The sequence below is a fragment of the Aplidium turbinatum genome, chromosome 3, assembly GCF_918807975.1.
Source record: "Aplidium turbinatum chromosome 3, kaAplTurb1.1, whole genome shotgun sequence".
In the NCBI taxonomy this organism is placed as follows: Eukaryota; Metazoa; Chordata; class Ascidiacea; order Aplousobranchia; family Polyclinidae; genus Aplidium; species Aplidium turbinatum.
In genome coordinates, this window is record NC_137474.1 from 17,473,600 (window position 1) to 17,545,688 (window position 72,089).

Below are 72,089 nucleotides of genomic sequence, written 5' to 3' on the forward strand. Positions count from 1 at the left end.
ACAATGGCAAAATTGTTAAAATCTGAGCAGAAACAAGAAAGCTACAGCAAGTTTAGTGGAAGCACTATTTACCGATCACAGCAAACCGGGGGGTGGCGTATACTGAATAAGGATCGATTCGCCTTTACAATGCATTGGAAAAAAGTGTCGACGAGCGGCTACGTTTGAAGGACGATTGCCCGTTTTGTAGATAAGATATAAACCTGAAACTTTTCACCTGGCTTTCCACGTGCATAAAGCAAGGCATACTCTTTGCAGTTGCGTTAGATTGGTACTTTTATTGTAAAAATTAAAATGCGAGCAGAAATTAGATAGCTACGACACATTTAGTTGCAAACGTTTCATATTTTTATTTTTAAAGTTTAATGGGTACATTTTTAGTTGAATTGATGCAATTTGGTAATTTTTATGTCATTCTAGGTAGTAATATTCAACACTCGAGGTTGGTTTAATGTTTTTATTGTAAAAACACAGTAAAATTGTCAAAAAATCCATATCCATTCCGCTTTATCACCTCCATTCCGCCGCTTTTCACCTTCCTTTTTTTCACCCTCCCAATAATAGTTGCGTCTGTTTTGTGACGTCATGTTGACCAGGGTGGCGGATTCTATACTTGCACCCAAAACTACAGTGCTGCTAAGTCTCATGTGAAAATCAATACGGTACCTTTTTAACACAAAATTTAGCCACCCAGTCAGATCAAATTGCTAAAGCAGAAGCATTGCTTGCAGGTTATTTTTCTGAGGATCATGTACCATTGACATATACAACCAAGCAACCACACGGCATTTTATGCCGTGTGGTTGCTTGGTTGTATATGTCTGTGGTTGAAGAAGGTGACCTCTTTACCAAAATTGTATCATGTACCATTCACTCACATTAATCATCTTGTTGATGTTTATAGGAAAGCATTTCCTGATAGTGCAAAAAAATAGATATGAAATAGAGAAACGCAAGTGGTGCTAAAAGCACATGCAGGTTTTTTTAACCGCTTTACTACATATTTTCTGGACCTGGGTTTTTTTTACCTCATCTGGGTTTTTTTTAGCACACAATCTAAGTTTATTGGAAATCTGTCGCTGGCATCCCTTCCAGCCAGACATCATCAGCAGAAAGATTTGGACAATTTAAGTCAATGGAGATTCTAAATAGTTGTATATCTTTTCGCAATTTGCAGGGATATCTAAAGAAGGGGATGCGAAGGCTCACAGCGATTGCCTTATTCTTATGACACTACCAGGGCGGTAGTTCGTAGAGCGTAAAACATGCAGTTCTTTTCACAATTGCAGAAAGTTTTGTTGTGTAGCAGGTACAGTCAGCTACAGAAGACAGTTAGTAAATGTTACATAGAGCATATATAAAGAACACTTGTTTGGAAAGACAGTTGAAAAGTTACCAGTTAGCTGATTTTCCTAACAAAGTCTTTGCAGTAGGCCAGATGTAAAGCAAATAAACGGGTAGTTGAATTAGCAAGTCACCATGAGCATGCAGTGAGTATCCAGGCCTGATGCCAATAGCGCAATGCAGGTTAACGTAACAAGAGTTATTGAACTACTACCGGTGGTAATTGTCATTTTACGGTAAACAGAGATTATTTACGATAAACAGAAGCCCTTCTATTGTCAGACGTATTAAAAGCCTTCATATCCCCTTCTCTAGATATCCCTGGCAATTTGCATCTGGCCCGCAGCTGTTAATCTCGCAGCAATCCGGCCCTCAGAGAAAAAAGTTTGGTGACCCCTGGTGTAGACTGTAGAAGTACCTGTACTCCTATCGATTCTTAGCGAAGAATTCACCTTTGTTACGCTGATTCAGTGTCATCAATCGTTGAAGCAATGTAAAAATCGAAAATTTTCCTCCTTGAATGGAAGCTAAGGGATACAGTATTCACATTTTCTAGATGCGCGCTAGAATGCGCTGGAAATTATATTATCGCAACAATTGTTTGTTCTATGCAATGACGATTTGTATCGCTAGTTCCTGTGTTATTTCTCGGCAGACAAATATGACCGATCTAGATGGTACTTCCCGCGGACATTACATGCTGTGACGGCGGACATGTCCGATGTCCGCCGTGAATTTCAAGGCCAAAGCCTACATTATAAAGCTTGGCGATATACAATGGCATATAATATAGACGCAAAAAAACATCAATGCTGACAAACGAACATCAGCATTTTGAATGTAAGCAATCAGTCAGCTAGAAAGTTTGCCCTCCCGGAGCCTATGTAGGTTGCACCCTATTATATACAGTAGGCTGCTTGGCAGTTAATTTCAACTTTCAGAAGTTTCAGCAGGCGACCCTTCCATCAAAACTATTGACATATTAAAGCTGCTGGGAGTTCCATTTTATTGTTATAAGTATTAGTGTTCAATTCCTGTCTGATTGAAGACAATGGCACTAGCCTATAACATCACTATTACTATCAGGATCAGCCTCCAGTTTTAACCGGATGCAACCTAATTCGTATTCAAATTAGGTTGCACCCGTTTTAACCATTGCAGTATAATATATATTGTCTTGGCCTCTATTATGTAGTAATCCATAGTTTGAAGCCAATCTTGAAAAATTGATGTTGCCATATTTCTTGTTTTAATCTACCTCAATGTCCATTTAAATTTTCTCAAAATTCATATCCTGCTGTACAATCTTAATTTTTGCGATGAGTTGTTGTAGGCTTATTGTGAAAGCTTAAATTTAGAAAATTATTTGCTTACTTCAATAGAAAATATGAATATCGAAGATATCTTTGCAAGAAAAAAGGAAATACAAAAAAAATTAGCAGAGGTTAGTAATCGTTAAATTTGTCTTATTTAAATTTTTGCCCTGTGTTGTTGCTTTCTGTATTCTGGTATATATACTATTAGAGAGGTGGACCATTTGGTTGTATCAGGCCTCGAATTTGTTTTTGTTGATGGCGGACAAACGTCAAACGTGTCCAGTCTGAACAGCTATCTCGGCGGACAAATTAAGTCTCATGGTAGACACACCAGTTTTAGCGTCGATCGTCATGCTTAATCATTTTATCTTGATAAATCTTCACCATTTGAGAACTATAGCTACGGTTTAGAAGGCTTTATAAAATTTCAGTGTTCAGTCACTCTGAAAGGCTTTCATCAGACCAACGACAAGCGTTTGAAATGTCAAAGCGCCGCATAGCTGCTTAATATTCCTCATAACTGATTAGTAGGGCAAGTTTTTGCAACTTTTGCAACTTTTTTTTACAGCTTCCGGCAGCTTCCTAAATACTCAGAATTTATATGTAGTATGATGTTTTAAGCTGTTTGTAGGAATTTTATATTGCAACTTTTTGCAACTTTTTTCTATTTTTCATGCAACTTTTTACTGCAACTTTTATCAAGTATTGAGCAAAATGTAAAGGAGTGATTTAAAAAACATGCTATAAAACTGTTTCTAGTACAGTATGGTTCTATTCTCTTTGATTTGCACAACAAAAGCTATGTGATGGATTAGCTGCATCTCAATGTTATCTATGACGCAACAGTTTGCTTGCAAGCTAGAAGTTCAACAACCTCAGCCAAGCACGACAGCGCCCGAACTAAATTAGAAGTGGAAGTATGACTTGGCTTTTGGCCAAGCCCGCATAAACGGAAACAGGTTGTGTCTAGTCTTTCGAAGTAAATGAATGGTAAAAAGGTAAATAAATAAATGCAACTTTTTACTGCAACTTTTGTTAAAATTAAGTGCAACTTTCTCATGTTTTTAGTGCAACAAAAACTTGCCCTACTGATTAGCTTCCATCCGATGAAGTTGAATGGCTTCTTGCGTCACAATGCTCTTGGCACGAGTCGGAAAACTTCTGCACTAATGTTACTATTTTCTGCTGTACAAAGTTTCACTAGGCTTTTTTCGTTAGGTTTATTTTTGCGCGTCATTTGAGCAAAAGTGAATTTTTTCTGGGCCTTTTCTTATTTGCTGCATCTTGCTGTAACAGCCTACTCGAGTACTCATATTATAAATCTAATTTTGTAACCAACCTTGCCTTATCAATATTACTCGGAGATCAAAGCCAGACATTGTGACATAAGACTTGAACTAAGTTGCGCATGATTAGTGTAGACTGTAGAAATACAGGTACTCCCATAGATTTTTAGCGAAGAATTCACCTTTGTTACACTGATTCAATGTCATCAATCGTTGAAGCAATGTAAAAATTGAAAGTTTTCCTGCTGCAATGGAAGCTAAGAGACAGTATTCACATTTTATAGATGCGCACTAGAATGTGTGGGAAACCACAGTGGCCGAGTGGTTAGCGCGTTGGGCTTGCAGTCGAGAGCCTGCATGTTCGACTCCAGCCACCCGCACTTGCTGTTGTTTCTCTGGGCAAGAAACTTTACGATAATTGCCTACTACCCAGTGATCGATTTCGAGTAATGGGTAGTACCAAATTTAAGTCATAAGTAGAATAGACAACCGGAAACAGACATTGCCGTTGGCTGCAGCGTGGGTCAGGTGTACGTCGGAAGGCGTACACCGATGCATAGCGCTCAAGTCCGCTTTCCCGCAATGTAGGATAAATATATGAAACACAAAAACAAACAAATACAAACAAAAAATTTAAATTCTTGCAACAATTGTTCGTGCTATGCAATGACAATTTGTATCGCTAGTTCGTGTGTTATTTCTCGGACAAATATGACCGATCTAGATGGTACTTCCCGCGGGATGCCACCGATGTCGCCCCATTCCGATGTCGTCTCTTGAAAGAAGTGTTGCCAGATGTTTAATTTTTTTGTCTATTTAAATGTAGGTAAAAATTAGGGTTGGTCAAAACGAACTTTTTGGTCACAGCGGTAAACCATAATCTCTTCGTGGGAAAATTGTAACATAAAGTTTCCGGATCCGTTTGTCTGCATATAGTGACCGAAAAAGAAACACTTTTTGAAACGTCTATTCTTAAAGTGTATTCCTGTAAAATTAGCCCGCGGCTATCGAAATTGGGATGCAATGCCGTACAGTGCGTACACCTCTAAAACTGTCACTACGATACAGATTACTTGGATAAAAGATGGAGAATTTGTCCAGCTAGCAAGCACCAAATAAACCAGTTAAATGTGCGACCGACTTCCAACAAACAACTTCGAGAATGAATCAGAAAAATTTGTGATAACTCAAAGGCACGCCAGCAGTAGCGCGACGCAACATTTCATGTCCAAACAAGTTTCAAACTGAAACAGGTTTAAACCGGTTTGACACAGGTCTTACGGACGATGGTGCAATTTTGGCTCATGTTTTAGGAATTTCCATGACGTAAGATTCAGTAGACTTGAACGGTTTTTATATGACGTTTGACCAGGCGAACAACCGTCTGGAACACTTTTTTAGGTCGAAACGAAATTTTTGCTACCTTTTCCTTTTTTTAATGAATATCTGGAAAAAACAACTAGTCTAGAAATTAATTTTTATTTTTAAAATGTAATCCGGTGGCAGATGACCAACACTAGCCCCCTAGATCGTGATGAATGGAGACTGAGGATGTGCCTTGCCAGACCCTGTCCTACCTTGGTCCCTGATTCTAGGAAATGAGACGTAAAACAGGAAGAAGAATCCAATAAAATCAGAGACTTTTAAAAATGTAGCAGGCCTCAAAACAATTATTTTTTTCGGCGGCTAAACGTGTCCAACTGAAGCAAGCTGTTTGGTAGCCAATCACAAGCGTATGGCTGCCATCGGAACTTCGACGTGCATCAATAAAGTGTATTATCACTTGCATGTCACTTGCATCCTGCTTATCGTCAGACATCAGCTGCTTGGTCAATCAATAATGTTAACAATTCAAGCAATACACACTGTCTATTAGACAGCGTGTATTGTGATTTATCGGGTACTTGACTGCTTTCTAATCCTTTGTGATTATAAGTGGCAAAGTACTTTATTCACAAGGCCGCTTGCATAAAATTTTTCTCGGAATGTCATGGTCAGACAAATGCAGCCGACGGAAGGGCGAGACCTGGCGGATAAAATGGTTTTTGTAGGTTATTTGCGGCGATGGCCATTTTCGGTTTCGAGGCGTGGTTTTTTTTGTTTGTTTTTCAACAAGTTGTTTGTAATTCCACAAGTTGTACCAAACTGAAAGAATAACGTAACAAGCAACACAATAAATATTGAAAATGTAATAGCCTACTTTCGCAATTCTGCTTTTGTAGCCTACGCTTCAGCAAAAAAGCGTATTCCCAGCAAATATCAAGTCTTTTTGGCAGCATTATTCATCACTCACTGGGAACGACACACACATTGATGCTCGAGCCGAAAGGCCCGCATACATAGGCGTCAATTTTTTCTTAGAAGAGGGGAATTCTGGGTGGGCGAGAGTTTTCAAACAGATTTCATTGAATGTGTATGTTCGCAAATTCGCAATGGGTAGTTTTTCTCACAAAGACTGCGTTTAGCATCGCTGCAGCAATTAAGCTTTAATAGGTTTGATGTTTGCTTTCCTGCTCCTTGCGATCTTATTAGCGCTGCTAAACTAAACAAACTTCTTTTATGTTTTCCTTTGCGACCTAAAAAGCGCGTCTCGTGACCTGTTATCTTAAAGTGGCGCCTTCGGATTTGCCGCATTTTGATTTGTAAAAAGCAGTGTTATACGCGTCAATGAAATAAATTGCCAGCGTCAGCCCGAATTACCTAAAAACTTTACGGCGTAAAGTGCTGCGTCAGCTCTCAAAGAAATTGACGGCGTCAGCGCTATTTTAGCCACGGTCTCACAAAACGGAAGCATTTCAACCAAGTTTAGGCTAACAATAGCTATAAATAAAGAGCAGGTATTATGTTTTGATAGTGTATTGTAATTAGCTGCTTAGTTTATTAGTTATTTCCTTGTAGAAACACAAGCACTTCAAAACGTTTGTCTGACAATCTGCTGCGTTTGGGACGCATAATGTTCTTTCCAAGTGAAAACATGCGTTCCACAGCAGCACTGGATGGTGTTGTATTTCAAAAACAAGTCTTGAAAACGTTTACTCGGAAAGGTATCACTGTTCCAAGCGTGCTGTGATGGCTTAGCATATATATATACATTTTTTAACGAGGTCCACTACAAATAAAGTATCTTCAACCTCCGCGATGACATTCATTAATTTTTCGCTTTCTCTCACTGATCCCTCGTTCTCAATAGCCTACTGCTCACGATATGAGTGATCAACATTTGGCGAATTTCTTCCGCTTGTATTCCAGGTAACCATTCCAACCAACGCGAAAGCGGGTAATTCGGATGAGTCGCGCTGGCCAGAATACATTGTGAAACGAGATTTTCCATGAAAACAAACAATGACGCATAGCGCGTGACGCTTAAAATCGGCAAAATATTTGACGGCGCTATTACTTCCGTCAACTAAAAAATAAACTGACGGCGCCAGCATCAGCGTCAACAAAAACTTGACGCCGTCAACCTACAACACTGGTAAAAAGCAAAGATTTGTAAAAAGCGATTGTTTCAGTACGTCTTTATAGTTTGTATCGGTTATTTTATTGTCATGTTCATTATGATGTCATATTCATATTCCCTTACGCTGACCCGGAACTGAAGTTTGACTGTGACGTAACGAAAGTGAGAACATTCGGAGAAAAGATCAAATGTGGCTTTCTCTCACCAGGAATTGCCAGCGTGTGGCAGTTGCCGTAGCAACAACAATGCAGTGAGTACTACATTTTTTCAACGCAGCGTTGTTGCGGAATTGCTTTGTTCTGTCGGATACCTAGCGAGAGACATACCGTAAAACAAGAAGTTGCGCTGCAGTTGGTTGGATGATTCAGCATTTAACAAAAACCGAAATAATTGTAACGAACACTTCATAAGTGTCATGAAAACAGGGTGGGCGAAACATATTTTGCCCACCCTGCCCACCCTATTTCGACGCCTATGCCCGCATAAGAAGCTTTTTCTGGCTGTGTAAATGATTGCATGTTCCGATGTATGAGGGGACGATATCTGGGGTACGACATCGGCAGGGGACGTTGCCACCCCTTCCCGCGGACATCACATGCTGTGACGGCGGACATGTCCGCTGTGAATTTTGAGGCCTGTTGTATATATATATATACTGTAGTAAAACAATGAAAACTATTAATACTACAAAAAGTGCTCAATGCCAAGCAAAAAGGCAAAGCAGAGCGAATTAAATCAAATATAGTTATTACTATCTGAAGCCTTTACAAATTGTTTCACCTAACGGATCATCAGAAGGTCTTATTCAAATAGAATTATACTTATTTATATTTTATGCAAGCGGCCTTGTGAATACTGAAGTAATATGCTGTGAATGCTATATAAAAATAAAATTTGTATTTTGCAAAGCAATTAAGCAAATATGGATATACAAATATTAATGAATAGGCATTAGGCACTATGCTTTGTACATCAAAAACTGCATACATGCCTGCCGAGTGTTGAGAGTGCCTTCATGATCTTCCAAAGGACATCAGTTTAACACTAGATTCCAGATTGTGACTGCCTTGTCAAAAGACTGACGTGCTAAATAATTGGGAACAGTCAACTCAGTGAATAACGGGTATGCTACTATTCAGCTAGTTCCCTATTCGGCTACAGTCCAACTCGGCTAGTCCGATTCAGCTAGTCCGATTCGGCTAGTTCCCTATTCGGCAACAGTCTTTTTCGGCTAGTTCCCTATGAAACCTCACCTTTGCGTTGCGTACTAATTGATTTCTCTGCCATGATAAAGTAACAGCAACTGAGAGTCTAACGAAGGAAGTAACCAAAGGAATTCCAGGTCATGTAACGCCGAAACCCAGGTTTATTTTAAACTGCCACTTAAGTTTTAACTTCATTTATATCAAATGCTATTTGGCAACTGTCTTTTTTTCGTTGACACGTTTTCGTTGAGACTTTATCTCATTAACCTTTATTGTTAATCATGAAAAATGTTGTTTTTGATGTAAAACACTTGCTTTGAACGAACCCAGACAACAAAATTCGTCATTTTTACATTGATTGAACGTCTGCAAACGTCTGGAAAGGCACTCAAAGGTAAACACTGGATAAAATGCAAGAATGCAAAAGAAACGATATTGTGGAATAAAATACAAAATTCTCTAAATAAACAGAAGAATCGGACATACATCTCTCTGTTATCATTTTTAATGTCAAAATTCCTTTTGTGGTCCCTTTGTCTGGAACAAATCCAAACTGTGCTGTTGAAATTTCCAATTTTAGTTTTGGTCTCAATCTCATCATCATGATTCGGAGTAAGATCTTTGTTAGATGGTTCACAAGGCTAATTGTTCTGTGGAGTGAGCATTCTGTTGCTCCGGTTTTCTTTGGTAAAGTTATGAATATGGAACGTACCATATCACTAGGGATGTTTCCAGTGTCATAAATATGATTTAAGATCTCAGTGGTTAGGCCTAAACCCCACTCATCTAAAGCTTCGATAATTTCAAGTATAAAAGGAACGATATTGTGGAATAAATAACTAGCCAAAACATGCCATTCGGGTGAATAACATACATATATCCCTTTATTGCTTTCAGCTACCTTTGTATTGCATAATTATGTAATATGTATGATTGCAGTGTGCTGTATGTTATTGCAATAAAGCAGCACAAAAAAATAGTTACACAGCTCAGTATTCTTCAATTCTTATATCAAAACATTCATTTTTGAACTAATACCGGTATTGTTGTTTTCATGGAAGATTCAAGTTACAAAATATAACTAATTTTTACATATACATATTAACTTATTTTTTGCATTTGTTGTTTTGATAATGCAGCTTGTATTAGTCGGAATTGCCCGTTTCGGCTAGTCCTATTCGGCTAGTCCGATTCGGCTAGTCCAATTCGGCTAGTTCCCTATTCGGCTACAGTTTTGAATTGTATTTTGTATTTTATTCCACAATATCGTTTCTTTTGCATTCCAACAAAGAAAAATAAATTGAAATGAAATTTAGCGCAAAATGTTTGAACTTCTAAATTGAAATGTTTGCTCACATAAAATCGACATGTATCCTACGCCACCGTCTGTATGCAAACTTAAAATATATTAGAATCCTCAACTATTATAAAATTCTAAATCCAACGACGCCTTCTGTTTATTTAGAGAATTTTGTATTTCATTCCACTATATTGTTTCTTTTATAGTTGAAATTATCGAAGCTTTACCACTGAGATCTTAAATCATATTTGACACGGGAAACATCCGTAGTGATATGGTACGTTCCATATTCATAATTTTACCAAAGAAAACCGGAGCAACAGAATGCTCACTCCACAGAACAATTAGCCTTGTGAATCATCTAACAAAGATCTTACTCCGAATCATGATGATGAGATTGAGACCAAAACTAAAATCGGAAATTTCAACAGCACAGTTTGGATTTGTTCCAGATAAAGGGACCACAAAAGGAATTTTGACATTAAAAATGATGGCAATATTGCAGACTGAGGAAAAATAGGATCCACCAAAGAAAGTTAATGTGTCGTTGGAAAACATTTTGGGTATGGCATTGCCAACATTTACTAATTCCAACACGAGGTTGCTGTTTCAAAAACTGAAAATTCAGATTCCTTCACCTTCCAGCAACTCAGTGGGAAGAAAATGACGATTTCTGTATTGCCAGAGCATTCTGCAGGTCTAGCTGTAACCAATGACCATGCAGAAAAAAGCGTTGAAGAGGAGGACCAACTATAGTATCTTATGCAAGTTGTTTCTTAGCACCGCAAGAAGTTTCCTCGGCCACTCAAGAACACCTTAATAGGGCAACATTGAGTGGTTGGTTGCCATGACAGGCATTGCTCCTGCTCATGTCCGTAGGGAAGAAGCCTCTTACAAACTGGCTCTACATGCGAGACTCGATCCTCAACACCTTCTCCACAGTCACTCCCAAACAAATGGACCAGTCAGACCTCAACGCCTATCATCAAGGCGCCCATTCCATCGATACGCTATACAACTTGTGGATAAGAACTTCAGCTGCATGGAAACATGGGCCCAAGAATGGAACGAGCTGCCACATATCCCTCCCCAGTTTTCAGTTATGCCAGCACTCTCCATCCCTCCTGGAGCAGACCTCTCAAGAAAGGCATGGGTCACATTGAACAGGATCAGATGTGACGTTGGCTGTACTGGAGCTAATCTGTTTAGGTGGGGGTTGCATAATTCGCCGATATGTGTCTGCGGAGCGGTAGAACAAACAATGCAACACATACTCCACGAATGTTCCATCTTACGACCCCCAAGTGGAATCACTGGTATTCGACAACTGGACCCAACTACCGTATCTTGGCTGCACGAGGAGGCATTGCCAATCTAAGCTGCTACAAGTCAAACGAGAGAAGAAGAAGATGACACCCCTGTTTTAAACAACTAATACCCACCTGGCCACGGTGGGGAGGACCCAAAATAACCTTGTGTGGATTGTGGAATTAGCTGATTCACTTCAGACATAACTACAGTATTCATCTTTCAAAATATAACCCTACTGTAAAAGATTATAGCATATTACTATAAAATTCATACTGAAAATACATGAAATACAAATTTTGAATTGTTTGACTTTATCAAACAACAGTACTCACCATGCTGATGAAAACGAACCCCAACACTGATATGTTTGCTTCAAGAGTTTTCAAAATACGGCCGTTTTAAATCTGCAGTATTTCGTCAAAAACGTCAAAATTTCGGGGGCTTTGGGCCACCCCTAAATATTAATATTTTTCAAAAATATTCTACAGAAAGTGTTTTTGTAATAAATGGAAGCTTTTGAGAGGGTGGCCCATAAAGATTTCCAAAAAAAAAATGTTTACCCCTGTTTTGAATCACCCTGTAATATATATATATACATATTGTAGCCCATTTGTGATTATTATAATTCTATACTGGACTGGTGCAATTGGCAAATAAATGCAATCTCAAGGATGTAACATAATAGTCTGGCACTAGTGTTATGAGCATTACTCATGCTTTCAAGATTATTCTCAATTTGTCCTTTTGGGAAGTGAGTGAGTGCAATGAAATCGTAATCAGTATGATAATGAAACTATGGTGAGAATCTCTTGGTCATGTGACATGCAAATGAACTATAAAATGCAATTAAAGATTGCTTTTGTTAGATGCACTTAAAAGAAATATTACCTGATGTTTCAGAATACCGTACATATTTTAACTACAGTATATACAACTTATTTTTAACATTTGAATTTTTGTAAAATAATTTGTTTTGATTGCATGTGATGATAATGCAGTTGTAGATTTGGCTTCAACACCATCGTTTATTTTAATTTTTAAGGAACGACAGAGATCAGAGATGATAAAGGAGAGCCTTGGTCAAGCAGATGTATTAACAAATAATATGGTTTGTGTGTTTATGAAACTATCATTAGGCTATACCAGTAGTTCTCAAACTGTGCGTCGCGACGCCCTGGTGCGTCGTTGCAATTTTCCAAGGGCGTCGCAGAAGAGTTTCGTTTCGTAGCTGAATTCAGTTTATCTTATAAAGATGAGGTTAATCCTTTGATTAGCAGTTTCAGTTGTCATCAAAGTTGTTAACTTCATTAAAACACGCCCACTGAAGTCAAGAGTTTTCAAAAAACTTTGTGGAGAAATGAATGCAGCGCATCGGAGTTTGCTCTTTTAATTTTCATCCAGGTGGCTTTCGCTTAGAAAATTTTTTGAACGCCTATACGAATTGGTGGATAAACTTCAGGCTTTTTTGCAGCAAGAAAATAATCCACTTGCAGATTGTTTAGCTCAGAACAATTTTTTATTGAAATGGGCTTACTTTACTTGTGTGATATCTTCGCCAAACTGAACATTTCTATGCAAGGGCCGAATAAAAATGACATTTCAGATAAAATTGCAGCATTCGTTAAAAAGCTGCTATTGTGGAAGGAAGATATAGCAAACCTGTATGGAAGCTCTCGATACTTCACTTTCTTGTCCAATTTGCTTGAAAAGAAAAGTATGACGCCGCCTTCAAATTTGTGAAGCATATTTGGGCAACATTTGTCCAAGCTCGAGTCAAAATTTGCAAAATACTTTCCGAAAAATTTATCAAACTACGAATGGATTCGTGATCCTTTCGTCCAACCTACTCCTCTGTCTTTTACTGCACAAGAAAAAGAAGCCTACATTGACCTTTCTTGTGACAATTCCCTGAAAAGGATGTTTAATTCAGGAAATCCGGCAAATTTCTGGATTTCAATGAATGGCGATTATCCAACTTTGGTGAAAAAAGCACTACGAATTATTATCCCATATGTCACGTCATATTTATGTGAAGCAGGATTTTCTGCCTTGGCGGTGATAAAAAGCAAATTTCGATCACCAATAAACACTGAAAGAAAAATGCGGATGGCAATTTCAAAAATTCTCTCAAGATTTAATTAACTTTGTAAAAACAAACAAGCCCACACGTCACATTAAATAATATGCATCGCTTTTTGTTGTTGTATCACCAAACAAAACTTTAATAATAAGTTTCTTCATTAACTTTTATTTGCTGGTGCGTCGCAAGTCCAGAAAACTTTTCCAGAGGCGTTGCAACAAAAAAAAGTTTGAGAACCACTGGGCTATACTGTAACAGCAATTTCTGTATGTTTTTTTATAACTTCAAGTCTGGATTGCAATTGTATCTCATTGTTATGATGCCTCACTTAATGCGTAATATATTTCAAAAAGTATAGATTTGCAAATATGTTTAGGACATTTACAATTACATGTTTAGTTGTTTACACAAAACAATGCAACACAATATATTTTGGTTAAAGCTCAGTGAAATCTGCTATATGCATTTTGCATATATGATGCTTATTAATGTTTTATTAAAGTATGATACTAAAATTACTAAATATTTGCTATGTTCTAATTGCTTTAGGTTGCTATATTAAACCAATTTGATGAACGTTTACATAAACTTGAAGACACTATCTTGCCACTGCACCGGCAAACGAAAGATTTACAACGACTTCAAGACAGTAAGTTGCTATTTGATCACTATGCACTTTCACAGATCCTAGGCTTAACAAGTTTTATACCTAACTTATTTCAGTGTTAGTGTATCTACCATTCCACATAGGTTAGCTTAATAAGATGTGTCACAATTGCATAGTTGTGGTGACAAGGGAATTAGGTTTTTAGACAATTGGATAACTAACTATATCATACTAAATATTTTACTTAAATGTGTCAGTGGAAAGCTTGCATGTATCTATCAATCTATCATGCTTATTTTTGACATTCATATTTTTTCTTGATGTTGCAAACAAGATCATGATTTTGCAAACAAGATGTTTTAGCATTGTGAAGAATTTGCAGAAGTCTTAAAATCATGTGCTAATGCTATGCAAGAAATTTTGAAAGTTTTTTTTTCTGCAGCAGGAGTGCAGGAACATGGCTTTTTATAAGTTTGACAAAGTAGTTACAAAAAAATATTTAAAAAACATCATCTGAGTTTGTGTGCTGCATAGCCGAGTAATGTGAGCCCTGGTTCGCTGCTTGAAAAGGTGCCAGTTTCTCATCACTCAAGAGCACGTGGCTGTATCTTTGGTAGGATACTGAAAGACATGCCTGAAAGTGGATACGAAGATTGACTTCCTTGCCTTACAACCACCTAATCTAAATCGTCAACTAGCTGGTGTAAGCTTGGAGACGACCATCAGAGTTTTAAATAATCCCTTTAAAATGCCTCTTACCATAATGTTTGCATTAAGTAGCCTATTGTAGACGAATGCACAGAATGTTGCTTAACACCAAAACCTTTTCACATCTCATAGATATTGACAAGACTGTAGTGTCCTTGGATGGTGTCATCAGCTATCACCATGTGGCTCATGAGGTCGAAGCCATTCTGTCAAAAGCGTAAGCATTGCTCTCTGTTTTTGACTACTTTTAGATTGTGTTACTTTTAATATGTTTGAAAGTGTTAAATATGACTATAACGATCACATTTTGACTGTTTTTTATGTTGGTAATTGATTTAAAAGATGAGAACGAAAATACTGGTTGTGAGAATGGCTCCTTTTTCAAATATGAATTTCATAAACAGTCTGACCAGTGACCACATAATTCCTCATCATTGTATCTGGAAGCTTTTGTTCAGTGCAAAACACCACAGGTGGTCGCATTCTTCGGGTTGATGTGGCCTGGACAAAGTTAATTTTCTATTTAATTGGTTGCCTTAACAGATGACAACTTACTTTGTGAGAGCCAAAACCAAAAATCTGACGTCATACATGGTTATAAATTTTATTTCTCAAAAAGGTGGTTTGGCCTGATTGCCCTAAATGTGTTCAGATACACATATCGGCCACCCCCACTAGTGGGGAACAAACCGACGATGGATTATGATGACAAGGCCGTCTTGGAGTGGTATTGGCTTTGCCCAGTTTCGTATAATGTAATGTGTGAATTATGTAAAAATAATCACTTTTCGAACTGCAGACCAAGTGGTCAGGTGGAACGGTACTTGAAATGCATGGAACGGTTAAATGAAGCGATCACATTTTTCTCTGAAAACAACCCAGACAGTCCTGAGCTACACAGTGTTGTAAGTTTTGACATAATGTGATCAAGTGTTTTGAAATGCTCATAACTTTGTAACACTATTCTTAACCAGAAAGTTATTCTAGTTATAATTTCATACTGAGGTTTCTAACAAGCTATTAGTTTTTCTCAAGAAGATAAATAACATCTATTAAATTGGCATACGCTATTTAATGAAGAGGTAAAGAGAGGCTGCATTATAAATTCCCAAATAGCTGATGAAGGTAAATTTTGTTCTGGAAAGTCGGCTAAGCGGGTGACTTTACTTGCTATGACCTTCGTGGGGAGATAGCTTGCAAGATCAACTGACGGCTTTGCAACGTTTCTACCATATCGACCTTGCGAGATTTGTTTACAATTGTTATTTGATGGAATGGACTGTTTTTGCAAAATACCGTGATAATAGGGATTTGATGCACACCAACATAAGCTGTATTGCATTTAGGATAACATGTTTAAAATGGGAAAGGAGAAGCTGGAAAAAGAATTTCGTAGCCAGCTTAGCCGACAGACTAAACCGATTTCTGCCGTCCGAGTTTTGGAAATTGTCGAGCTGGACGCTTCAGTGGAAAGTACGTATTTTCATGGGTTTATTGGTTTGCAAGAGAACTTACAAAAATTGTAATGTAAAATATTGTGATTAAGGTTTCATATTAATTATCTATGGTTTGGATTTATCAATATTTTGACACAAACGTCCCGAGTTTCAAATAGGAGCTGTGGCTTTGTAAATATTTCCTTGCAGCCTCATTCAACTTTTTACCATTATGTTTCATTTAAATTATGTTTTTAGTGGAACTTGGTGAATTTCTACCAACAAAGACAGTCGGTGACCTTGGCCTGATTGCTCATTGGTTGTCCGGGCCAGGAAAGTCACAAGGTGGAGTAAGAGCATCATGCGTGCTATATTTCTGAATGGTTACGCCAGGTTAACAAATGGTAACGTCTTTCCTGGCACTTTAGCAGTGCATCTCCAATCTCTGTGTCCCAAATATATCTGCAGTGCGCCACTTGATATTTAAATGCAATGAAAATATTGCGATGAGTGACTTGATATTCTACTTGTGCTTTTCTTTGTCATTAGCATTCTCATGTCGGCACTAAGTAAGTCAATGTGTAAGTTTAGTTACCGGTACTACCTGGGTTTGCTAAAGCATGATTGTGACCCAAACCATCCAGACAGCAAATCAACCGTTTTTTACATTGATTCCACGTCTGCAGACGGTTGAGTTGCTATCTGGGCAAGGACCTCTTTATTATTAAACCTAGCTTACGATCTTGCAAAATTGCCAAATTTATGTCATCTCACTGCAAACTGTCATCCCGTCAAACCAAGCTACTTATCGAGTTTGAATGTTTGTACTGTGCAGGCTTCACAACAAGCTACTCTGATATTCGATCCAGGAATCTTATTGCAACTTTAGAAGGGTGAGTGCTTCCTATTTGGAGTGCATCGGTCCAGATAATTCTGCGAAAGAAAATTAGACAGTAATACTGTAGAATGACTTGGAACAACCAAAATGTCTCAGCTTTTCCAAATAAATCACAATTTCCAAGTTTCTATAAAGTTTACGTGATAACAGATTATAGCCTAATTTATTTATATGAGCATGTTAACAATGTTGAAAGACTTGAAAACAAGATTGGGTGCTTTCGGATTACAAATCGTCTGTGCCGATGAATACTAGTTCAGTGAAAGCGTTGTCGAAACTAGCGATTTTTGCGTATTTGTATTTACATGAGAAAATGAAATATCTTTTTTTGACTTTAAAATACCATTGAAGTGTCACATTTTTATGCCAAGTGTTTAATATAAATTGAAACGTAAAAGTTTTTTCAGAATTGCTGACGTTTTCTTCTGACAACTAAAGTTACCGGTTTGTCTGGGTTAGATGTCCATTGTCCATATGTGCTCATAAAATAGCTCGTGTGCATCTCATGAAATATATCGTCCCTGGGATATTGACTCACAAAACTTGTTCAAATTTTATTCTTTCAAAATGCACAAATCTTATCCAGGAATATTTCCTTTCTCTTCCCTCTTTTTTGTTTTACTGGTATCATAACTAGTAACTGGCATTCGTATATTGCAGGTTGAGAGATCATGTCAGAGGCTTCACTGCTAATCCAGTGCGTATGCTTCTACATAATAATAAACATTAAAATAAGCAATAACAAATATAAATGTGAAGAAAGGCGTTCTTCCCGGCTATCAGCACAAGGCTGATTACTCACTAGCACAGCGAGCTGCAGTGACGCTTCGCTAACCAGAACGGTGTAGCTTCCACGCCAGCCATTGAGACCTCCAATTAAACGTTTAAGTTATTTTGGCAGCCGATTGTAGCATCGTACCCCTGGCACCTGCTGGTTTTGTTGGCTCTTTCTTTCCACAAAGATAAGAGTTAAACTGACTGGTAAAGCGGCGGTCGATTACTCAAGTGGCAAGAATACGGTGCGATACTGATGAGCCCAGCCTCATGGGCGAAACACGTGTCTATCGCTGTCTATTCGATGCTACAATCGGCTGCCAAAATAACTTAAACAAATATAAATGTAAAAATTTAAAATAATGATAATAATTAACATTTTGTGCGTTATGTTATTAGCAGGGTTGATCTCTAAGTGGTCAAAACTGGTTTTGACCACTAAGCGGTTTAAACCTGGTTTTAACTGGTGAAAACTAGGTTTAAACGGGGTCAAAACTGGTCAAAACCCAGAAAAATATTTTTATGTAGTGAATGGTCGGCTACCTGGGTATGAGCTATTTAGGAAATATAAAAGCAGTTGTGAGTTGTGACCATTTTGATATGCAGGCCACGAAATAGCTGGCGGCCATGGCCGCCTGAACTTTCATTAATGGCCGCCAATACCGACCTGTCAGGCAAAATTTGATGGCAAATGTTTTTCATAAAAAAAAAATTGTTGGAATAAATTCTTGTACTTCAGTTGGCTGTGCAAATTGTTCATCGTTCTACCAAGCATTTTTTGGTTCATCAGAAACTTATTTTTAGAATTTGAATTTTTTTCAATAATTAAAATACTCGTATTTTACGGACCATAAGACGCAATTTAAATCCTTTTTTTGCTCATAAATTGATCGTGCGCCTTATAAGCCGGTGTGCCTAATGTATGGATCAAGTAGTGCTTTATTGCTTACACTCAAAACCAGTACCGATACTATTATTATATAAATAAACCACCGTCTTACACAATAAACTACGGTAAAAGCAACTAGCAACTGTGATATTCACTAGGCCCATTTTTGCTTTTGCTCATTGTACTATTGTGACTTGCTTACATTTATTACGCATTTTTGTTTAATGAGCTTTATACGGTAACCCATACCGTACTCCTTAAAATACGTTGCGTTCTATAGCCCGGTGCGCCTTATGTTTGAACAAAAAAGTAATCAAAGTAATTTATTGACAGTGCGCCTTATAAACGGATGCGTTTTATGGACCGTAAAATTCGGTAACCAACTGATTGAAATATCAAAAATAAACGGAGAAATTGAATATTTTTTGTTCCAAATCCAGCATTTAGGTTATTGTGGATCAAAACAAAATATAGTTGAACACCATTACTAAACATGGAGGGTAATATTTTTAATTCAATTGAAAAGCAACTTGATTCATACACTAAAAGGGGTTTTGACCAGTAATAGGTGGTCAAAACTGCCCGGTTTAAACCAGGTTTTAACCGGGCGGTTTAAACCGATCAACCCTGGTTATTAGTTTGCTTTATTGAATTATTAGTTTTACTCATGGGACCATGCCAGTCGTTTATTTTGTTTCCACAAATCTTTCACAGCACGACCAGTTAGATAGGTGGAACAAATGCACATTAGCTGTCATGTCACGAGTAATTCTAACATCGCGATTACAGATTACGCAATTAACGAGTATAATATTTGGTGAGTTGAAATTTTTGACATATGTATGTGTTCCAAATTTGAGATATAAAGATTGAGTTGTTGCATCTCTCAGTTTCTATTTTGCTTTGTCATTATGAAAACAATCCGACGATAAGAAAATAAATCAATAGCTTTTTTTCCTTGGTCTGAACCTTAAAACATTTGACCAGGCTAACACACACAATAGTATTTCAATAAGATAAATTTATGTTATGGAACCGGTTTTCTTCCATTAGGAATCGTCAGCATAACTGAGTCGAAATAAAAATTAGCCTACATCAATAGATGTCAGCACAACTGAGTCGAAATAAGAATTAGCCTACAATATCAATAGATGTCAGCATAAATGGACCAAAAACAAACGAAAAATTACAAATTAATTAAATAATTTAAAACTGTTCATGACCTCCAATCCTTCAATTGGAGGATTGGAGGTCATGAACAGTTTTAATTATTTAATTAATTTGTAATTTTTCGTTTGTTTTTGGTCCATTTATGCTGACATCTATTGATATTGTAGGCTAATTCTTATTTCGACTCAGTTGTGCTGACATCTATTGATGTAGGCTAATTTTTATTTCGACTCAGTTATGCTGACGATTCCTAATGGAAGAAAACCGGTTCCATAACATAAATTTATCTTATTGAAATACTATTGTGTGTGTTAGCCTGGTCAAATGTTTTAAGGTTCAGACCAAGGAAAAAAAGCTATTGATTTATTTTCTTAGTGATATTGCTTTCTGTATTAGGTAGATCGCCCATTTGAGGAAGTGTCATAGTACCAGATCACCTTTTTCAGTTGGTTTTTCCCATTTTTGATCAATCCGACGATAATATCTCCTCTTGCAGAGCATGAAGAAACTGAGCATCAACAGCACTCCGAAGAAGCCAGGGACACGAAGGGGAAGGTTTGTAGTCTGAAGCGCTCGTCTTGATAGTTTGATGATGTTTAACTGTCAAAAGTTCAGTATTTTAAACAAGACGTGTGCAGAATACGACATATATGGCCCTTGGTATATTCCTTTTTTTTTTTTTACTTTAAATTGTGCTTTTATCATTAGAAACATAACCTTGCTCTCGAAAAATCTCTTTGTCACCTAATATTTATGCTAGAAAGATGCAGTCTTTTTTTAATTGCAAGAAGCTTTTTCATCCAATGTAAAATATTTATCTCACTGCATCATGATCTTTTTTAGTTGATATGAGCTTTTAAACTGATTTTTGGTTAATTTTACTGGTTTCGCTCCAGATTGCAGAATACTGCACATCCCAGATCCCACCCATGTTCAATTGTTCATTAGTGGGTTTATGAGAAACTTTTGGTCAGAAAGTGTTTACTGAATTTAAGATTGTTTGTTTGCATAATTGAGATTGCTCTATGCTTGAGCAGATTAAAACTTTGTGTTGCTTCACTTACCTGTGAAATGTAGAAGCCAACAATATGCCACACAATTGTAATTGCACCAAGCAGATTTCCTTGTACCAGTACCAGCTTCCGACTATGTTCACCGCGCCTGTATGTACCACACTGCGTATGCACTATGCAAATGCATATCAACAGTCGACAATCAAAACTTTACTTGACTTGCGATATTCGTACAGTACTATATTTGCAGTTCATTAGTATAGTAGGCTATCTATCTTCCTTTAATATAAGCGCTTGTTATTGTAAAGGAGTTCACGATTAGAAACGTGCACCATCCACCATTTTTGCATAACTTCACTTTTACATGTTTGCTTCTTGAACAAGATTGTTTTTTCAGCAATTTCTCCAGAAAAGCCAGTACTTTGTTAAGGAAAGAATCCCTGCAAAGCCTAAGTAGTATGTCAGGTACATTAACCTCAAACCATTGGATTCGAAGACATGTCGATGGCAAATCATATATATCTTGGTCAAACGAGAACTAAACATCTTTTTAAAACGTTTAGTGACTTATGTTGGTGTCAATGCTCTGTTGTAATTAACAAGATACATTGGTAAAACTGTGGTATGAACTCCCAAAATCAAGCGGAGTATCACAATTACGCTTATCACCAGGGATGGATCCAGCCTCTAATTTTTGGAGGAGTGCTGCTGAAATCTATTTTCATTCAAGGAGGTCCATCAGTGTGGCACTGTCAAAATGTGTCTCTGCTGTATTTGGCATACTGATAAGCATTCATATTGTTAATACAGATGTTTTTGTTTAATATTAATAAAGACCTAAAAACGGAGAAAGTGTGTATGAAAAATCAAGTCTTAAAAACAAGCATGAATAAAAAACACTTATGGTATAACAAAATTCAAGAACGTGATAAAATTTTGGGAAATATTCTAAAGTTTAAAAACATGAGCAGTAGTCTAGGGGTAGGCAGTAAAAATGAAGGTATTCAGATTTTGCATAGGACTCTTTTTTAAACAATAATATGATATGACAATGCAAAATCAGCAAAAAAATTTGAACTTTAGGCGTTTTTGGCGGTTAGCACCACAAAAAACTGAAAATTGCATTTTCGGATTGTGAATTTAACAAAATATTACAATTTTCCGGAATAAGTGGTTTTCAAATGTATAATATATACTGCATAAAATTGTCATTTTTTTATGCAAATAGCTTTGTGAAGATGGAATAATAACTCAAGACTAATTTGGAATTTTATTAGTAAAAGAAAAGTCCAAAAAACACAAAAAAATGGTGAAAAATCATCAATTTTTTATGATAAAGTGTTCAGGAAAGGACAGGCCTATTGCAAAGCCTTGGACACTAGAAAAGATACAGTAGAAGAATGGTGGGGTATAAAATGGTGAAGCTTTCAAGGTTAATGCATTTAATGGACTTCTTAAACCGAGGGGAGGACATTTCTGGGGGGAGGGGGTATGAAATAAGGATTTGAGTAACTGATTCCAGAGTCATGCCGCTGAGGGAAAATACCTAAACGAATTTTATTAAATACATTTAGTAGGCTACTATGATTATGTTAATCTTGTTACTAATACTATAATTGTTTTTTTCAGATGACAGAAAATAATACAATATTTGTGCTAGGGGATGTACTTCCCAAAAATTATGATGCAGCAATTGCTATATTTAGTGTTGCCTAAAAACTGAAATCAGAGAAGATGACACTTTGCATCAGGTTATATGTTACTGCTTTGATAAAAACATGGACAAAAGCATTCGGAAAAGATTACATCATTGACCGGAAATGCATCATGGAGAAAGTTCAAAAGGTCATAACCCACTACCACAATCATGTTTATGCCGAACACAACCGCACAAAACCAAAAAAGATAGGAATGGCTTTCGTGAAAAAGAGTATTCGGCATCTCCACAAATCCTGGAAAAAATGTTATTGATGTTCAATTGTTCATAAAGAATTGCAAGACGTATACACTACAGTACCAACCAATGGTCTTCTTGAATAGGGAAATGGACGATTTAACAAGCGACGAAAAGGCTTTTTATATCGACCAACTGGGGTATCAAGTCATGCGCATCAGTGAAGAAATTGAGTATGGCATAGAAAAGGAATCAGAACTAGCTGAACAACAGGCAATCATTGAACAAGATAGGATTGAAGAACAATACATGCAAATTGAAGACGAAACCAACCTATCGAATACATTAAGTGATCAACTGATTGGTTGTCATTGTATTTCACATGTGCCCCGGCCGATTAGCACTGATATTCAGTTGATCACTTAATGTATTCAATAGGTCGGTTTCGTCTTCAATTTGCATGTATTGTTCTTCAATCCTATCTTGTTCAATGATTGCCGGTTGTTCAGCTACTTCTGATTCCTTTTCTATGCCATACTCAATTTCTTCACTGATGCGCATGACTTGATACCCCAGTTGGTCGATATAAAAAGCCTTTTAGTCGCTTGTTAAATCATCCATATTCTTCCCTATTTCAAGAAGACCATTGGTTGGTACTGTATACGTCTTGCGATTCTTTATGAACAATTGAACATCAATAACATTTTTCTCCAGGATATGTGGGAGATGCCGAATACTCTTTTTCACGAAAGCCATTCCTATCTTTTTTGGTTTTGTGCGGTTGTGTTCGGCATAAACATGATTGTGGTAGTGGGTTATGACCTTTTGAACTTTCTCCATGATGCATTTCCGGTCAATGATGTAATCTTTTCCGAATGCTTTTGTCCATGTTTTTATCAAAGCAGTAACATATAACCTGATGCAAAGCGTCATCTTCTCTGATTTCAGTTTTTAGGCAACACTAAATATATCAATTGCTGCATCATAATTTTTGGGAAGTACATCCCCTAGCACAAATATTGTATTATTTTCTGTCATCTGAAAAAAACAATTATAGTATTAGTAACAAGATTAACATAATCATAGTAGCCTACTAAATGTATTTAATAAAATTCGTTTAGGTATTTTCCCTCAGCGGCATGACTCTGGAATCAGTTACTCAAATCCTTATTTCATACCCCCTCCCCCCAGGAATGTCCTCCCCTCGGTTTAAGAAGTCCATTAAATGCATTAACCTCAAAAGTTTCACCATTTTATATCTCACCATTCTTCTACTGTATCTCTTCTAGTGTCCAAGGCTTTGCAATAGGCCTGTCCTTTCCTGAACACTTTATCATAAAAAATTGATGCTTTTTCACAATTTTTTTGTGTTTTTTGGACTTTTCTTTGACTAATAAAATTCCAAATTAGTCTTGAGTTATTATTCCATCTTCACAGAGCCCATTTGCATAAAAAAATGACAAGTTTATGCAGTATTGTACATTTGAAAACCACTTATTCCAGAAAATTGTGATTTTTTGTTAAATTCACAATCCGAAAACGCAATTTTCAGTTTTTTGTGGTGCTAACCGCCAAAAACGCCTAAAGTTCAAATTTTTTTGCTGATTCTGCATTGTCATATCATATTATTGTTTAAAAAAGAGTCCTATGCAAAATCCGAAGTTAGTGGCTAAAATCCACCCTGTACTGCCTACCCCTACTGGCAGTACAAAACACATGATTATTTTCATTGGTACACAATACACATTCCATAATCTACACAGCATCAATTCGTTACATGCTGATATAAAATGCTATGATCTATCAAAATATAAAGTAATACTAGTAGACAGGGTTGATATCTAAGTGGTGAAAAAAGCGGTTTAAACTGGTATTACCGGTACAAACTAAGTTTAAACCGGTCAAAACTGGTCAAAACCCAGAAAAATATTTTTATGTAGTGAATGGTCGGCTATATACCTGGGCTATGGGCTATTTAGGAAATATAAGAGCAGTTGTGAGTTGTGACCATTTTGATATGCAGGCCTCGAAAAACTATCATGTCTTTAATTTTTAGGCATCTTAGAATATGCATTCACATTGTTTTATTTTAACTGGATAAAATTTGATGGCAAATGTTTTTCATAAAAAAAATTTGTTGGAATAAATTCTTGTACTTCAGTTGGCTGTGCAAATTGTTCATCGTTCTACCAAGCATTTTTTGGTTCATCAGAAACTTATTTTTAGAATTTGAATTTTCTCAAGAATTGAAATAACCAACTGATTGAAATATCAAAAATAAACAGAGAAATTGAATATTTTTTGTTCCAAATCCAGCATTTAGGTTATTGTTGATCAAAACAAAATATAGTTGAACATCATTACTAAACATGGAGGTTGGAGGGTAATATTTTTAGTTCAATTGAAAAGCAACTTGAAATAATTCATACACTAAAGGGGTTTTGACCAGTAATAGGTGGTCAAAACTGCCCGGTTTAAACCAGATTTTAACCGGTTTTAACCGGGCGGTTTAAACTGCCCCGGTTTAAACCGATCAACCCTGCTAGTAGATCTTAATACCATTAGTTTATTAAAATAATAGCAGTTTGTAAAAAAAACTGAATGTTAGTTGAAGGGGCCAAAAAGATCAACATGGCCATGCATTAAGTACAGATTTCAAGTTGATGCTTTGATGAAATGTGTCACTTGATATTTCTGAGTTTTATGCTGGCATTTTGAATTTTTTTTTGGGAGGTGCGCACCCCCCCCCCTTGGATCCATCCCTGCTTATCACAATATTGACCACAACTAACACGTGCATGTTTATTAAACAAAGACGTAGGTATTGGAACAATTAATTATGAATCAGAAGATCTTTTTTAATTGTTAATTCAATACAAAAAGTTGCAATTTTGATGCCTCAATTCACGAAATTATGGTTACAACAGAACAGCTTAACGCTTGGTGTTGACAAGCTGGTTGCCATAAATTCAATGGGCATGGAACTACATTTTTCAGTTGTTAAATGAAAACCAAATCAGAATGTTTTAGATCTAGTATATTACTTTTTACTGAGCAGTCTTCTGTCATTACACACCGGCAGTCGTGTGGTTTGAGTAATGAGTAGTGTCGTACTGATGGCTGAGGCTCAATAGGCTGATACAGCTACTATCTTTTCATGAGCCGAGTGCCCTTATGTGCTACAACCCAATCATTTCAAAAGGAATCTTTTACAGCAAATAAAAAATATTTTAATGAGTTTCTTCGCTGCAATGATGATCATTTGATCTGTCTCGCCAGTTTGCAATAGAACTGCGCGGCTGGCCCTTCTGAATCAATAAACACTACTTTTGATGATCGGCTCACTTAAATGTTTAATAGAAATTCCTCAGCTTTGCATAAAGCGCTTACCTTTGCTACACCAATTGAGGGTGCTCTCAGCAATCACCAACTCCAAAGGAACATTGGCATACCAACGTTTGTTTCTACCATGTCCATGACACGATGTTGGTCGGTGGATGTTGCCAAACGAAAATATTGAAATCTCATTAGAATAAATTTAATCCCCATACAGCGTATTTAGCAGTGGCAAAGCTGTCCAATAAAGCCCAATGTTAAAGATGAGAATCATCTTCAATTCAGAGTTACTCTTTCTGCCTCCATGACGGAGAAAAAAAATGTTGGTCATTATTTTGCGTTTCTTACGTTGTGGTGTTTGTACAGTTACGCCATCTTGATGCAAGGTATGGTGTAGTGTACTGCAATGAACTGTTTAGCATTTTAATTTTGTTTTGGCTTTTTTCATGATTTAGTTGTGAAACGGTTTTCTTTTTGAATTATGGAAAAAAATAATTCGTTTTTGCCAGTATGTGACCGAATGCAATTACATAAAAATGAAATGATAATAGAAATTCCACAAAAGAATCAATAAAGCTTATATAATATCATTGAACATAGTATATGCATAAAAACAGAGAATTTCCATGTTTATTTCTTTATTGTGTAAAGTAATCGCGTTGAAAAACCGTAATTAGGTTTATCTGCAAAAAAAAATACACCACCAGTTTGTTGTACACAGCACAAGGAGAGGAGGAGGCTGTCAGTTAAATTCTGATGTTATTTCTTGTATGAAATATTGATATATTTCTTTTATTTTTAACTATTATAAAACTTTTATGGTTTCATTATAAAACCAACACGCCGTGTGTGTATTCCACATATCACTTCGATTCGTGATCTTTATTTTGCCATGTCTACTGTAAGTATCAAACACGGGTGTTTCCAACCGAAACTCAGACATTGCCCCAAAGGCACTGTTGTTGTCGTCTCCTTTCCTTGCTGCTTGGTCGAGGTATGTCCTTGGTAAAGCGATGCGTCATACATCACGTCCTATTACTTTTTTACCTAATGCTTTGACCGCCACTATTTGCTGCACATGCTTTGTCTTTCCTTATGTTTAAGATTTCATTGAACTTGTAATTTTCCCAGATTAGGTCATTTCAGCTATGCCCCACTGACACTTATGAGGAGAGACGTCCATGCTATCCAATAAAACGTGGATCCCTTTTAATTATAAATTTGATAAATACAGCTGTAAACTGAAAATTCAAAAACAACAAAAATTTATTTGCTTATTTTTCATCGTAAAAGTTCGCTAGTTATTTTTATCAAAAAGATACATATTCATCCATTATTAACGCAGACGTCATATATAGGCTACTCCATGAGTCCATGATCATAGCTTGTTGTTCTATTCCTGTTCGCATGTTAGTTAACAATCGCTCCTCTCATTATGCTCCATTGGGAGAGCTGTCGTGATATCTGAAGGATCGTTTTCAGTTTGAGATTGGCTTCACCAAGGAAGTTCTTTGTCTTCATGTAGCTCATTCCATCAATTAGTGTTTCCGCTCGTTACCGGACGTTTGTGTGTTTCTTTTAAAAAAGTAAAGATGCCTGTAGTGTGCCAATAAGTTCCGGGGAGTTGATTAGTTACTGACAAGATCTTCAAATAATCTATAGGTGGTCCGGTTAGGCTTAGCTGGGATAGATAACTTGATAGTATAGTGTGGAAGTAATACCGTAGCGGCTAAGCCTTATAATCAAATTATATGTCACTTAACAACATTAGAAGCGCAATACCATTTCCTTTTCCATAAGTTGTAAAAGTTGTGAAATTTTCAAGCATCATAGTTTTACAAGAAATTAGTATGATAGTATCAATTGTGCATTAATCACGAAAGATAGCGTAACATTGTAAACCGTTGAATAACAAAGCTGAAAATGCCACTTATTTGTTTGAATTCGGTTTTGCAATTGAATGCCTGAGTTAAGAACTACTTACGTCACAATGTAGATATTTTGCGTGAATGGTAAAGTTGTGCAGTTTAATGGTCAAAGCACTTTTCCGTCCAAAATTTTATTTCGTAAGCGGATTGATTTGGTCCATACCGTACAACAACGCAATATTTTGTACAATGTCGTTAAATGCTTGATCTTTCTCAAAACTTTTGTGACTAAGCAGTCCTTAAACCCTAGTCTTCAATCGGTAGTATCAGATGGTATAATAATTTTTAAATTTCTTATTAGATTTTCCAGTCATTTTAACATTTTTGACTTGTGTGTGCCTCAAAACATTGAGAACGCCAGTACTTGCATGGCCACGAAATTGCGATAGAGAGATCTGGTTGGAATGTTTGACTTATTTTCATTTGTGTGGTGTTTTGTATTTGGTGAACCTTTTTTTTCAGAGCTCATGACAAAAGAAAAGACACAGGTTCTGGCACAGATGGCTCAGCTCACTCACTTTGCATGATCTGAATATGTTGCTTTCAAGTTTTTTTTGTTGTTGTTGAAGAATCACACTCCTTTTAATTTTACTTTCACTGCATTGTTCGATCTATTGTCAAAGACCAGCATAGTTATTTCGTTTTAAAACTTATACAATCTATATATAACTGACCTCACTGCTTGCATTAACGACAGCTACCTTTGCAGCCTATTTTCATCTTGTTTCGTTAAAATACTAATAAATTAGTTCCTTCACACTGTCGACTTGAAAATTTTAGTTGGACGCAACGTTTGTTGCATTTTTTGGATACTTTTAAAACCCTTGGTTCTTTTATGCACTATGTGTTTGCGTGGAATTTATAATTGTGATGCTTCTTCAAGTCGGATGCCTTAATGCAATGGTTCTTAACCTTTTACCTTGTTGGCACCACCTTGAAATCACCAACCTGTTTTCGCACCCCATCTAGAATGACCAAAAAAAAATAGTCACCTACAATTCAGGATCGTAGTACCATGTCTGGGAAACAAGCATAGCTTTTTAAGTCTTCTTATAACCAAGCTTAATAATTCAGCATTTCCGCACCCCTTGGGAACACGTCTCGCACCCCCGGTTAAGAACCCCTGCCTTAATGCCTTGTAATCTTCTTGAAATAACATTCGCAGAATGTTCCAAGTTTGCAAGTTAGGACTTGGTGAAATGTCTTGAGTCTGGCAAGGTTTGATATCACGACAGCAAGTGTCGTTGCGTCAAACTGGTCGGGTTTATACCTAGCGGAACTCTCAACGTGTTGATTGTTCCTTTAGAATAATAAGCTGGTTGCTTGTTTTGTTCCTGGACAGTGTGCACCTATTTTGTTGACCAACATTGCTGTAGACAAGAGCTTAACTTTGGCTACAGACAGCATTGACAATTTGACCATACTAGAGATGCCGGAAGTCTTGTTCAAAGGCAAATTTTCAAAAGTGATTTCTGTTGAAATCAAAGATCAGCAAGCAAGCATGCACAATTGCACATGGCTGTCTTAACGAGATACACGACTTCATTTCGCGGTCCGAGGCCCGAATGCCGCAATGTATAAATGATGCAAAATTTGATTATTTCGTACTAAAATTGTTGTTTTGAATACGATAGTAATTTCTTTTGCCACGGTAGCAATTTTAATCTTTATTTTTATACAAACAAAAATATTAAAATTTATAATTTGCACTTCACTTAAGGATGAGACTTGGCTATTTCTCACTAAAACCAATTGTTTTTTTTATTTTTTATACGGTAGTAGTTTCGTTTGCATAGTAGAAGTAGTAGTGGTAAAAGTATGGCTTTCTGGCATTGATTTGTCTATTTTTCTTTATCAGCGTAGATATGTAATTACAGTATACCTCCAATTCTAATTGATCTTCGACAAAATAGTGTAACTGATCTCATGTGTTGTTTCTGAAGCAGCGAGAAGCGAGATTAACCGTGGGAAGCCAGATTTAGCCTACACTTGGAGTTTGCCAAACGTTTCTGATTAGTAAGAGTGCAGACGTGTCCATTATGATTAAAAGGCAACAGATGAATTGGCAGCTTCATCTTTATTTTGTTAAAAGGAAAAAAATTGAAATTGCTTCGGTGGCAAATGAAATTACTACTATCATTTGGAAAAAAAAAACATTTAGTTTTAGTGAGAAATAACCAAGTCTCATCTTTATTTTTTGAAGTGCAAAAAACAATTTTTATGTTATTGTTTGAATAAAAAATGAAAATTGAATTGCTACCGTGGCAAATGAAATTACTACCGAATTTAATTAATTTTAGTGCGAAATAATCAAATCTCGGGTCATTCGTGCATTGCGGCATTCAAGTTTTGCGTCATTCTTGCTTTGCGGCATTCTTGCCTTGCGTCGTAGGGACCGCGGCATAAAGTCGTAGGCGGTCTTCACGTATGCAACACTTTCTATCTCCTGTTGTAGTCTTTCGGTCTTTCTGAGTGCCGCTTACCACTGGCTCCACTTCCTGACATACATCATTTAGTCACCATTCTTTTTTCTAAAATGTCAACAAATGCATTATCAAAAATTTTCGCTATGGTTATTTTGCTTATATTTTTGTAATTCATCAAATTACTTTATTATCATAGTTCGATGCGGACTATCTGCAAACTCCAACGAGATTAATGTTGTGGTGATTTGAACTAGCCAATCAAACTAACAAAGCATGCTTCTTCGAATCTGATCGTTTGGTGCATGTCTCTTGCAATTCTACTAATAGACCGGGAGCCTACGACAGAAGGTTTCACCCCATAAGGTACAAAAGGTTTGACCCCTTGAAGTTACTGGGGTCAACCATGTCAATCACAAAAAGTATGGAAGATTGACCCCATCGGGTGGGTCTGGACCCTAGAGCCCCCTAAAAATCCCGAAAAGGGGGGTTATTTCACCCCATAGGGTACATGGACCAAATTTGGTCAAAACGAAGTTCTATGTCAGGACATCACAAAAATATCAAATCTAACAATATTTTCGGGTGGAAAGGTGATGTAAGATGCCTTCAAAGTGACCCTCCTTAATGTGACCCCCTCGGAAGGTTTATTTCGCCCCATAAAGTACATGGACCAAAGTTGGTCAAAACGAAGTCTTATGTCAGGACATCACAAAAATATCAAATCTAACAATATTTTCGGGTGGAAAGGTGATGTAAGACCCCCAAAAGTGACCCCCCAGGGGGTTAATTTCACCCCATGAGGTACATGGACCAAAGTTGGTCAAAACGAAGTCTTATGTCAGGACATCACAAAAATATCAAATCTAACAATATTTTCGGGTGGAAAGGTGATGTAAGACCCCCCAAAGTGATCCCCCAGGGCCAGGCCATCAGAGTTTGTTTTACCCCATAGTGTACCTGTACCAATATTAGTCAAAACGAAGTCCTACATTGCCCACAGTTGGCATAGTGAAGTTTTGATTTTCTGCTGCCCTAATTTGTTGAGGTAATTTTTTTCAAAGCGATTAAATTGGGACAGGTACAGCAGCATCAGATCATACTGAAAAGTTTCTTCTTACGGTGGTTGAGATTGGACAAAAAAAAAAAGGCAAAAGTTCATTAATGAGTGTGTTAATGATCCAAGCCGGTTTGAAAAGAGAATACAGCGTCAAAATCTGCAAACATGTGCATCAGAAGCTAGTAAACGTAAAGTTTATAGAGCAGACGATAAAGTGGTAGCAGCCTGTATGGTTCGAGATTTATTCGGAAGTATCCTGTACCACTCACTTCAACAAAAAAAAGATTTGGCAGAAGTACTGAAATACCCACTGACGCCTATTCCATTGTCTCTCAGCCATGTGGACGGAACAATGCAACAGACTCCTAAAGCTGCAATGATGAATTATTTAGAGTCACTAGTTTCAACAACCCCTCCTGAAACAATATATGCAACCATTATTGATGCTTCCTTTTTTCTGCATTTGCAGATGAACACTGCTTTTCCAGCTTCCTTTGGCGCAATAGCTCGCTTTCTTCTACAGAGGATTCTACTATCCGATGGCGATACTATTCATTTTGTGGCTATCTCCCTCGATTAAAGATTGCAAAAGAGATTCAAGAGCTTCATTATTGGCAGCGTATCAAATCACTGGGCCAGCTCAGAAACGTCCAAGTAACTGGATTCAAGCTCTCAAAAACAACAGTTTTAAAGAGTCTTTAATTAAGTTTCTTGTTAGCAGCTGGGAAGATGACAACTTTGCTCATTTGTTGCAACACAAAACGCTCTTTGCTAATGCTGGTGATACGTGCTACTGTTATAAAGTAATAGATGGTAAATTTGTAAAAAATGTAGAAGCTACACTGTGTAATGACTAATGACCATGAAGAAGCGGACAGTAGGATGTTTTACCACTTGGTAAATGTACCTGCCCCAAGCAATGTGGTTATCCGCACGTCTGACACCGACTGGCTTGTAATTGGCCTAGGTTGCTATGAAACTTTTGATCCTTCATTAAGGGATATGGATAGAAGCTGGGTTGCAAAGCAATAACACGCAACGCTACATCAGCATCAACCAGCTGCATACCGCGCTTGGAGTGACGATTTGCAAGTGTTTACCTGCATATCATGCCTTTACAAGTTCTGATTACACCTCGTCATTTAGCAGTAAAGGGAAAGTGCGGCCGCTGAAATTACTCCAAGGAAACCACAAAGCGCAGGCAGCTTTTAGCCAACTCGGACAAGACAAAGAAATTAGTGAAGACACTATCATCGCAATAGAGAACTTTGTGTGTAACATGTACAAAAACAAGAAAATTAATTATGTCAACGAAGTCCGTTTACAAATGTTTTTAGACAGCTACAAATCCAAAAAAGAAAATGAAAGGATATCATGCATACAGAAGCTAGATAGTAGTACTCTACCACCTTGTTCACGAGTACTTCTCCAGAAGATAAGGCGCACTCATTTCATCGCAAGACGGTGGTTGTCTTCAACTAGAAGTGAACAAGCAGCAACATCGCCACTAGAGTATGGCTGGAAAGAAGAAGAAGGTTGTTATAAAGTGGTGTGGTTTGAAGGTGAAGCTTCACCTACATCTTTAGATGTCTGCGTGGAATCTGATCCCATCCAGGAATGTCAAGAAGAAGGTAAACAGCATTGGATGTCGCTTGGGTTACCGTTTATAAATATAAAACTTTCTCCTGGTCTATCCGTCATTCACTTTGTGGACTGTAAACATTAGCCAATAACTGGCTGTAAAGTTTCGTTTTAGGAACCTGTAACCAATAGTTTCTGCAATCTTGAGAGAAATGCCTGGGTGCACTGAATCATTAATAAATGTTGAAAAAATAACACTTTTTCCAGTTAATAGTAAGTTGCAATGTTGCAGTATTCGAAGAAAAATAGACGTCTGTAAAATACAATAAAATTACTATTGTATGTTACTCATATCTGTAGAGCATAACAGAAAATGTTTTGTATAGTCTTTATTTCTTTTCTCCGAATATAACAGGAGAATTGTATGAATATGAAGAAGACGAAGAAAGTGAAAGCGACAGCAGTGACAATGAAGAATAAAGAAACGACCGTTTACATTTACACAAACAATCTCTGTTTATGAATGAACAGTTACAATAACTGATTGGAGACAAGAAGCAAATGGCATTAAAGACAAAAATTTACTACATTGGGTTTATTGGGTTATTTATTGTAGCAGCTGGAAAATGTTCATTACTGCCTGAATTAACGTTCCGAAATGATTCATTTCGAAACATTTTGATTTGGATAGTTAGTTGTACGATTAAGTCAACATTTAGTGGTCGTATCAAGAGCTTGGATCAATTTTCTGGCTATATGCTTCTTATGTACTTTCTGTTTTTGGTGTTGCAAAGCCATGTATTGTCATGTCCTGTTGCCTTTTTTCGATTGACTGAATATGATTTATACAAAAACTTTTTGTAAAATATAGTTCCATTTCATGCATCATGGGACAGCTTGTGAATGTATTTCACCAAAACCTATATAAAAATTTTGTTAGATTTAATCCATTCGTACTGTCCTGGCATAGCACTTCCGTTACACCAAGATTGGTTCGAGTAAGGGATGAAGTAAATTAAACCAGGAGGAGATTCACTTTTGGGTAGGTCTTTTATTAGGTCTTTACCTTCCCAACTGAAAGTATTGTTAGATTTGATATTTTGTGGCGTCCTATAAGACTTCGTTTTGACCACGTTTGGTCCATGTACTCTATGGGGTGAAATAAACCCTCTGGGGGGTCACTATGATGACATCTTACATCACCTTTCCACCCGAAAATATTGTTAGATTTGATATTTTTGTTATGCTCTGACATAAGACTTCGTTTTGACCAAGTTTGGTCCATGTACTTTATGGGGTGAAATTAACCCCCTGGGGGGTCACTTTGCGGGGGTCTTACATCATCTTTCCACCCGAAAATATTGTTAGATTTGATATTTTTGTGATGTCCTGACATAAGACTTCGTTTTGACCAACTTTGGTCCATGTACCTTATGAGGTGAAATTAACCCCCTGGGGGGGTCACTTTAGGGGGGATCTTACATCACCTTTCCACCCGAAAATATTGTTAGATTTGATATTTTTGTGATGTCCTGACATAGAACTTCGTTTTGACCAACTTTGGTCCATGTACCTTATGGGGTGAAATAACCCCCCTTTTCGGGCTTTTTAGGGGGCTCTAGGGTCCAGACCCACCCGGTGGGGTCAATCTTCCATACTTTTTGTGAGTGACATGGTTGACCCCAGTAACTTCAAGGGGTCAAACCTTTTGTACCTTATGGGGTGAAATCTTCTGTTGTAGGCTCCCAGACTATAATGCATAATTGCTATTGGTAATTTTGATACTATTGAAAATAATTGTATGATGATAATTAATTAACAAAATGTGTTGTTGCAAAGAAAATATTTCTACATTGATAACTTTAGAATTAGTTTAATTTGTGCTGGTGTTTAAAAACTTAAAGAAAAACGTTGTTTTAATGTAACAGTCATTCAACTTTTGAATTTGTATTTCAACAATCCATTGTCAGGCCTGGGGAAGAGCTCATATGCTCCAATAGCTGAGGAGGACACGATTGATGTGGAGGTCGAACCCTTCATCAGTGTTGTGTCTGGATGTGCCAAGTTGCTGGCGGTGAGTCATGGTTTGTTACATCACAATTGCGTAAAGTTTGATCAGAAAAGACTTCACAAGCACAAATCACGAATCATATCTGGTTCAGTGGTCAGTGTAGCTTATCTGGTCATGAAGCACTCGGTCGTGAACGTTCCACATTTTCAATGGAAACACGGGGTTTCGTCTCCCACCTCCGTTTCGTCGTCGCCCTAAACAAAGCAAGCGATGGTTATGGTGAATTAAGCTGTAACATCAAGTAGGTGAGACTACTTGAAGCAGTTTGCAAGCATATGCAGTAAATAAGATAACCTTAACAGTTGCCCAATGCTCACCTACATAGTTGTCTTCCAACCAATGGATCAGAAAGTGCAATTCTTGCGGCAAGTTGTTTTTCAAAACTGTCAGTGCTTCTTCCACGCGTGTAATCCGGACGAAAGTCAGCGCCACTAATGTTTTGCCATGGAGCGCGTACTCGGAGTCGTTGCGGTAACGTCGGATTAAGCTGAGGTGCTTTTGCATGTTGTGGGCGAGATGATACAAACATCCGAATATCTGCGTTGACGGAAATGTGTCCTTGAATGCCTGGAACGCCGCCGTTTCTAAATCCATTGAGATTCCCAATTGGCTACAAAAACATCAATAGGGTCTAAGCGTAAATTCGCAACTGCAGTCCAAAACTGTGCATGAGCGTAAAGCCAGTAGTAACGTAGAAATAATAAAAGCTGCAATAAGGCAATTCATTGGACTCACGTTTAGTGTTGGCATCAGATGGCGTATTATTTCGAAGAAAGCTTGATACGTCCGACGTCCGTCTGCTTTTATTCGGTAGTAAAGCCTACAACAGAGCCAGTACCCAACCTTGTCTCTTTACAAGAACCACGTAGAGCTATGAAACCAAAAAAAGGTTATGGATGTAATAATGTGATTACCAAACTTTTCGGTGCACAAATGAAGTGCTCAGATCCAATGTCGGCTTATATGCAGGGCAATTAGAGCAGTAGACTACCAGTACCTGACTCCACATGACATGTACTTTTAGAGTAGAAGTTGCCGGTTTAAAGGCGCAGCTTTGTACAATCTGTTATATTTAATAATTACTTCTACTTGAGACGGATGGCTGGTCGAGCAAGTCAAAAGCTTTACCTATCTGGGAAACACAATAACTGAAAATGGCAGATGCGATACGGAAATATTGAGACGAATAGAAATAGCAAGAAACAACTTCGTAAAAATGAAAAAGACATTAACAACACGCAAAATTAACATCAACACTGGAAAATGAGTTGCGAAATGCTATATATGGACTACGCTACTCTACAATGCAGAAACATGGACACTGTCATCACAGATGGTTAAACGACTTGAGGCATTTGAAATGTGGTTTATAGAAGAATGCTTAAAATTTCATGGAAGGATAAAATCACAAACAAAGATGTACTATGCAGAATACAAACCAACATGGAAGTTCTACAAACAATTAAATCAAGAAAATTGAAATATTTTGGCCACATGATTCGCAATAATTCTATTCAAAGACAACTACTAGAAGGAAAAATGAACGGCAAACGAAATAGGGGCAGACCACCAAGAATTTGAACTAATGATATTGAAGACTGGTCAGGACTTAACTACAAAACTGCAGTAGAAAAATCTTACAACAGAGAAACTTGGCGTCTCATTGCCTCCAACTCTCGATGAGAGGAAGGAACTTAATGATGATGAGACGGATAGATCGTGTGGAGATGAGGTGCGAGACAACGTTTTACTACTGTTGATATTAGCACATCTCCACAGGACATTTGCTATGCATCCTGAACAGAAGTTGCAGCCAGATAGAACTTTACTTAATCTGATCTTTCGCAATTACTTCTAGTCGGGATGGATAGGTCGTGTGGCGAGTACGTGTAAGACGACGCTCTACTACTGTTGATATGAATACATTTCTACAGGACAGTTGCAAGCATAATGGTGCGACTTTGCTCGTTATTAAACCTAGTCGGGGTTTTTGACGGAAAACTAAATTACTCTTCAGTCTTCACTCAAGCCTACCACCCGCTTGAATATAGGCCACGGTATATTTTTACTGATGTGTAGTGTAGTTATTATTTGACTTAACTAAAAGTGAACTCAGCCATGTTCGGAAACTTGAATAATTTATTGATAAAGCTTTCGCCGACGCAAACCTGGACTAACAGCAAATAAATGTCGAACACGCGCATTAAAAAAACAATATATTTTTCTGTTCAATATAACATTTTGTGTGAAAAGGATTGCCAGTTTAAGCAGCTTCACTCACAGAAGCCATGACATATTTTTCTGTTCAATAGGTTATAACATTTTGTGTGAAAAGCATTGCCCTAGCCTTGCCAAGCTGATATAATCTGCAGACTTTACTAGGAATAGCACCCAAATAACCGGGCGCCACAGTGCTCGGGACCTAAATATCCAGACGCCACAGTGTGCGCGCCTATTTGACCCGCGCCTAACTTTTTTTTTTGTCTAACTGTCTGCACCTAAAAGAGGTGTGGTGGACCCTCGTGTTCAATGTTAACAAATGTATCAAGGCATTCGCTATATATGCCTGAGTTTAACTATCTTGGAAAAGTCAGTCGTGCTGACTGACGGAACGTGGGAGATAAAGCTGGTTATCATGTCAACATCTTGTGGTAGCGTAGTTAGCAGTTCCCAGAAGAACACAAAATATTATTTGATGAACTGAGAATTGGCAATGTTTTGTGCACAACAACTTTTGCAAACGGAATGTAGTTTTTTTTTTGCTCAGTGTTGTGTGTTGTACTGAATTGTTTATAACTTACATTGACAGTATGTCTGGATCATAAAGCAGGTAGTGGTAGAATATAGTGCTGAAAGATTTTGGTAAACTTTTTTTGCTCGCTCCACTCAATAAAAATAATTATGATGACTTTCATTTGATCGTAAACATCTTGTTGACAGTCTGGAAGCAAAGCTTGGACATTCCTTTTCACACCGCTCGCTTTCCATGATGCGAATGTGACAGCACAAGTCTTGAGCTTTACGATATCAACATTTACTGCTTAGAAATACTTTTCTATGCATTGTCCAATTACAACACATTTACTTTGTAGGCGGAAAACAAAGTAATGCAATCCATCATTCCGGACAAGAACAAGCGGAAAGTATTTGACACGATGATCACAGATCCGCTTGGGATGATTGAAAGGGCTGGAAATGTAAGCATTTCTCTTGCTTTGTGTTGCGTAGGTGTTTTGGTCTGCTTAGGTGTAGAACCAGGGAGTGTAACTGCACCCTCAAACTTTTCAATTTGTCAAGAATTTGGTCAAGTTTGATAAACTTTTGGGCAAGAAATTTCAGAAAGCTTAGAATTTTAAGAAACTGAGAGTTCTGATCAGTTTCTTTCTTGAATAATAATAATCAATATAGGGCTCTCATGATGGTAAAATAGTGCAGTAAATAATATGTACAATGTTCCGACATGTTAAGCGAAAAATCTGGATATTATAGTCCAATAGGTCCAACTCAGTTTTGACTTGAGTTTGATTCAAAATTTGGATCAAAGTAGTTTTGTTAAGCATTAAAAGTTGTTACAGGTACAGTAGTAAAATATTGAACTGTATGAAATGCATAGTCAATGGTCATATGATATTTGTAAAATTTGTAATTTACTAATTTGGAGGACAGGGTAATTTGAAAACTGTAAGGAATTGTGTTCCCTGTTTTATCTTGAGTGTCGACCAGAAAACCTTGTCCAATGTTAAATTGCTACTAACTTATGTTGATGCTGATCACTTATGACGTCACATTCAACAAACCAGTTACAACAAATTGTGAAAAACTTGGGTTGTTCCATCACTTCACAAACTCATATTTGCTTTGTCTAGAAATTCCTGAGCTATGCGAAGCAATGCATCTCGAACCACGACCACCCGTCCATTGTCAACGTCTTTCCCGCCATCAAGCACTTGAAGGAGAACTCCCGGGTCTACCATGACATTTTGAAGGTCGGTTTAAATTTCTATCTTTTTGATGAATCAATTAAATTCACAAGTTCAGTTTAGTCCATTGTGATAGTCATTTTTGTCCTGAGCATTACTTTAACTTGCACCTGACTAGAGATTTTTTGAATTAAGGAAAGTAGAACTACCTCTTAACTGTCGTATGCTCTCAGGCCACCCTTGGGCAAGGTGTAGTACCTCATAGCTTCCCTACCTTGGTAACTGCCTGGCACGATAGCCCGGTGTCAGTATTCAGAGCAGCGGATCATTGTGAGTTGGTAAGAAAAGTTGGTAAGAATACGTCAACGGTGCCTCGTAATGACGACAAGTAGATAAATCCATTAGGATCAACGGTTGGCGCAGTTAACCAAACATGTCACTGCTAAGTGCGTTTGTTCCGGGGGCCTGACGTACCTCATTGGCTCTTTTGAATTGTTATGAGTAAACACAAGTCGAATAATCCAGATCTTGACAAACGAAGTGCAGTAATACACACGAGTCATTGTAATTTAGCCCGGTGGAGCACTTGTAGACAATCGACTTCATCGTCCATTAGTGACAGTTTGAAATGAGAGACTTGGAATAAAATAATATAATAGTAATAATACTATAATATATAATAATAATAGAATATAATAATATTGGAATAAGAAGGCTGAATGAACCTGGAAAGCTGGCATGTTGGATGCAAGAAATTGAAGAGCTATACCTGGATATATTAAGAATTTTCGAAACTTTCTGGTCACAAGCAGGGTAATTCGCAACCTGCTTACTACCAAAATCAGAAAAGGTCAAGGTAATATACTCCGGAGGGGATCAAAGGCAGGAAAGGTGTAGGCTTCATAATAAGCGAAAGTATAAAGAAATCCCTGATGTATTATGATCAAATTTGTGAAAGAATTATTTTTATGACAATAAACAAACACCCTTTTAACACTTTGCTAATACACGTATATGCCCTAAATGAGGATGCAAGTGAGGAGAACAAAGAAACATTTTTCGAAAATTTGATCGATAAAGTAATTCAAGCTCAAGAAGGAAAACCAGCAGATGGCACGAGTATGTGTCAAAACTACAGGGTGAACAGAAATTCTTTGGACTTTTTTTCATTTTATGATTAAACATATGTCACTTAACTTAACTGTCACTTAACTGCAGACAGTGGCACACCGTTTCGGCCTTCCGGCCTCCTTAGTGCAGTAGGTACACTGCCTTTGAATATGCTAAATATCTTGCTAAACTTTAAAATTTACGTCTAATTGTAAGCATTAATTGCAAGGTCTAAAGTGATCCAAAGAGAAGCCATCATGTAGCTTCAGGCTCCATCGGGCGGGGAAATCCAAATCTGAGATCGTTTACCGTGTTGTGAATATATTTATAGAACTTGGTGCATCTGAAGATCGTCCCAGGAGTGGAAGACCTTGCACAGCTCGAACAAAGAAAGTGGTTAAGGCTGTCCGAGAAAGGGTGATGAGAAACCCAAACAGATCCATCCGTCAAATAGCCAAAGGCATGAATATGAGGAACAGTTCTATGAGAACTATTGTAGAAAAAGATCTTCAATTGTTTCCTTATGAGACAAGAAAACGGTAGTTTCTTAACCCCTCCAAAAGCAAAAGAGACTTGAAAGAGCACAGATTCTTAGAGAACTGAAGGCAAGAGATGGCATGGCAAGGCAAGAGATCATTTTTCAGACAAAAAACACTTCACAATTGAAGCTCAGCTCAATAATCAGAATGATAGAATTTATGTAAGGTCTTCAGCAGATATTAAAGATTCTGTGAGAACAGTTTATTGCAGTCAAAAACCGTCTCCTGTGGCCGGCATCTTCCAAACTTGGAAGTCTCTTGATTTTCGTGGAACAAAGCCTAAAGGGTTAAAATCTATTCAGATCGCTACGTCAACGATATTTTGGTTCCAGACCTTAAACAGATAAAGAACCACTACAAAGATCAGCCCTTTACATTCCGCCTCCCAGATGGAAACTCAAGTGGGGTAGATGAAATTTCTGCAGAACTTCTGAAACAATTAGGAGAAAGGGGATTGCAAAACATGACGAAGCTAATAAAGAAGATATATCGTACAACAGTGATGAAATTCCGAATGACTTTTCTAAGAGTATCCTAATCCTAATGCCAAAAGTAACAAAAACAATGAGATGTGAGGAACACAGGACTATAAGTCTAATATCACACTCCAGCAAAATTCTGCTACACGTTATCAAAAGAAGAATAACCTCGATAATACAACAACAAATAGATGAAAATCAAGCGATATATAAAAAAGAACAAAAAATGGAATCTTCCTCCTACGAAGAGTAGAAAAAGGAAAATAAACTTATATATTACATACATCGATTACATTAAAGCATTTAACAGGATAAAACACTCCAAATTACTACAATTGCTTGAAAAATTTAATGTCTCGTGCTTAGAAAGAAGACTTATAAAAAACATATATTTTAAACAAACAGCAGCAGTTCGAAGTAGTAGTAGTCTCATTGAATTCTTCCCAATATCCAAAGGAGTTTGACCGAGATGCATACTCTCACCAGTTTTATTTATTTTATATGGCGAACCAATAATCAAGGAAACGTTAACGACACTGGACAGAAACGGAGCCAGATTTAATGAACAAGTAGTGAGCAACAACAGATATGCAGATGACACTGTCATTCTGGCTGACACCGAGGAAAAATTGCAGGAAAGTAAGGACAATATCAATGAAATCAACAAAAAGTACGGAATGAAACTAAATTCAACGAAAACAAAGACAAGGTTGATAGAAAAAAGCAATAAAAAAAAGAAATAAAAATTAAGCTGAAAGGAAAACATTGGAACAGGTCAATACCTACACATACCTACTAGGGTAATACCTAGGGTTCCACATTACACAAGATAGAAGATGCATCAATGATGTAAAAAGAAGAAGAATCGATCAAGCAAAAGCGTCATTTTGGAAATGTAAGGAATTTTAAAGAGGAGATATAGATTTGCAATTAAAACTCAGACTATTATCTTATATCAAACCGATTATATCATATGAGAGTGAAAGTTGGACCTCAAATAAAGAAATTTACAAAAACATTAATGCTTTTCAACTCTGGTGGTACAGAAGAATAGCCTATTAAATTTATCATATACAGTCAAGTGCACAACAGACTAAGGCGTTTGGTGAACGTAAAGGGAAGATATATTGAAAAATAAGAGTACAGTTTGTTTATTTATACTTTTCTTTGTATTTTTCTTTATATGTGTAAATTTTTTCCTGTTTGGATGTATTGTTATTTCAATAAATATTTGTCTAAATTTGGTTTGATCACCCTGTAAAAAACACATTACATACGAAGTAATTAGTAAAAGAATCGGAGTGCAAGATAGATGGGCAAACGATTTAGCAAAACAAAAGATGAAATGCGCGGGACATATTTTGAGAGGATCGGCAGGACTTGATTTAGCTGATCAGTTGGTTATTGAAGGTATGGTGGACGGAAAGAGGTGCAGGGGAAGGAGACGAATTTGGGGAGATGATGTAAAACAGTGGGCTTACTTGTCATTATCGGAGAAGCAAAAAGAGTAGCGGAACAATGTGACGTGTGGAAACAATTGACAGCCAACCTTCGGCTCGGAGACGGCACATGATGATGATGATGCGACCAAATACGTGTCAGCTTTTCCTCATACCTGCTTGGATTTGAACGCGTTTTTTCGCTGAGTACACTGAGACTTATTCCTATGACTGTACAGTGTATTGACTATCTATTGTTATACAGTGCTGCATTCATTGCAGATATGTGTAGTTTTCAGCGCATTATAATGAAGATAGTCTCAGCGCAGGGAGGTATATCATAACACGAAATAAATTCCTCAATGCCAGACTCAGCCCATATTTTATCCAGTTTTGTGCTTGAGTTGACTGGGTGTCGAACTCACTTCCTCAAACTTGGAGGCGACCACTCTATTTGCTTTGACCATCTCTAGCCATTGTTTCAACAGTACTTTAGTCGTTGGCTGCATAGCCGAGTGGTGAGAGTCGTGGTACGACGCTAGAAAGGGCTAGAAAAGGTACGACACCGCTCAAAAGCGTTCGGCTGTGTCTTTGGCAATACACTTGAAGGCATGCCTGAATGTGGACACGAAGATTGGCTTTCTTGTCTTACCGTCCTCTTAATCTAAATCTTTAAACACTGGGCGTAAGCCTGGATATCACAGAAAAACATAACTTTAATCATGCATTCCTTCCATTTGATCGCTGCTGATGGTGCTTTTCAGACGCATTTTCATTTTATAACTGTGTTTTTATCATGGTTTTTCCTTCCTCCAGGGTTGCTCCGAGTTGAACAGCTTAAGATTTCCGCGATTGATTGGTGAGCTTGAAACGATTGGAGTAAAAGTTCTGGATGATTTTACTGATTGCGTGAAGGTGAGAGTCTGCTAGAGTGCTAGACCCAGCCAGCAAAATCTGTCATTTTTACATTGATTCAACGCAACGTTGAAGCAATGTACAAATGACGGATTTTGCTGTTTGGGAATCTAAAATGGATGTTGTTGGAAAGTGTGAGTTGCAATCTTTTTCAATGTTCTTCTTTTATTGTCGCACTTGATTCCAAGCATTGACTGCCTCTTGCATGAAAAGTTTCCAAGATTCTCTGTTGTTTTCTGTGTGTATTAGGTGTATGTTGGTTTTGTCGGTTTGTTGGTTTAATTTGGTTAATCTTTGTCTGCCTTGGGCACGCTTCCCTTCAATTTTGCTTGTGTGAGAGAGAGATGTTCTAATTTTCCTTTTCGCAGCAGGAAAATTAGAACATCTCTCTCTCACAGGCAAAACTTGAAGGGAAGCGTGCCCAAGGCAGACAAAGATTAACCTACTTAACCCGACAAAACCAACACCAACAAGTCCAACATACATCTATTCAATATTTGCATGAAGTAAAACTTAAAAATCCAATTTACCACATCTATCTGTTGTTTATGTCGTCGGTATGTTGCTTTTAGGGTCGAATGCAGAAAGGTAGCTCAAAATAAACCTAGCTTAACGCCAAGCTCTTCTCAGGCAAGCGGAGTTTTAGTCAAGCTCGGTTTACAACTTGAGCGCGCTGCAGAAACTAATTTGCAAGGTCGCTTGGCCAAGCCACCCTTTGAGGTGCGCTTCATAATAAAACTGGATTTAAGCCACGTTTTTGACGCAAAGTGTGACGTCACTCGACTTGCCATGGTGATTTTTGAAACCTACCCGACAAATATAGTAATTGTCAGTTTAGATTTTAGAAAGTTGTTGGTGTAATTAGGGATGCTTTATTAATGACATCATATAATACCTTTTGTTACATCACAATTGAATTTGAAATGCAGTTTCCAGTTGGTGGTAGCAAGTTAGCAGCCTGTTACAAGACAAGCATGCATATTGATGTAGTAGCAACAATTTGTAGGCTACAAGTAGCAGTTGTTTTTTAACAACTTTGTAACTGAAAAATGGCAGTGAACCATAAATATCTGGAGGTTTGTCAAGGGGCTAAATAGGGAAGGGTATTAATAAAAACACAAATTAGAAGTATTATTGAAGTCTACAAATAGATTGAATGAAGCTGTACGTTGCATCATTCATAGTTTCAAGCAATAACTTCTTTTCTGCCTCTGTATAATTGCTGGATCTGCTTTTTTGTATTCCACCTGTAACTCAAATAAATCTGGTCAGAATTTTCTCCTTAACCTGGTCGTATGAGATGCTGCTAGTAAGCTTCAGCATTTCCAGAAAGGCCTACAGTTCTACAGACGGAGAATGCACATTTTAGCAAGCTTCAAAAACTGCCCTGCACGATGGACTGATTATACTGCGTGGTTGATCCATTGTTTGCCCAAGCATTGATCTTGTTTAGTAACCAGGGCAGGCCCGGACTTAAGGGGGGCAGAGGGTGCAGGTGCCCCGGGGCCCCCATCAGCTAAATCCGGCCCTGAACCAGGGTATGGGATGGAATGGAAGACGTTTTTCCATCTTCCATCCTGAGATTTTCTTCCATCTTAGATATCTTCCATTCCATCTCAGAAATCTTTTCCATCTTCCATTCCATCTTCACATTTTGTGATCTCCACGTTGAATATGCCACAAATAAACCTAAAAATCATAGCTTTCTGATTGGTCAATTCTGCCTCACGACAGTAGGTTTGACAAATACGCGTCAGGCAACAGTTCCGTTGGTTTAATACGAACCGAAAATCGAGTTTCAGCAAGCAACGTAATATTTTGCTTGTCTTGATAAAGTGTAAGAAAGTTAATGATGGAATTGGGATGGAATGACGGCAGATTGTCTTCCATCCCATCATCAAGATCTTCCATTCCTTTCCATCCTTGACATTTTCCATCTTCCATCCACAATCTGTCTTCCATCCCATCCCATTCCCTGTTAGTAACTCCTTAGATTGCAAAGTTGTATTCTCGAAAGTTGCATTCACGAAATGAATACCGAACATGTTTTAGAGGTAACGAACACACAACTTCACCGGAATCCTTTGAAATCCAGTTTGCAAAATGCTTAAGTCAAAATTCGCCGCTGTTAAGTCGCAATTTTGGCGACTTAAATTGGTGGCTCAAAACCTGGAATGAAACGAGTTTTAAGCTAGGCTTAAAGTAAGAATAGTTTCTGCAGCGCAAAACTCGGCTCAAGCCACTATCTAAGCTCGGCTTGCTTAAAACTAGTTTTGAGCTACCTTTCTGCATTCGACCCTTAGTGTGAGTAATACTTTCTAGAGCGATCCTGAAAAGGAATCGAACATGCCAAAAGACGGAACAGTACACGAGCTCACCAGCAATGTAAGGTTATGCTTTGTCATTGCCTTTTATTTTATTTTGAATGTAATCACAGTAATCAATGTTTGTTTAAGTCCAGACCCGCAGCTTGTTTAAGGACTTTTAACATTTTCTTTAGCGCAGAAGGAACTTCAAGTTAAAAAGGTAAAGGCGGTCCCATATACTTGATTCAAGTGTCGGGTATGAGAAGATAAGGTTCTCATTGTACTAAAGCGTCGACACTAAGAAGAGTAGGGTAGCCAGTTCCTTTCTCTCGGCCGCCTTTACTTCAGCAACTACGCCCACCCAATTTATTACACCCTAAGTAGAGGTGATCGGTGTTTTCAACAACCAGCTTAGCCGGGAGTCGAACCAGGTTTGTATTATCGGAAAGCCAACGCCTTACTCGCTACGCCATCCCACCGCCACTCCAATCCCACTTCAATGTAACTGGTAGAAAGCTTAAATTTCTTCTCTATGCTCATCCATCATGCTTCGCGTTTTATTGAAACTTGTTCTTTGTTTGATTACTTTTCTTGTAATGTTGAACCTATTCATTTGTGTGCAGATATTTGCTTTCACAAGACACAAACAAATAAAAACAACAAATTCATGTATTTTTGGTATTTACTAAATGGAAATGAAGTTTTTTTTTATTTTAACATGAAAGAACTTGCTTATTGAGCAGCGTACTCCAAGCCAAGGACAACTCTCCATTCACCACGTACTGGATGGGTTGTTCACAAGAAGTACATTCCAACTACAAGAAGGATCTTTACGCTGCCACACTTGGTGACTAGACCTGAGTCAATGGTTCAAATCCTTGACAGTCCCATAAGCATGTGAAAATTAGGTCGGATTTGGCCTCAAAAGAGGCTTTCTCACTCTTGAACGTAAGTAGGCCTACTAAGCAAAGAAGTAGTAAAAACTCACTTAACCACTTTTTTACCATCCTGTGCAGGCTATGCTCTTCGTGCAACAGTTATCAAAAAACGCCGATATAGCTGGGAGCATGTTGGCCGCTCAACAATCCGAATCCCAATCATCTACAGAAGTCATGAAGAAGTGTCTAGCACAGTACATAAGTATGTCTGGCACATTACATAATCATCTCTGACAGATTGCAATGCATAAGTATCTCTGGCACAATACATCAGTATTTCTGGCACAGTGGACTGTATGTGTGACACAGCACATAAGTATTTCGACAAGAGTTTTAAGCGCAGCCATATACTCTGTTGTAAATCTATTTCGTTAGTGCTAAGCGCAAACTAATGTTGAAAGAACTTTGGTCTGACCCGACATGGTATCGATCCAGCGTCTGCACTCTCATTGGCACGATCTCTAAAGTTCGCAAAACACTTAAGTTTGTATTCGTCCAGGTCACGTGCTTGGAGCATTAAAGCTGAACCTCGAAAACAAATCCCGGGTCTATCTGGACGGTGGCGCATTGGCCTCGGTGTTCCTATTGAACAACTACGATTTCATTCTGAATGCATTGGACAGGTTTGTAGCAAATTTAATTTGCAGCCAAACTCACGAAACACGATTTACCGCAGCAATTATCCTCTGTGTTTCCACACAGATCATGTATTGCCACTGGGCTGCGTTTTAGAAATGTTGCCTGAATTTTCTGTCAAAATTTTACTGATGGTATGATTTTACTATTCGTATATTTTCACTGTATTTTAGTTCAATAAAAACGAGTTCAATGATCAACCTACGTAGATAAAGTAGTTGATTTGTGATGACTCATGACTGGCGTATAACTAGATGCCAATAAGTTATTTTTTTATTTTTCGCCACGTTTTGCACCAAACACTACCATGTTCAATGTTCATTTACTTTCTAAAGTTGACGAGACCTTATGATCCAACCCAGACAGCAAATCAGTCGTTTTTTAATCATTGGTTCAGCGTCTGCAGACGTTGAATCAATGTATCAAGGGTCAAGGCTTTGTCAGTCCGAGGATAAAGATTTAAAAACCAAAACCAACCATGTAAAACACGACTGATTTGCTGTATGGGAAGTTAACTTACTTACTTTCATCATTTGTTTCAAGACACGGTCTTCTTATCCTGGTTGAGCTCTCTACTCCTGAAGTCCGGAAGATATACAAAGGATTCATCGAGGAGCAGATGATGAAGTACATGAGGAGTTGGGATAAATTCCAGGGATACGTATCAACCGAGAGCAAGGGATCCACGGTGGACGCCCAACCTGGAGTTAAGGTGAAGAAGAGCAGGATTTGTCATCATGATCTGCAATTCTGCATCCTCTGCACTATTTTTTCATGTGTTCATTTGCTCAGTGAAAGTAAAGTTGTAATTCCGTAGTTGCATGGACATCAGAGCTGCAAAGATTGAACTAACATTAGCACTGGTGTGCGTGCACAACAGGGTGTCCCATTTTTGGGTTGATGTTTCAATTTTCTCGCTCCCACATTTCATGTGGTGCCTATTGATGAGAAAACTACAGGTGTACATTTTTAGCTCCATATCTTAATTTTTAAGGGGTCCTCAATTGATCTAAAATTTAAGCATTTTTTACCAAAAAAGGACACTTTTTGAGCTACTTGAGGACCCCGGCTATTGTTAACTATGTTTTGTCAATTTCATGTTCTGTCCATTTGTCATGCACTGTTTTAAATAGCAGATAAGTGAGCACTTGTAGATCTATAATGTTTTGATATGGCGTTCGTAGACATAAACTTGTAAACAATTTATGTCTACATGCTCAATGAAGTATTATAATGGTTTTCCTACATAACCACTAATTCTGTACATATACGTTTTTCTTTCCCAGTGTTTGAAGCGGTGGTACCAAACACAAGTTCTACAATGTTATTAGTCAGGTCTTAAGATTCTAATAGCTTTACAATTTCTTTGCTTTGGCATTCTCCGGTAGAATTTTATTTTTATATCTGGCTTTGTTTAATTTATGCTCAATGTGCAGTTTTATCTGTTTGTTAAATACTCATATCTGGTACTAATTTGGTCTAATTGTTCAAAACTTAATCAAATTAAAAAAGCAAATGACAACATTTGTTTTTTAGTACAACATGCTATCTTTACATTTTTATTAATTGTGCAACACAAAATGATTGCTCCCAATTAAAAAATGTTAGAGTAAGAAGGATAGAAGACGTTAAAGTAAAAAATTAAATGTAGAGGGTTCTCAAGTAGCTCAAAAAGTGCCATTTTTGGTAAAAATGGCTAAATTTTAGATCAATTGAGGACCCCTTAAAAATTAAGATATGGAGCTAAAATTGAATACCTGTAATTTTTTCACCAATGGGCACCACATGCAAGGTGGGAACAAAAAAATTGAAACATCAACCCAAAACTGGAACACACCTCATTGTGCATAACAATCCCTTCTATCATTTCCTGCCTTCACACGTTTTACTGCACAATCGTGTTGTTAGTCTGTCCTGATTTCGTCAATTGAATATGACCCTAACAAACATCTACGTAAGCCTCCGAGCCTGTGGGTAATTTTATGCAACTCTGGCTTAAGGCGTCATGTCTGGTACCGTAGGCCTATTGCGTAATTACATTACTATGGTAACATATAGCCTGGTTTCTATCGCCTTGAGATGTCAAGCTCAGTATAAATGACGATCACCAGTTTTACTGCCACGATCTCTGTGCGTGCTGTCACTAGTCTCATCCTTTCTTGTACACTTAACATCCATGACATTGATTTTTTTTCAGCTCCGCGACAAGGACAAGCAAATCGTCAAAGACAAGTTCAAATCGTTCAACGACGACTTTGAAGAGTTGGTCCGCACCCACCAACGCTGGGCTATGCCCAACCACGACATGAAGCGAGAGATCAGAGGGATGGTTAAGGACAGGATCGTACCGGGATACACTCAATTCCGGGACAAGTCAGTTGTTTTTTAACTACCTTAAGATTTCAAATTTGTCATTGTTTGAGTTTCAGACAGGAATCCCTGGTTTCAGTGCTGCTGAAATTTAAATAACAAAATGTTCTTGAGAAGGTGCACTACTGCACCATACTAAGTTCAACTCGTGGCTTTCCATAAACAATTTTTGAAGAGATAAAAGTTTCCTAGTGAGCTTTCGGTATACGCTACATAAAATCCTGACACTATTAATGAAATTTAAAAAAGTATTTGGCAACCCTGATAGTTTGCTTGGCAACTGTGGTTACTTTTTTTACCGAGCTCAGTAGGGCTTCTGTTATTCGTCATTTCCACGTCTAGCGATGATGGAACGATTCAGACAAAATAGATCTTACAAACTGTGTTTTTAGAAACTCAAACTATTCACTTGTTCAGGTTCCGCATGGTGCAGTTCACCAAGAACATAGACAAGTATCTCAAGTACACTGCGGACGAGGTGGCTGACAACATTGAAAAGTTGTTCAATCAAAGTTCCGCATGAGTTCGACTCGTAGCGATGCGTATAGGTCGCTTTCGTCACCGGTTCCTCTTATGCTTGACTGTGATTCATTATTTTGTCTTTTAATCAATGGTGCAATCAAACGATTGGGCACTTGATCCAACTGCTCAATGTTTTCAAACTCAACAGTTGTAAAGACTTGTGGCACGCATCAGCGACTGCCCACCTTCACGACGTCATCATCATCATCATAAATCTTGCTTCATTCTGACCGAACAATGGTCGATTTATCACAGTAATAACCGCTATCGTCAGAATCTGACAACTCGCCTCTCCTGTTGTTATGGCAACGCCACCAGGTGGCAGTCGCCTGTTATCCGCTTTGAGAAACACAAACGAAGCAGACTCAAGATGACATGAACAACGTTTTGAGTTCTGTAGCATGAATTAGTGGTGCGATACTGATGAGCCCAACAGTCTTGGCGAAACAGGATGTCTATTCGGTTATGAGAAACAACAAAAATCAAACCAAAGTTTTGATTGAAAACGGTGGAGGACTTTGAACTCTTGGCCATTAATACAAAAATAAGTTGAGGAGCACTGACTTGCACATTAAAGGTGGCTCCAAATTGGCCAATGGCCTTGTGTATCCCGCTGACAGGCACTTATTCAGTGACGTTCGGTGGCTTAAACCGTTGGGAAAGCAACTTGGAAATATGCTGCAGCAAGGTAGTAGGCACGAAGGGCGTAACCGTCGGGCGAAGCCCGAAGGCAACACTTAAAATCTGTCAAATTGTGCTTCGCCTATGTCGTGATCATACATCCATTTAATGTTTAGAAGTCATGAACAATCTTAATTTTAACGTTGCAGGACCAAAATCCAGTGTTAGACATGGAATAATAGTTGTCTAAATATTTAATTCGTCATGAATGTTCATTCTCAGATATTCAGTTAGGCCTACACTACAAAAACTAACACTTAGGCCTAAACATTACAACCGCAAGCAATTTGTACAATAAGCTGGATAAGTTTGCTTCCTGCGTATAGAAGCTTAACGAACTAAATATTGCATCCGCACCTGAACGTTCATTGGCGAAGTAACGTTATATCAACGCTGTAAAAAGGGCAAAGGCATGACTATGAAAGCTAGTAGGCTAAAGTACATGGCGGGAAGACATCAAAAAACAGCAACAATCTTTTCGCCTTTATGATGCTGTGTTGTGTACCGTGACGAGAGACCATTCTGTGCGTATGACGAGTTAGTCTAGCGATTGTACGCATTGACGTCACTAGGAAAGCAACTTTAACCATAACACATCTGATTGGCTAAGCAGCTAGTGACGTTTTGCAAAACGAGTGAGGATTGGATAAAGCGAAGGCGTTTTTGAACGTGGGGAAAGCAACTTTGAAAGTTGATTTTCCGGGAGCCTCAGTGGTTGTTTCGGACAGGAGGGTTTGCGTTAATTGGCATTTATAGGCAAGACATGCGGTTTGGTGAGGACTTAGACTACTCACAAGCGTTACGAATAATTCTAGTCACAAACACAGTAATTTTCAAGTTAAAATAGACGTGATAAAAATAATAGAAGTTAAACCTAGAATTCAGTCAATATATTTTGCATAGTTTTCGCTCAGGTAAGCACTGCTTTCCCTCACCGATCGTCACTGCACTTATTATGTTATATGGATATGTTCATTGGGGTATCGTTAAGTCAATGCGGTATCTTCAGTACAAAGAAATTTTAATCAGGTGCTTCTGTTGAAAGCCCGAAAGTTGTCGCAATGTATTTCGACATAATTTGAGAGTGCATATTTACATATACCAATACAAAAGTTGACATTAATCTTCCCTTAGAGACCAACGGCTTTGTGTAATGCGGGTAACACTTCTCATTTGTTTAGTTTAGATTTGTTTTGTCGTAGACTTGTGAGTGTTAAAGAAGAGTTAATAGCCCCGCACCTCGAGCATACAGTATATTGAGAGTGATGCCTTAATTAAAATTGGCTGCTGAACAGTTCAGTTTTCTTCATTGATCTATATTATTAATATTACTATTATGCGTCATATTTTGTGATTGAGTCGCATCGATTGCAATAAACCACAACAACATGTGCGAGTGATGTCACGAAGGGAGTAAGTCCATCTGCTAATCCTACGTTGCTTTTTAAGGAGCCCGTTGTCCATCTTACAGCTGGTATGCAATTCTGATGTGTTTTCCATTTATTTTGTAATATATGTACGTATGATACTTGATCTTTGCAGTTTTATTTTTAATTGGGCTCGAACCGCTAACACAGCAACTGCTAACATGACTGGATGGTTTGAACGATAGCCGTACATATCAAAACAGCCATCTGTGTTCAGCTTGAAAAAATACATTCATAACTGCAAAAAAGGGTGTCTGTTTCAATCCGTCAATCAAGATAATTAATCCTTTTCATTACAATTACATGGAATAGTTCAGTTGGGTTATCTCTTTATGGCAGGTCTACGTACGCAATGGGGTGGGTTGCGAAACGGACTTTTTCACCAAATTGAAAACCTAAAATGATTATTTAAAAATAGGCCCCAAAAAACACTCCATGCTTAACCTGAGCTTCTCACACTACCAACTTTGCACTAATTAACTGATAGGCCTACACATTTAAAATATGCTCAGCTAATTATTGGTCAACACTTTTTGATTTCTTACACCAGAACCTTAGTTCTATCCATGATAATATTATTGCATAAAATTGAAGGTAGCCTATAGTTATCGATAAACAAACATGTTTCAAATATTCCCCCTTTGGCCAACTGGAGGCAATTTTTCAAGAAAAATGAGGTAGTTAAGTTTTTTTGACAAATTTAAACCAGATGAGCAATTTCGTGAAGTTTCAGTCCCTGGTTGCCCAATAAATAAAAAAGATAGAAAATGCGTAGGTATCCTACCTTAAGCTTACAAATTTTGTGGTTTTAATTTAATTTTTTTTAAATGAAATTAAACTGTTGTGTCGAATGGTATTACGGTAGTCTACTTACAAAAATTACCGATTTAAATACAGTGGTCACACTGCCCACCTTTTCCTTATAATAATGCCTGACAAAACCCTAGTAATGTAGCCTACGTGTCTTACAAATTTATTGTTGCCTCGGTCGGCAAACGAAATCAAAGTTGGTAGTGTGAGAATATTTTTTTCTAACTGCGGCGCATTCAATTTATTTTACTTTGTCCGAATACAACACTAATGAATTGATCGGCAGCCGTGGCCGAGTGGTTAGCGCGTTGGGCTCGCAGTCGAGAGCCTGCATGTTCGACTCCAGCCACCCGCACTTGCTGTTGTTTCTCTGGGCAAGAAACTTTACGATAATTGCCTCTACCCAGTGATCGATTTCGAGTAATGGGTAGTACAAAATTTAAGTCATAAGTAGAGTAGACAACCGGAAACAGACATTGCCGTCGGCTGCAGCGTGGGTCAGGTGTACGTCGGAAGGCGTACACCGATGCATAGCGCTCAAGTCCGCTGTCCCGCAATGCAGGATAAAGATAATAAAACAAACAATAAAGTTAAAAACAGAGGGCGGAAACAAATCGAAGGTCGCCAAACCACAAAAGTTTAAGATTTAAACTTGCATACGATATAGATTTAGAGGTTACGTGAAAACAAATTAAGCACGGCTACCAAACACAATGAAGAAAGTATAAAAATCACTTTATGAACCTACAACCGGTTCTGAAGTTGCGGATTTCGAAAGGTACCTGACCATTCGAAGCATCCACCCACCTGGCTGCAGGTTCATAAACCGCACATAACGAATCTGTCCTTTCTTTGCTTGCCTAGTCTTTAACAATCCTTCGCACCTCATGTCGACACTGAGAGATTGATAATGCCTGGAGTTATGTATTTAAAACCTCAAAAATGAATCAATTAATAAATAGTATAGTATATATACATAGTAGGATGTTTCATTTTTTCACGATTTTTGAAATTGAAAATGCTTGGGGTCTAATCAGATCGGATTTTGGCCACATACAGCCGATTCAAAATATTTTTTTGATCGGACAACTTTTAGAGGGTGCGCGACCCCCCCAAAGTTTGAAAATTTGAAGCGTGGGAAAATTTGCAGGAAGTATGCGATATCTCGGTAACGGAAGGAGATAGGAAGACGGGCAAGGTGTCAACTTGTTCGGAATGGCCAACTTCCTATCTGCGCTTAATACATTTTACTACCCTATCTGCAACGGAAAAAAAGTTAATTGCGAAAAACTGTTTTTTTCATATTTTCGATGTTTTCTTCCCAGTTCTACAGAAGCAAATCCCTTCCAGTAACTGCAGTGATGACAAATGACATTTTTTACGAACAAAGGGTTTTGTTAAATGCACTTTGATCTAACAATGCAGGTGGACGACTTGTAGAATATTATACTGTGCTTTTTAAGTTTTCAGAACTACATTCTTGTTCGAGTTTGTAGTAAGAAGATTTGTTAGTTATAATGTATAGGGTTGTTTTGAGAAGCTCCCGTTGCAGATTGAGTCGATGTCATTCGCCATCTGCTGGTATAATTTACCATGGATTGTCATTGCAGGTGTTAAGATTTAAGTATTGGCTATTTGTACCCAGAAGTAGTTAGTTCAATTGCTATTATGCCAGAAACAAGACTTGACGCCAGTGAGACATTGCAGAAATTTGAAAAGCTGCCAGGGAATGTACTACCCACAAACATAAGCGTTCTTCACCACTACATTTTTTTATGCAAGCAATGCAGTGAAACGAATCCCAAGTTCTTTAAGAAGCCTCCATGTTTTGCTGATGTCAAGGGACAGTTGATAAATGATATAGTTCATGTTTGGGTTAGTGCCAGCCTTCCGGTGATAAGCATCATTCGAGTTGAGACCAGGTTAAAACTGCTCATCAACAAATTTAAGGCAATCAAGAAAAGAAAACAGCCACAGACGGGAGCGACAGAAAGTATATTCCATGAGCTGTTTGATATATGCAAGTGTAAATGTGCCATTCCATCACAGGTGAAGTTTTACAACGGCAGACTTTCTTGTAGCTGTCAATGGATGCACCGTATCCCAGAAGAGGAGGTTGAGTTTTTGCAAGATCAAAGTTCTGCTAGAAAGATGTTTATTACTGCATCTCGCGACAGATCTTTTACTTTAAGGGTAAAAAAATAGATTGAGTCATCAGAGTTCTTACCAGCAAAAGTTACCAAGTGAAGATGAACCATCTTGCTCTTATTCGACCAGCTCAGAAACTTCCAGCCTGGTAGCACAGGAGAGGCTAAGGCGAAGACCTGCAGATATGATTACACCTGATATAACCGTTTCCAGCAGTGAGTCTTCGGAAGATGAGACACGAGGCTTAATTCTTGATCCTGATTTCGCCAAGACAGCAGTAACAGGTGGCAAGATGTACACAAAAAAACGAAAAATTGCCGTAAGTTCTTTAAGCTGTATGTTAGCTGACCGGCGAAACACTTCTACTCGCCAACAATCTGACCAGTTGCTTGCATGTGCTGGTGACGATATTGCTGCCTCACCGACTACCATGTATAGATGTAGGGAGAAAACAAGAAAGCTGTGTTTAGAAAACTGTGATGATGACATCTCTGCTTCCGATTTCCTGCAGCTTCATTATGATGATCGAAATGTGAATGGTATGGATCGTTATGTGTTTTTGGTTCAAACGCATGATCGAGCAAAGAACAAAACTATGGAAAGAGTTATCGGAGTAAAGTCTTTTCTCAAGGAAATTTCTGTTAATAGTGAAGCTGTCTTTAATGCGATTATTGGTGCATGTGGTGCATTTAAGCAATGCTGAAGAATAATCATTAAGTGTTACATGCCGGCAGTAATTTTTATTCTTGGGTAACATGCCCGAATTTTCGTTCTACATGATGTTGCTTATTTGTTTTGCTTTCACTGGTCATGACTGGGGGATCCCTGTTCCTGCGTTTGAGTACCTCTAGTCCGCAAGTATTGTACATACTGTTGAATTTATGATTTTCTTCGCGTTCACATGGTGTATGACTCTTGATTTGCACAGCCACGTCAATGTCAACTGTTTTGTTTAATTACTCTGTGTTGGTAGCTTATGCTGAAACGTTTACATGTGAGAGACACTGTGCGATAGGAGATGACGGTATTCTAAGCCAATCGTGAAAGGAAGTCCATTGTTGTGTAACATTCGATGCACACTTGTACCCTATGCCATAGCACATGTTTGTTGCTCTCTATAACTTGTAATCACTGTAGTTACTGGTTCCAAGGGTTTTGCTTCTGTAGAACGAAACATCGAAAATATGAAAAAAACAGTTTTTTGCAATTAACTTTTTTTTCGTTGCAGATAGGGTAGCAAAATGTATTAAACGCAGATAGGAAGTTGGCCATTCCGCACAAGTTGACACCTTACACGTCTTCCTATCACTTTCCGTTACCGAGATATCGCATATTTCCTGCAAATTTTCCCACGCTTCAAATTTTCAAACTTTGGGGGGGCCGCGCACCCTCTAAAAGTCGTCCGATCGAAAAAATATTTTGGATCGGTTGTTTGTGGCCAAAATCCGATCTGATTAGACCCCAAGCATTTTTGATTTCAAAAATCGTGAAAAAATGAAACATCCTAATACATAGTATACTATACATAGTATAGGACTACTGAAAAGTAGACCAGCAACAAAACAGTAAAATAAAGTGGAAAATAGCTACAATATAATCGAACAACGAAGAATACAAAAGTTTTTAACAATTCATTAATTAATAAAATTAATTTGCGTTCTTCTGGTGACTATTTACTAGGTTACCTCGTGATGTTAAAGATGATAACTAGCTTTTTTTTCCGACGTTTCGTCAGTCAGCACGACTGACTTTATCAAGGTGGCTAAAACAGGTTAATACAACCTGTTCAGCAACGATGGCACATCTCTCTGTTTTTATTAATTCATTAATTGTTAATATTAAAATGGCAACTAATATACAGTACCGGTAAGTCACTTCAGTCAGAGGGTAAGCAACGCAAAGATAAACAAATTTCTAATAATTCCAACCAGAATATCACAAAAAGCCTCATGCTAACATGAGAGAGTGACCCATGGTTAAATCTGTGAAAGATGACTTGACAGCGAAATGCCTCACGATTCTGCAACAGCATTTATCTCAGTTTAAAATCAATGTTATTAACTCGCCAATCTTTGTTTGATGTTTTTTTTAAACCTTCAAAAATTATTCTTTTCCAAAGTTTAGCAAACATTTAAACCTTTTTCATAGAATAGCATTTAATAAGAAAAAATGTAAAAAAACAAATGCTTTAATTAAATCATGGGTGACGCAACAACAATGGTCTGTATGTTTTAAATGGAAGCATAAATCGATACAGGTCATACATGACATACTGCAGCTAACGTTGCAGGGGCGTTGACAGGGGGTCTAGGTGGTACTTTTGGACCCGAGCCCAGATTTAAAAGATTCCCTGCGACTTCAAACTTTATCAAGATCTTAATATAATTAGATCTCAAAGAATTGCCATCATAGGTTAACAGCCACTTCAGCCGTCAGATGGTAAAGTACCGGGCCCACTTCAGCTCTCTGGTGGTAAAATAGCCAATTCAGCCACCAAACAATAAAACAAGAATTTAGTTTCGTCTAGTATGTGAAAACAGAATATAGTAGGCTATCATGTTTTTGACTGTTTGAGCGTAGACATTACATTTATCGATACAATACATTGTAATAACATATATTTTTCTTGTATTAGGAACTAGCACAATATCCGTGATCCTGTGGCGTGCCCCTTTACAATACTGTATGCGTCTGAAGAATTTTGTCCGCTAGAGGTCGCCAAGGCTGGAACGTGGCTCGCGGAAGAATATTAAGCAAGACACTTTGAAACCATCAAAAAGAAGACATCAAAGGAAGAAATGATATTCGGAACATGGCTACAAGTTTCAACCTGGACTACTGTATTATTTGGGACATTGATTCTATTGTTAATTAATATTACTGTGTGTGTTACCCTGTCTACCTTGGTTTACTTTAAATTATATTAACTTCTACAAGGCTTACTTCTGTGTGGTATTAATAGGCAGTGCACTCTAGAAGGGATAAGGTTAGAACATCGCCCCTTCTGAGCTAGGAGTCGCACATCGGTAGTGCTTAGCGAACACTATCCGACCACCTAACCCCATACGCCAAAATCCCTCTGAGAAATGGTTGGTCAATTGTCAGGCAACCAATTTCATATGCAGTACTGGTATACGGTTCGAAGAAACAAATTTTGGTTTCTTAACAATAGTCTGCTTTGCAGGATAAATTACTAGTGTTTAGTCCACCGTACATGTTATGGCCAGTGTTGTACGTTGACGGCGTCAACTTTTTGTTGACGCTGAGGCTAGCGCCATCAGTTTATTTTTTAGTTGACGGAAGTGATAGCGCCGTCAACTATTTGGCCGATTTTAAGCGTCAAGTGCTATGCGTCATTTTTTTTTCATGGAAAATCTCGCTTCACAATGAGAGTTTCACAGTGTATTCTGGCCAGCGCGACTCATCTGAATTACCCGCTTTTGCGTTGGTTAGAATGGCTACCTGGAATATAAGAGGAAGAAGTTTGCCAAATGGTGATCACTCATATAGTGAGCAGTATCGAGAACGAGGGATCAGAAAAATTAATGAATGTCATCGCGGAGGTTGAAGATACTTTATTTCAAGAGCTCTATGCCCTTGAAAAGAGCGATGTTGGTGCAGTGGACCTCATTAAAAGATTTGTATATGCTAAGCCATCACAGCACGCTTAAAACAGTGATCCCTTTCGAGTAAACGTTTTCAAGGCTTGTTTTTGAAATACAACATACCAGTACCATTCAGCGCTGCTGTGCAAGGCATGTTTTCATTTGGAAAGGACATTATGCGTCCCAAACGCAGCAGATTGTCAGACAAACGTTTTGAAATGCTTGTGTTTCTACAAGGAAATAACTAAGAAGCTAAGCAGCTAATTACAATACAGTCTCAAAACATAAAACCTGCTCTTTATTTATAGCCATTGTTAGCCTAAACTTGGTTGCAATACTTCCTTTTGTGAGACTTCTTTTTGTGAGACCCTGGCTAAAATAGCGCTGACACCGTCAATTTCTTAAAGAGCTGACGCAGTACTTTACGTCGTAAAGTTTTTAGGCAATTCGCGCTGACGCCGTCAATTTATTTCATTGACGCGTACAACACTGGTTATGGCTTATACTATAGGTATTAGGGTGGCTCTTAAAATTGAGTTTTTGAATTTTGCTTGGGACACCCTTTCAAATGGTGAGGTTGTCAGAAAAAATAACTCTTGCAAATTTTTTTTTAATTTGAAGTTGATTTAGAGGTGGCCCTCCCCCCCTAAAGTTCTGTGCCCTCCCTCGAAATACCAAATCTGCGTATCTCGAAAACCAATTGAGCTAGAGATACAGTTTTTGTGTTAAAAGATGCAGAAAACATGGTTTTCTATCTGCTTTCTGAACATTGAATGCATCTATCTTGAGTAGAAAAGCAGTTATTTAGAAAAAACGCCTTTGACCAAATCTTGATTTTACAACCTTTTTTGTGACCACGAAACCGTCTACAAAATTTCGTTTTTTTGTCTTAATTTTTGCACCTTAGAGGGAACACTGGTAACGATATTCATATCAAAATGTAATTCTGGTCAGTATCATACTGGAAGAAGCGATATTATCGACAATATTTCACATATTGCCTTGCGCATCGTGACAGGATGTCTGCGACCTACACCATTGGACAATTTCCCTGTTCTTGCAGGCAACCAACCAGCTGAGTTTCGTCGCGAAGAAGCCATCCTGTCTCTTTCTCGCCGCACTACGAACCCCAACCACTTGCTCCACTCAAATCTCTACGAGTCTGTGAGCGAGCAATCGAGCATCCTCGGCAACTGAAATCGAGACACCCATTTGTATGTGACGCACAACTTCTGATGAAAACCGCTGAAGACCAATCAATCCATCAGCGCGGCTACCTGGGAGAACAACAAATGGAGCTCAGAGTGGAAGAAGAACTCCTCAAGACTCTAAAGTTGTATCTCCGACACCAGCCCCCATCCAACCGGAATGCATAATTTGCCAAGGAAGGCCTGGGTGCGGCTCAACCGCCTGCGTACTGGGCTAGCCTACTGGAGTCAGACTATTTCGCACCAACATGCACAAATTGGGGATGGCTCCATCCGCAATCTGTGAGTGTGGCAAAGAGGAACAAACCACAGACCACACCATCTGTAACTGCGCCAAATGGTGTGCGTGGTCTGCTTGAACTGGATGACGAATCAATGGACGAATCAAAGGATTGCTGCTCGACACCTGCTCAAGCATCTAAACCGCATCGCCACTGCCCAAGAGTGGTAAAAGACAGAGCCCTTGACCCCTGGAGTAACAAAGAAGGTTTAAACGAAGAAGAATAGACAATATTGTTCTTGTTGGAATTTGGAAACAGTTTTCTGTGTTCAGTAACAACTTGCAAAAGAAACTGAAGTTGGTACTCATCTTCAGTTAAGATTTTGTTAAAATCCTGGATTAGACTTAGAGCAACTCCTCTCTCTGCTCTGTCATTGACTACTGAAAGTCCCTTTGCCATGTGTAAAGCTTGAATAAATGCACCATCTTCAGTCCAATGAGCAGGATCCTTTGAAAGTATAATTATTGCTTCATCTTCACCCAACAGCTGAAGAAGCCATTTTGAATTAGAGGTGCAATACTGTTCTAGACCCTTATTGCTAAGAAACGCATCTACTTTGATGCTTGGTCTCCTTGGTGGACGTTCTCCTGTTTCATCTAACATGGTTGCCACCATTAGCTTTTTACTTTCCACAGACAATCGAGAGTCAAACAAGGCTAGTCCAACCATTTCTTCGGACAGATACCATAAATGCACACCAAGCTTTTTGCATAAATCGCCTTTGCCATCCAACAAGTGCGATGCATAGCACCTGAAGTTTGAAAGCGGATTCCACGCTCAGGAGTTTCTCCAAGGAATATGATACAAAACGGGCATTTTAGCTATGCATGAATGCATAAAAGTTTAGGAATACTTATTTCGTTTATTGCTTTACCAGTTTTACCGGTTAGTTTATGAACTTTGTTTATTGAATAGCTTGGGCCACAATACTTGTTTAGCACTGTTTTGTGCTAGAATACCGAAAACAGGTTTTTTCTAAATAACTGCTTTTCTACTCAAGATAGACGCAATCACTGTTCACAAAGCATATAGGAAATCATGCTTTCTGCATCTTTTGACACAAAAACCGTATCTCTAGCTCAAGCAGTTTTTGAGATATGCAGATTTGGTATTTTGGAGGAGGGAGCAAAACTTTAGGGGGGGAGGGCCACCTCTAAATCAATTTCAAATTCAAAAATTTTTTGCAGGAGTTATTTTTTCTGACAACCTCACCTTTTAAAAGGGTGTCCCACACAAAATTCAAATTTTTTTCATTTTTTGCCAAATAAGAGCCACCCTAATAGGTATGAAAGTGGAGCGTATAAAAGGAAACAAAAGAAAAAAGAGAAAGAATTTATTAATGAATATGCCAGAAAAAGTTCCATTCTTAATTTTTTGTGATAAAGGTTTATTTAAAAAACTCTACTTTACTGAGGATGAAATAAATTTTTTTATCAAAACCACTCCCAAGCCTTTTTCCACTGAGCCACCAAGAGACTCCACTGGATTTTATGCTTTCACAGAAAGTTATGAACATGACCTTAGCAAATAGAGAAAAAATCCTTGAAATTATCTTGCTTGGAGTTATGCAAAACAATGTTTATATTGTCTGCCATGCCGGATTTTTAGCAAGAAAGATGAAATGCACAGACCTACCTTCACTTTACCTGATGGTTACTCACAAAATAAAGCTTTAAAAATTGATTTCAAAAATAGAATCTCATGAGAATAGTGCTGAGCATATGAAGTGTTTTTGTGAAATGCATGAGGCTATGAAGCGCTGTAAAAGCCAATCTGAAGTTGATACTAAGCTTCAAAGCCAAATATCAAGGCAAATGGAGGGCAATACTCCGTTGTATTTTGAATGTTGTATTATTTCTATGTGAAAGAGGCTTAGCACTCCGAGGAACTGTTAAGCATATTGGTGATATTAGGAATGGAAATTTTCTCGGGTTGATTGAACTTATAGCACGATATGATCCACTGTTGATGTCACACATAAACAAAGTAAAAAATTCTCAGGAAAGTGCAAAAAAGCTGCAAGTACATTATCTTTCTCCCCAAAGTCAAAATGAAATTATTGCTCCTCACTCCTGACACCGCTCACATTGAGCAAACAACTTTTTTACTGAGATTTGTGGAGAAAGTCGGTGATGAGTGGAAAGTGCAAGAAAGGTTTCTCTTGTTTGCTGACTGCAACAAGAAAAAAGGAAAAGATATGGCTGAAATGTTCTTCATAATCATGACTTATCAATTAGTGATTGTCGAGAGAAATGATGAGAGAAACATCTAAAGGCAATAGTGAATATCGAGAGTTATGCAAGAACATACGAAAAAGTATTAGACAAGATCTAAGAAAATTCAACACCCTACAGGTGAAAAATGCAATTGAGACAGGCAAGGGATTGAAAAAATGCAACACTGAAAAAGATGGAAACAGAGCATTGATTCCGGCACTGAAGAATGAAGATGGCTCAGAAACATCAAACAGAGAAAAGATAATTGAAAGATGTGCTGATTTCTATCAAACATTATATAAAGATCAAACACAAAACATTGTCACTAAAAATCCAGTCGAACAAATTCCTCCAATTCTGAAAAGCAAAGTTGAAAAGGCAGTCAAACAGATGAAAAATGGAAAAGCACCCGGAGAAGACCACATAGTAATAGAGATGGTAAAAGCAGGAGGGGATATTCTACTCGAAAAGTTTTGTGACTTATTTAACAACGTGATCGAAACCGAAGAAGTGCCAGAACAATGGAAAAATGCTATAATTACTCTTCTCTTTAAAAAAAGGAAACAAGAAAGACCTTGCAAACTATCGCCCCATTAGCCTACTTTCTCATATTTACAAACTATTTATGAAAATCATCAAGAACAGAATAAGCAGCAGTCTAAATGAAAACCAACCCCCTGAACAAGCAGCTTACAGACAAGGATTCTCTTGCATTGATCACCTGCATGCAGTTGGGCAGATCTTAGAGAAGATGAATGAATACCAACTACCCTTATTTATGGCATTTGATTCCATCAAGCACTCCTCTGTTTTTAATGCAATTCAAATTCATGGTATATCAGATAAAATAGTAAACATTATCAAAAATAGCCTACATACACAAATGGCACTGCACAAATCAGAACCGAGAAATTAAGTGATAAAATAAAGATTCAGAAAGGGGTGCGCCAAGGTGACACTCTTTCACCTGTTATGTTTACAGCTGCAGTTGAAGAGATATTCAAGAGGCTGAAATCTGAGACTGGACTTGTCATTAATGGACAACTGCTGACCAATCTCAGATTTGCAGATGACATCATCCTTTTTGCACAGTCAGAATGTACTCTGCAACAATTGCTTGAGGAACTGAATCGAGAAGGGAAACGAGATGGAATGAAGATGAACAAGAAAAGGACAAAAATAATGTGTAACGAGATAGCTGGGAAACAACCAAGGACGGGTATTTTGATAGATGGAGAAAAGATAGAGGAGGTTGATCAATACAAATATCTAGGGAAAATGATAACACCAGGAAACGACATGGAAACTGAGATCACCCAAAGGATAACATCAGGCTGGAGAAGATTTGGTCAATATAACACTTTTTTAAAGAGCAAGAATATTCCAATTAGCTTAAAACGAAAAATCATGGACACAGTAATATTGCCAACATTAACATACGGAGCAGAAACATGGTCACTCACAAAACAACAAACAAGAAAACTGGCAGCAGCACAAAGGAACATGGAAAGAATAATATTGAACATAAATAGAAAAGACAAGATTAGAAATGAAGTCATCAGAAACAAAACTTGTATCAAAGATGTCGTAGAAACAGCAACAAACCTAAAGTGGCAATGGGCGGGACATGCAGCAAGAATGAACGACAACAGATGGGCCAAGATAACCACAGAATGGACACCAAGATATGCAAGAAGAACTAGAGGGATACCAAAAAGAAGATGGCAAGATGACATAGAAGAAAAGATTGGCATCACCTGGATGAGAACAGCAAAAGACAGAATGGTGTGGAAACATATGTGGAGGCCATCTGCCAGCAGTGGCATGACCGGCTGATGATGATGATTGTCGAGGTCAAGGATATGATAGTGGCAGTATTCAGTAACATGGCTGGCAGATATAATGGTTGTCAAGCACACATTTTAAACGTAAACCCTACTGCCTATTTTGTTCCATGTGCAACACATTCCTTAAACCTATATGGAGTAAATGCAGTCAGCTACTGTTGTGCACTGGGTGCAGTGGTCACATTCTTTGGCATTGTACAGAAAACTTAGTGTATTTTCAGTTCTAGTCCTGGGAGGTGGGAGATTTTGAAAGATTGTTTGTCAGGATTTTCTTTGTTCAGCCCTTCTCAAACCAGATGGTCTGCAAGAATTGATGCAGTTAAGCCATTTGCCAAAAACTTGCAGGGAATTAAATCAGCTTTAATGGCCCTAACATTGGCCCTGAAACAGGCTGTTAAGGGTTTAGAGAGTAATAACTATATTTGATTTAATGATAATTGTATGTTTCACCGGAGCTTTTTCCAGAAATTGAAGGTATCTTGCAGTACGTACATGTTAAAGTTTGAGTGCATTCTTATGTCATCCGTGTGGTTGAAAACACTCACTATAATTAATGAAGTCAGCTTAGTATTGCAGGCTAGATCTGCCACTGTAGATGTTGCCAGAAAAAATATCAAGATGCTGCTTCATAACTTGCAAGTCCTAAGAGATGACTTTGATGCATTGTATGCAGAATGTGAAACTGTAGCAAAAAATTTAGGAATTCCATTGCCCAACAGTGATCCCACAAGACAACACAAGAGAATACATGGGGAGGGGGACACAAGGGAAATGTCTGAGAAAAAAAGTTGAAAGTTAAAACCTATTATGTAATGTTTGACTTGCTTCTTTCTCAAATAAAACAAAGGTATTCCCTGATTGCAGATATTGAACAAACTTTTCATGTTTTATGGATTTTCAAGGATCTCAATGTAACATTTATTAAAGAGAAGTCAGAAGTGTTGGCTAAAAAATACCCTAATGATATAGATGGAGCATGTTTGATGTCTGAATAACTATGCTTCAAAAATGTGTATTCTACCAACTTCGAAGAAAAGGATTGCAAGGCTCCGTTATTGCTTCTGAACAGCATTTCTTCTAATGGTTTGAACTTGTTATTTCCATATATTTGTATTACACGCAGACTTTTTGTACTATCCCTGTCACAGCAGCAAGTGCTGGAAGATCGTTCAGTGTTTTAGCCAGAACAAAAAAATCTCTGCGTTCTACCATGGGCCAAGGCCGTTTGACGAACCTTGGCATTCTTGCTATTGAGGCTGATTTGGAAGATCTCTTGATTTTTCAGCTGTAATAGATTGTTTTGCACAAAGAAAAGCAAGAAGAGCACCCTTATAGTTCAATTAATGATGATGGAGCGCCATTCCTACAGATTTTGTTTACAGTATATTCTTGGAATGTGTGGCTTTTGCAACTACAGCAGAACGTGTTGAGCAAATCTTGAATAAAAGATCCATTCACTTACTAGTTCAACTATGACTTTGGACTAAATTCTATGTTTGCATATATGAGGTAATCATTGGTATTGTGCACCAATCATTAAATCCAAACTAGCCTGGTCCCAAGGCAAATTTATAACAAGTACTGCTGATCTGTATAAGAATTGTCAAGTCCAGTTTTTAGTGAACAACTTACAGAATCAGTACACTTTTGGTGTTGAATATCGCATAGTGCTATTCACCAATTTTTTAAAGCATTTTAAACTGGTGTGAATTCGTTGCTTAGTTATCTTCATAGGCATTGTAAACTGGTGCAATTTTGTTGCTTAGCCATTGCTGATCACCATCTGTTCTCAATAGTTTGTTGACAGGTTATTTTTCGGTTAATTAGTACCTGGTGGTACTAATTAATGCTTGCATGGTAGGCAATTTTAGTTGTAAGCTTATAGACAGTAATATTTTATTTCTCATCGGAAGCTTCAAGCTTGTATGGGTTTTTGCAGACCCGACACTTTCTCTTGCTTACAGTTGTTAACAGTACTAGGCTATAAGAAACAGTTTTGAGCATTCTGTTGCATAACATTGATTTTGTAGTTCAATGTTAACTGTATATGACATGGACTTTTTTGAAACTGGAGGTAAGAATTTTTACATTTCACATGCTGGATTAGCTACAAGTGGCTTGTACATATGATAGCAAAGGTATTGCAATAGCTTTTACCAAAGTTGCGATAAAAGGCAATGACAACTTCAACATATATATTAATAATATAAAGCAGTTAGATTTCCCGACCAAAGAGTGCTCAATACGAAAGTAAAATATCAATTAATTTTAGTTACAAAAACACATAAAGTCCACTATAGCCTGAATTTTCAAGGGGAATTTAAAAAACACAATGTTTAAATTTAGAACCGGAGCACAGAATAACAAAAAGCTCTACATCTGACAAGACTGACATTACAAACAAGAGCAAGCTACTGCATTACAGACTACCAGCAGCGCCAAGATTGTGATACGCATAGTAGTATAATATATTATATATAAATGATATTCCTCTTTATTTTCTACTTTGAACGGCATGTGTCATCCTCATTGTAACGGCACATCAATAAAAGTTTGTACACAACCTTTATATTCATAACATTGTCGATGAAGGGGGCCCGAAAATAAATTGGTACCGGGCCCGAGAAATCCTGTCAACGGCCCTACAACGTTGCTTTTGTGAGTATTCTTGAAGGGTTCTATAAACATCACATATTCTGGAGGGCGGTAATGAAAAGCAATTAAAATGGCGTCCTATAATTTTCCAGATGCTATAATTTCGGTCATCTGCTCTTTAATTTCAATCAATCTTTCTAGTTTCTGTAAGACTGGAAAGATGATGGACTATATGCTCTGGTGGACAAATATTTCCTAGCATACATAGTCAAACAAGGGCACGGGAGGTGCTCAAGGGTTAATCAAAGAAAAGATGTTTCTCTTCTTCCTCTCTCTCTTTTCCATCTTTTTTCTTACCCTCTCTACGAATCCTCTGAGGAGGTTCCGAGCGGAAGACTAGTCTCTTCCCAACCTTGGAAGAAACAGAAGGCAATTGAATGATGCAATGACCTTGCCGAAGGACTCGCATGAAAAAACCATGGATATTGACAAAAATAGCCATGTTTGCATGTGCAATGTGCATTTAGGTAAGATGTTAATATTTTGCATCACACATTATTTTATAAGAATATTGCTACCAGGTGTTAGAAATCTGACTATAATGCAACTGATAATGAAATAGAAGCGAAGAAAACTTATTTCAAAACAATTCAAAGGAAAATGAAACAAAAACTATTATAATACTGTACAAACCAACCTTCTTCTTGGGGTCAGCTTTTGCTCTCTCCAAGGCCTTTCTTACTCTCTCCTCTTGATATGCTCTTTGAGCAGCTAGCTTCTCTTCTCGGAGTCTCATCCTCCTTTCCTTCTCTTTGGCTTTCTCTGCAGCCTCCACCAGTTCCGGAGGCATTACCTCAATGTTTTCAAACAGATCTTCTAGTCGGTTCTCAATGTTGGTCAACATCTGAAGAGTGCTGATGTTTGCTTCGTTGTCTCCAATGCATCCTCTGTGGAGAGAAACAAGATGATCACAGATGCCGAGGAAATTGCCAACTTCCTCATGTGACAATCAACCATAGAGAAGTAAGCTTGTTGATGTTGGTCTTCCTCAGTGGTTTTTAAGCTTTTTTGTCTCATGGACCACTGTTTTTCCGACACCCCAAGAAGGCAATTTGTCGAAGCTGTGTTGCACATAAGTCAGTGAACTCAGTTCTCTGTCACTTTAAAAGTTTTAGCAATATCTCTTAATTCGCACACTCAACCAAACTACTTACAGTTGTATTTTAAAAACTAAAATCCAAGTGGGGACCAGTAACGGGTCTATAAAAAAAAAATGGGGGTCGGCAAACAAATATTTAAAAAAAAAATCAAAACTTGCAAGATCAAATAAGCAATGAAACGTTTGAAAAGGAATAATATTGTACTACAATTATTGTAGTAAAGGGTGTGGAAGCTTGTCCCAGAAAATTTACACAAATTTTAACTTCGATTTTATCGCGGTTTTGTGCAATAGTAGGCCCAACAGTAATGTTCTTTTTTATCAAGACGCACAACTTGCAGTTGACCATTCTCACCAAATTAAAACTGGAGTGACAAGTTTTGGTTAAAATTAAAGTTACATGAAAATTATTTGTTGAAGGTTTCCCACTGGCAAAACCATGCGTTCTCAATGCCACATGTTGGGTTAATAAGATAGGGTTGAGTGAACAGAAATTTTTACAACAACGTAGAAAAATTTAGGCTACATGTTTTTTTCCGGAGTTTTGGAAGAGAGGCACGTGCCTCCTTCACCCTCTAGATTCGGTAGGGCCACACATACGCGCCGACTTTTATTTTTGCACGGGGTGGCGGATAGCACAATATGGCAACCTAAAAACTATCAATCTACATGTTTTTGTTTGATTTTTACTAAGCGTGTTTCGTAGATGCAATTGTCTTTTCACACCTGATTTGTAGCTCGACAATTTACAAAGCAACTTTAAAACAAAGCACAGGAGGTATGTCGTGAATTTTATTGTTACGTTGCTGCTCTGACACTTAACATTTGGCAAAAGTATTTTTGCGAACAGCAGCTCTGTCAATCCAACTGCTAATCAACTGGTCAAGTTGTAACCGTGAAGCTTGATAAACATTTAAAATTAGGACGTGGTTCAATCGCTGTTGCGTCATGGTAGATCGCAAGTAGGTTTTTATGTGCCTGAGTGCACTAAATGATCACTCCGTCTCGCAGGTGGTGGAAGGCAACGATAAGTATATTTTCACAACGCAGACCACGTTTGGAAGCATTAATAAAATTGTTTCATTGCTTGCAAATAGATCAAGCAGTTGCGACATAGTTGAAACAAAAATCTGTTTGCTGTTGAAAACTTTCCAGCTGTTGCAATTCCAGACGCAGAAGCGTTGGGTTTATGTCTTCTTTATTTTCTATGATGTAATAAGCAACTCCTATGTCAGACCAATAAATTCTCGCCTCAGACTTTTACAGGACGACTTTTCGTAATTTTTTCTATGATGTAACAAGCAACTCCTACAGTATGTCAGACCAATAAATTCCCGCCTCACAGTTTGTCACGCATTGACACGCAATATTATTGCATGAAGTAGATAACAAAGTAGAAATTAAAGCATGAAGTAGATGACAGTACACTCCAATTGAAATCGGAAAATAATTCAAAATGCAAAATCTTGAGTATTTGAAAAAGGTTGCTTGCATTATCGGGAATTGGCAGGGGGTGTAGCTTTCCTCGAATAGAATCATATAAACGTGTAAATTTGCAGAACGTTAAAACTGCTACTTTACTAAGTGCACTATTTAAATAAAACTCAAAAAGTTTCAAAAATTGCATTTTTTTAATGAAATTTGAAAATAGATATTCATTTAGGGAGTGGAGCTATCAATCATCCAGATAAGTTGATTTCCAAGTATTTTATAGCTGTCATAATTTATAGCGATATTATGAGCAGTTTAAAAATTTTCAAAAAAGATTTTTGAGGGAGGCAATGGAAAGATCGTATTTTATTGATTAATAAATCTCATTGTAAACCTAACAAATGTAACAATGACTTATGACAACAAATAAAACGATCGCAACAACAACAAGGAAAAAAATCGTAGCCACGTGTTGCGTAATCTTCACGTAGCTTGCTTGATGTTTCGCTAGTATCATGCTTGTGACAAAACAATCATTTTGTTCGCAATACTGTATTAGAGTGTATTAGTTCACCTCTTGCTTCACGTTGACTTGAAGCGAAAACCAATGATCAAAAAAAGATTTAAACTTCCGTTCAAATTACATTTATTTGCAGTAAGTAATGTAACCTAAACGGGGTGGCTGCCACCCCGCCATAGCGGTTACGGGGTGGCGTGGCCACCCCGTAACCCCGTAAGTCGGCGCCAGTGCCGGCCACAGGTGGGGACTGGAGATGAATAATTTACATTTTATTGCAACTAAAGATCATGCGTATATAGTCTATATAGGCTAATTCAACTTTGTAGAATCAATGTAACAACATGCAAAACTGGTGACTGCCTTGGTTTGATGCTCTGGACACAAAATCTCTGGATCACTAAAAATTCTAGATGGACCACCAGTGGTCCACGTTGGGAATCACTGGTCTACCTGACTCGGGGTCTTTTGATGCAAGCTTCAAGAACAAAGCATCTTTGTAGCCTGGAGATTGATTTCGAAGTTACGTCATCAATAAAAGTTTAAATCCACATGAAGTCAATGCAGGGTTAGTTGGGTAAAACCTCTGGGAGGTTTTTTCCCAGTTTCTCCCGGGTAAAACTGGGGGAAACCGGGTAAAACTGGGGGAAACTGGGTAAAACTGGGGGAAACCCTTAAAACTTCTAAATGTGTTGTTTGCGGAGTTTCTTATGCAATATAATGACTAGCCAGCTGTTTAGCTGTTATCTCATGACATTTTCCAATTGAATTGCATCAATACTTAGATAAAATAGATAAAGCTTCGGATCATCACAGAGTGATATTTCAGGTTTTTCTTTTGACACTTTCTCAATGCGTACTGACTCACTGTCTGCTGGCAGTACCAAGCTACCAATTGTAATTTCTTATTGAATTCAGAGAGTCTACCCCCAGCTCAAAGACCACGCCAGTCAGTGTTGTGCTATTGTGACTAATTGCTTCAGTTTAAATTGCAACTTGCGAACCAACTGATATCTTCCAGCACTTTGCCAGAAAGCAGTAGAGGTCGTCCACATAGCCTTCCCAGTCCGAGTCCCTCAGTGGTAAGCACTTTTCTAAAACGCTTCCTCGCACAGAAAAAAAAGAAAGGCCTCAAAAACGATGTCTTGTGTGCTACTCTCAGGGAAGGAGAAAAGTGAGAAAAAAAATGAAGGAGACAATGTTGATCAGTTTCAAAAATATATGACTTTATCTGCAGATAAGCAAGAAACTGCACGCAACTTTGTTTTTGAAAAAGATGACAATTTATTCTCCTACTGGCAGGATATGAAACTAAGGACTAAGGATACATCTATTTTTCCAAACATCTCTTATCAAATCAATGAAAAAATTGTCACCAAGTGCTTAAATATTGGCAATACATAAGAAAAGTTGCAAACAATGAGCCAGTAAAGAAGTTTTGTTCATTGATGATTGCAATATCATCATGCCCACCATCCAGTGCTGGTAATAGAACGCTTGTTCAGTAGCATGGCTTTAATCCACACAAAGCAAAGAAATAGACTGGGCAATGAGAGGGTTGCCAAATTAGTGCATGTTTATAGACACTTCGGATGGAAAGAATCTGAAACCCCAGATGAAGAGCTGTTCAATGTCGACAATGAAGACTGTCGACATGTTATCAATGACTGAGATTATACCGGCTCTTAATCTTTCTTTCTTTGGCTTTTGTTGTTCAATGTTTACAATTTTGTTCGCTGACTGCATGTTAGGCACAGGTGAGCATCTAACTTGATAACATACTGGTATCATACGTATGTTCATCTATGTAAACTAATGATTGGACCTATCTATTATTAGATATTAGTAAATCACAGTATTTTTCTTTTTTTGTAGGATGAGCACAGGAAATCTTATAGGT

At 37.8% G+C, this 72,089-nt stretch overlaps 3 protein-coding genes across 5 annotated transcripts in view; 2 read left to right on the plus strand and 1 right to left on the minus strand.

The window, feature by feature from the left end:
• Positions 1-2,658: 2,658 nt before the first annotated feature.
• LOC145766345 (exocyst complex component 7-like) lies at positions 2,659-52,584 on the plus strand. 3 transcript variants are annotated; one of them, XM_082578037.1, is made up of 23 exons: positions 2,659-2,788; positions 12,265-12,330; positions 13,852-13,951; positions 14,750-14,834; positions 15,417-15,522; positions 15,964-16,090; positions 16,312-16,398; positions 16,889-16,946; positions 17,612-17,648; positions 19,329-19,431; positions 20,281-20,339; positions 26,394-26,413; positions 28,418-28,443; positions 34,990-35,093; positions 38,183-38,287; positions 38,957-39,076; positions 43,394-43,492; positions 45,815-45,877; positions 46,815-46,938; positions 47,236-47,359; positions 47,916-48,084; positions 49,570-49,745; positions 50,160-52,584. In XM_082578037.1, the coding sequence occupies exons 1-23, from the start codon at positions 2,732-2,734 to the stop codon at positions 50,263-50,265; spliced, it is 2,121 nt and encodes a 706-aa protein (XP_082434163.1). In that variant the 5' UTR covers positions 2,659-2,731; the 3' UTR covers positions 50,266-52,584. The 3 variants fall into 3 exon arrangements, with proteins under 3 accessions (XP_082434163.1, XP_082434165.1, XP_082434166.1); XM_082578039.1 differs by lacking the exons at positions 19,329-19,431; positions 26,394-26,413; positions 28,418-28,443 and adding an exon at positions 21,195-21,262; XM_082578040.1 differs by lacking the exons at positions 19,329-19,431; positions 26,394-26,413.
• Positions 52,585-63,265: 10,681 nt separating this feature from the next.
• Positions 63,266-65,778, plus strand: LOC145766597 (uncharacterized). The gene is made up of 3 exons (XM_082578314.1): positions 63,266-63,473; positions 63,623-64,056; positions 65,611-65,778. Exons 1-3 carry the CDS (start codon positions 63,266-63,268, stop codon positions 65,776-65,778), a joined length of 810 nt encoding a protein of 269 aa, XP_082434440.1.
• A 1,487-nt stretch (positions 65,779-67,265) lies between these two features.
• Positions 67,266-72,089, minus strand: part of LOC145767620 (cilia- and flagella-associated protein 100-like) — a 13,494-nt gene continuing 8,670 nt past the window's right edge. The window contains exons 9-10 of the mRNA XM_082579476.1: positions 67,780-68,029; positions 67,266-67,494 (exon numbers count right to left, since the gene is read on the minus strand). Of these exons, the coding sequence (XP_082435602.1) occupies positions 67,381-67,494; positions 67,780-68,029 (364 nt within the window). The 3' untranslated portion in view covers positions 67,266-67,380. The remainder of the gene's footprint in view (positions 67,495-67,779; positions 68,030-72,089) is intronic.

Excerpts from the sequence above, each read along its gene's own strand:
- LOC145766345 (XM_082578037.1), top strand. The coding sequence starts at position 2,732 with ATGAATATCGAAGATATCTTTGCAAGAAAAAAGGAAATACAAAAAAAA. Across the intron at positions 14,835-15,416 it reads GAAGCCATTCTGTCAAAAGC|ACCAAGTGGTCAGGTGGAAC; the intron begins GTAAGCATTGCT and ends TTCGAACTGCAG. Across the intron at positions 45,878-46,814 it reads TACACGAGCTCACCAGCAAT|GCTATGCTCTTCGTGCAACA; the intron begins GTAAGGTTATGC and ends CATCCTGTGCAG.
- LOC145766597 (XM_082578314.1), top strand. The coding sequence starts at position 63,266 with ATGAAAATCATCAAGAACAGAATAAGCAGCAGTCTAAATGAAAACCAA. Across the intron at positions 63,474-63,622 it reads TAATGCAATTCAAATTCATG|CTGCAGTTGAAGAGATATTC; the intron begins GTATATCAGATA and ends TTATGTTTACAG. Across the intron at positions 64,057-65,610 it reads AACGAAAAATCATGGACACA|ACTTTTTGTACTATCCCTGT; the intron begins GTAATATTGCCA and ends TATTACACGCAG.